Source organism: Mytilus trossulus, unplaced genomic scaffold (assembly GCF_036588685.1).
Source record: "Mytilus trossulus isolate FHL-02 unplaced genomic scaffold, PNRI_Mtr1.1.1.hap1 h1tg000050l__unscaffolded, whole genome shotgun sequence".
Taxonomy (NCBI): Eukaryota; Metazoa; Mollusca; class Bivalvia; order Mytilida; family Mytilidae; genus Mytilus; species Mytilus trossulus.
In genome coordinates this window covers 3969573-4041661 of record NW_026963292.1, presented here as the reverse complement: position 1 = coordinate 4041661, position 72089 = coordinate 3969573, and the positions used below count along the sequence as shown (strand labels likewise).

Below are 72089 nucleotides of genomic sequence, written 5' to 3'. Positions count from 1 at the left end.
AACAAGATCTTGTATCTACGTACGTGGCCATCCTTTTTTATGAAGCAAAGCAATACCAACTATTTCAATGTGTCTTTAAGTTTGCAATGTGAAATACTTGTGTAAAAAGTAGAACAGTCAAATGTTGTAATACTGTTGAAGATGTACAAGATGAAAGAGAGTTAGATTGTATGCACTCTAAAAGATCTTTGGAATTTTTTAGTATCTACGTCTGATACACGCCACCTCTAGAATAGGCAGTTTCACAATAACTTTGAAGCCCGTCTTTGATTGCTGATAATATAGATGTTAATAATTTAGAAAGAAGTTTCTCGTAGCACTTGGAAGCTCTGGAACAAACTTACACACACAGCACTTTTCATCCTCTCTTATTCCACTCTCACTCTCACTCTCACTGTCAATTGCCCACTCATTCACACATCTACTCACTCCACTGGTTTCTGGCTTCTGAGAACTACTCTTTAAAGATTTTGCTGTTTGTTTCTTCTCAGGCCCTCTCTTCCTCTTACTTCCCACAGATCCATTCTGGCCTTTCTTACCACTTTCAGTCACACTTTCACTAACATTCTTCCCAGGATTCTTACTCACATGTTCTTTCATCCTCTCTAACACATCATCCTCTGTCACAGTCTTGCCACTGATGATTTTACTTAACACATGTCTCTTCTTTTTTTTCTCACCTTTCACTCTTTTCATGTTTACTATTTTCTGTACAAAAAAATCACTCTTACTTCCTATCTCTTGCACTGCCACATCTATCATTCTATCACCCACACTCACAACACTGTCATTCTCCACCGCATTCTGAACTTCATCTCTATCACTCACACCACTCCTACCTACCTCCAAACCAACCTCTCCCTTAATTACAACACCCACATTCTCCTCATCACTCATAACTCCCTCTCTTTCACTATCATTCACATTCTCAACTACAGCACTGTTTGACGCTTCTTCATTGTCTACTATATTACTGACAAAAGCCTCTGACGGTGTCAGTGGTAATTCCATAATAACTTCTTTTGTGAATGGATGAATGCCTGTTTTTCTAAAAGCTGACTGCAAATTACTGACTGATAAGGCATTTCCGTAAGCTTTGCATGCCATGCTACAAACATCATAACGAGTTAGTGCACATTGTTTTGTTCTGATAGTTCTGTGACATATGCTGTTGTACATTTATTTTGCAAAGGACCATTACAACCTACATCCAATGGCTGCAAAAGATGACTGGTGTGTGCTGGAAGTAACTGTATTACAATGTTGTGACGCCTTGCCCATTCAATTGTGCTTACTGCAACATGAGATTTATGTCCATCTAACAATAACATCACATGCCCATTGCCTGGAACAAATTTCTTGAAATGATTGCTGAGGAAATCCATAAACAGGTCCGAATTAGACCACCCTGACTTAGAGACAGTGCCAACTGTTCCTAGTGTAGACCCCTCCAGCAACTGATCATTCATTCTCTGTCCTGGTAAGACAAAGTAAGGGGGTAATGCATTGCCAATTGCATTTCCACACCCTAAGATAGTCACGGTTCACCCTTTCTAGATGTAACCTCCTGCGGTGATGTCTCTACTCCTGATACTACCGTTGATGGGTTGTGGTTGATGGTTACACCCTTCTCATTAACATTGTAAATCAAATGAGGTTTGTCCATCAGATCATATTTAATAAGGGCTTTCTCAAGTTCATTGAAGTACTTAGTAATGTTCTCCTTGTTGGCAGCTTTTGCTCTTGCAACTTCCAATGCCCTTGGTTTTACAACTTTAAGATCGGGCCATCGTCCAAGCATTCCATAAAACCAGGTGAGGGTTAAGGGTTTCTCGTTTTTACTTTCTTTTTCTAGCATAACTGCGTAGTCAGTTGCTATGTCAACCACTTCCATTCTATTGTAACCATACCCAAGTTGGGCCATTTCTTTCAGATGTGCAACCAGCCTGCTTTCTTCGTCTGAAGTAAAAAAAGGTCCGTTGCCCATTGTACAGCACTCTGGGTCAACTTTACCAGTTATGCGGTCTCTTAATGTTTGAAATGGTACCCCATAAGTAATGCTTGCTCTTCTAATTGAAACGTGATCTTCACTGTAGTGTAGGCATTAATTAAAGATGTTGGACTATAAGTCCTGTATTTGGCCTTTCCCCCTGGTTGATGAACTGGGTTGATCTACAAATATAATACAAAAAGTTTTTAATTTAACTTACCTATTTATGTTTAAAAAAAAAAGGACAGAAAAAAATCAGTAAAACATTTGACTTCATATGTGTTTAGGTATAATTTGCCTTTTAAACATGATAAAACTAAAAAAATGTTTGAAATGGAAATATTTTTATTTATTTAAAATATTATATCTACTTTGAATGTACGTTTTTTACTATATGTTTTCTACAATTATTTTTATTGAAGTACTTTCATGTTCGGTTTTAATTGCACATTCCACCATTTTGATTTGGTTGTAATTCATGATTTTCTCATCTCAGTTTGACATATTTTCCCGTAAATGTTATAGAATAATGTAAGGCGGTTGCTTTTTTCAAAAGCCGTAAAAAACAATTTGGTTTGCCTTACAGGACACGGATATGAGTTCTGACCTTGAAAAATATGTAAACAAAAAGGTGGATGGCCGCACTGGGTCTGTTCCTCACTATAAATACGATTTTAGACTTGTTGAAAAATGTTTTCAAAAGAGGTTAAGGAAATTGGCACTTTTATGAACTGATTTTTTATTTTTAATCATACATACCTTTAGGAATCGCATGTTTTCAAACGAGTTTGGAAGTGCTTGTGGCTTTTATTTCTACGTTGTCATATGTAAAAAGTGACGTCAGAGCGTAGTTTATTCACGAGATAAATGCAACCAAAAAAAGGTAACGGAATGACATTATGAACGATCATAGATTACTATAGGATACTGTAAGTTTTCATGCGTTTAAATCGTCTTTTGATTTGTTTGCGCAAAAATACGTCATTTTGCGCTACAACTGTTTTTGTATCCAACGCTACGTTTGTGCCACCTGTTTTAAAATTAAATAGTTTCATATTCGCCAAAAATAAAATATACGATTGCGCCAATAGACAACTTTCGAGTTCGATGCATTTCCCTCAAAAACTATGGTTTTAGTGAACGTCATTTGTGCGTTTAGGGGCGTCGTCACTTCCTTTCCAATGTTGAGCGAGTGGTTGGGAAACTACAATTCTATATTGTACGAATTATTCGGCAAATTGAATTCTCAAAATTAACTATCAGCATTGCTGTCACTAGGGAATAGTTATTAAGTACCTACACAACAACCATTATTTCTAATTTATCCTGCACAATGACGATCACTAAGACGCTTGATGGACGTAAATAGTGCAGGGATACAGGCGACCCCCTCTATCTGGTAAATGACGTCATAAAGGCGCGTATAATTGACGATTTTTTTCCGGTGACGGATGAACTCGAAAGTGGTCTATTAAAAGAAAAAATACTTCCCTCCTCTTTTATCCGGGCTTGTGACCGGTAGTTTCTACTGTGTGTCTGTCTCATGTATATTTGCAAGATTTCCACTCAAAAAAGCTATACATTTCTTATCGGTATAAGTTGTAGCACTGTTTTGTTTGGTATAACATCGCCATCTTATGTTGTTTTTTTTAATTAAATTTGGCTAAAGTTATGGCCTTTCAAAACAATAATTGGCTCCACTCGATTAAAGGAATATTCATGTTGTCTAAGCATAGACTTTTCTTAAACTGATTTGTCACTGAACACTTTTTTTTAATAAGTGTTCACCTGTTCGTTTATATACATACATTTTGTACAATGTTAATCCTATTATTAAATCAAATAAATCAACCTGTAGCTGGCGAAATGATGAATCAAATAATTTTGCTTTAAAAGTTTTAAAGACATAACAGTCAACTTAATCAAACCAATAATAAAAAAGGGCTGAGATGTAATTTAATGCTTTAAAAAAATAAATTATTATATATCTGTTTATTTTGGCAGAGTTAATGTTTATCTACAAAAAAGATCTACTTGGTGGAGAACTAACAACTATCGACTCTCATATGAAAACTTGTCTATAGTCAAAATTTTACAACTATCTCGAAGTTCCTTACTATAATTCAAGTAAAACCACGTAAAATATTATATAAAATTCCATTAGAATATTTTGATGTGTTGTTTTTGCTTGTTTGTTTTTCTTATTGTTTTTTTTACTTTCTGTCGTAGTACTGTTTTCGACGTATAGTTTTGCATGATCATTTGGCACCTTTTTGTTTTACCAATATAAATATATCAGTTTTTATGTTTTATTATCAGGCTTTTTGGTAAAACGCATATCTACTAAAAATTAGAGGATATACAAATTGCTCAATAAAAACAGTTATATAAATCAGTTTGGGTTGCTTAAAGTCATAAGAAACGAGTGACCGGTGAAAAATAATGTTTTTCCAATTCTTAAACCAATGCATACAAACATCAAAAACTTAGTCTTCTGTGCTCGAATTTATCATTTTTTTCGTGTAAATTTCGTATAATCGTCAATTTTTTTTTTGCAATCGGTTAGTGTTGTTGTGAAAATATGGCAGGTAATTATAGTTCGTGTTTTGAAGCCAAAGTTTAACGATTGTCACCTGTTTGTCAACAATTGACGAAAAATAAACAAAAAAGCATGGAAATTGAGCACGTGTTTAACATGTAAATTCAGATAATAGTTTATTTTAAGGACATCCATGCGTATTGTGGTCACCGGATTTTTACGAGATGGGTCACACTGAGGTCACCTTGCATACGGAAAATATATCGGGGGAATTGCTTGCTGGAAGGAAGCAATTCAAATAAAGTAAACTTTTTCTAAATATGAATAAATTAAAGAATTTTCTTCAGAAAAAAGTATATATACATAAGTTTTACAATGAAAACTATCCATTGAGTTATAAAAAACATATGCATTATTTTTTTTTGATTTGAGGTTTCTTATGACTTTAATCTTTTGTTTTCTATTTTGTGTTTTGTATGCAGTTGTTTGTTGTTTGGCCCTGTTTATACTCGTGTTATTAGTCTGATTTCGTCTCATTAACATGACTGTTTTTTTAGTATCTCTTGTCTCCTTATTGCACGTTCATATAGAAATATATCAAAGCGAGAAAACAATCGAAAGACCTTATCAATAAAAACCAAAAAAAAGTTATAAAGTTATATTAAAATATCGGTGGTAGTAGAAAAACTGTACCTGTGGATATCATCGGAACAGTACTTCAGTACTGATAAGATTTATGCCAAATCATTCTATAATTATCTTTTTATAAGTTGTGAGCTTTTTCCGAATCAAAAGTTGCAGACCTCTCGGTCTTAGTTGATCTTTAAATAGATTTAGCTCTATTTTCGTGAACATTTTCGGTCATGTAGCTCCAGAACTTTGTTTTATTCTTACTTACCTTTAGGTTCAAATTTTGTTTTTCGGAAGAAGGTTGTTCCAGAAAAGCTCTTTTGACGCATGCAATTTACAAAGTGTTGTAATCATGTTTCTATACCAGTCAATCTTATCACTATTTTGAAATATTTTGCATAACGAAAACACAAAAAACACATTAAAAAACATTCAAGATCAATCTTTAACTTAAGTTATAATTTATTGAATCAAATGCGATTACATGACAAAGTGTAATTTTTCAGCAAATGTTTTGTTTCTTGCTAGACGGACAAGACCAATTTCCATCACAGTTGCATTCACAGTCAAACCGGTCACAGCCAGTATAATATTCGAAACTGCTGTTTCCCGTTATCCTGTGTCCTCTAAATCGACAATTCCTGCAGTTCGAATTAAACCCATCATTTCTTATGTTTGATCCAGCACAGATGTTTGTTGCATCAGCATAAGGGCAGTTCCAACTACCATCACAGTTACACACACAATTATAACGCAAACAGTCATCTGTAAACTGAAAGCGGGAATCACCCCTATATTCCTGTCCATTGACTTCACATTGTCTGCAACTTCTTGTCGTGTTGACGCTAAATAGTAATAAGAGACATACAGCTGTAAAAGTGGGAAACATCTGAAATAAAAATCATTATATTAACATTTATCATTATTGAATGAACTTTTTGTAGTATTCATGCATATAGTTATGCACACAATAATATTATTTAAATTCAAATAAAACTTTATAAAAGAGTTTTTAAGAAAGACAAAACGAGAGTAATTTCATGATTTTTGTTGCTGTTTCTATACTACACAGCCTTGTGACAGATTTAAACTTATTTATTCGCAAGTCTTTTTTGCAACATAAATAACTGTTTCGATGATTTTTATCCAGTGGGAACTATTTTTCTTGTATTTGTTTATCATCAACGACCACATGCTAATATTGAAAAGTTTGTTTACACTCAACAATTTTGTTAAATAACACGCTTAGCATTACCCGAACATTCTTGGCAATGACGGCCTTGTCCTGAAGGCTATGTAACTGTGTCTCTTACAATCAGCAGACCCTCTTTAGTCTAGATCTTGTGTTTTTATAATCAATTTTTTAACTTGGCCATTTAAAGGAGATAAATCTCAGAGTAAAAATTTTACACTTGAATAATGGCAAGGTTTTGCATAATTTAACTTACGTGTAGCAAAAACAAGTTCGTTGACACCATTTTAATTCAATAAGCATATTTAAAACCCTATCTTCAAAATTGTATCTCGATGACTTCTACTTAGTCACAGAATATACTAGTCATACGAATTTGATCAATGTTGCACGGTGTATAGCTTAACTGTAGAACGGTTACCTATACTTTTTATCATATGTTTGAAAAAAGCATTTATATAACAATCTTTATTTCGACAATGTTTTAACATAGTGCTATTTTAGAAAATATATACAAATGCTACACCTTAACGTATAAATAATAGTTATCAAAGGTATCAGGAGTATAATTTAGTACGCCAGACGCGCGTTTCGTCTACATATACAAGAATGGTCAGTGACGCTCATATCAAAATATTTATAAAGCCAAACAATTACAAAATTGAAGAGCATACTCATCATAGATAACTGTATTGAAGTTTGTATTACCAAAAAGGGCGTGTTGTCTGCAAATGTTTCAACAGTGATGCGCGAATAAAAACGTTATCAGTCGTATGTTTTTCTTATTCAAGTCTATCAATTTCCCAAACAATATTGATCATAAAAATCCCAGGAAAGAGCTCCAGTTTAAATAAGTGATGAAAACCTATGTTCCCATCACTAAGACAATAGATTTAGTTGGGTATTTCTTTTAGAAATATTTACATTGTAAGTCTATACTATTAGTCGTTTATGACAAATTGATGGAGATAATGAAAGTAAATACCTTGAGTGTCTGCTGTGTTGAGTACTACTCTGTCCAAAGATATGCTACTAGAAATGATTTTTAGGTTTAAATACAAATATTTTATAAATTGGTCACTGCAAAAAAGATATAACTACCAAAGTAATAAAGAGAAAAGGCAAAGACATTATTGTTTGACAGGTTGTTCAAAATACAACAGTTACTATAATAATGTTCTAATCTATTTGTCAAGAACATTATGTATAATCAAACTATTACCGTGCACGTAATACTATTTATAGTCATTTTTTTCTTTTTAATTTTTTTGTTATTGTTTTTTTCAACTTTAATTTCCCTCTTATGGTTTTTTAAGTAATTTTTTCAAGTTAAAGATAGAACAGGCCAGGTTTGTAAAGGAACAAAAATATCAAATGAGACTAAATAAGTAATAGACAGACAACTATCATAGAGTCGGATCGTTTTAAAGTACTAATATCCAAACGCATATGAAAACTATAATGTTTACTTGTAAATTGCTTCTTATTTGAATGACAATATGAAGATAAATGGCATATGTTCATGCATACGACTGTAACTAAATTGATATTAATTACGAATATTATAGTCATCGTGTCATCATTGACATTTTAGTGCAATAAGTAATAAGCCCGTTAATTATATTAATTTGGCTATACTTTTTGGACCTTTTGGATTATAGCTCTTCATCTTTTATATAAGCTTTGGATTTCAAATATTTTGGCCACGAGCATCACTGAAGAGACATGTATTGTCGAAATGCGCATCTGGTGCAACACAATTAGTACCGTTGATTTTATTACATAGATATTGATAATAAAAAAATGTATCATTTTTAAAGTTAGATAATATTTTGAATATACAATTTATTAACATGATGATAAACAAGTTAATGTGGTCAATTATTTGGTTTCATTATTTCTATTTTTATTTTCTATTGTTTTCGATATTTATGCATTTCATATTATTCTCTGTCATTTTGGTCTTTTGTGGATATTTGTTTCATTGGCAATCATACCATATCTTTATTATAATGTTAAGGATAAGGAATCGGCATATAAGTGCAAAAACGCTGCTCTTAGAAGATATGGACAGGCTAAGGAGCAAAAGGTGATATGAAGATACTCACTATAAGGAGTACTTTGAACAATTGACCTATTACCTGTCCCGGGTAGGGTTGGGATCCACCTTACATGTTACCCCGCTATAATCTGTGCCTGTCAAAGGTCAAGAGCCTGTACTTTTGTGGTTGTCGTTTTTTATTTGTTACATATTTGTTTTTCGTTCTTTTTTTAACCTGTTTAAGGCCATTATTCTGTTTCGTTTAATTGTATCACATTTTTCTTTTCGGGGACTTTTATAGCTGCCTATGCGATACGGCCGTTACACATTGTTTGGGGCCGTACGGTGACCTATAGTTGTTCAATTCTATGTATATCATATATACGTAAATACACATCATATAAACTAATGAAAATGGGCAGAAAAAGACAGTTTCGACATTCTTTACATAAAAGTCAACTCAAACATACCCTAACATAAAGGGCAGTGATGCAAATAAATGTCAATGAAAGATCAATCTATTACCTATCTGTTGATATTTTTCTGGCGGAGTTTATGCTTAATTACTAAAAAAATCTGCTGCGATTTGAAATTACCATAGTCGACTGTTAAATGAATATTTTTTATAATTTAAAAGTTTACAAACATCTCGAATCTCTATACTTTAATTCAAGTTAAAAGTATATAAAATGCCAAACAATTTTAAATTATGCAATTATATTTAACTTTTAAAGTCGCTCGAAACAGATGTAAACAAGTCAAATGTTAAAATTAGACTTTTCTCCTTTTCTCTTTTTGTTTAATTGCATGTGGGTTTCCATTTATATGCATTTTATAATTGTTTTCACTTTTTCAGATAAAGATGCGTATATTATAAATATATGCTGAAGGTGAGTCGATGGTAGTTAAATTCAGTCACTGACTTTTATGTCCCACTGGGGATGAAGAGGATAAATAAGTAAGTACTGACTTTTATTCACAACAAACTCAGTGCAAACTATGGACCAAGACCTGCTTATAAATCAGACGTTTCTATGATCATCCATGTGTTTTAGCATATTTCGTACTGCTATGATTTTAATATTTTCTATAATGTTTTTTTTTGTTAACTCTTATTGTCGTTATGCTTTGTGTTTGTTGGTTCATTTTTTAACATTTAAGTTTGTTTGATTATTTGGTAGCTTTCCTCTTTTATATCCTTATCAATTTGCACATCATTTGTGTTTAAATAATTCTTTAGATGAAATGCATATCTGCTAAACAGTGAATGATATAAAATAACAATTATAACAGTTTAATGAATTGAAGTGTTTTTACTGGTGTTGCTTACTCTTTAGTTTTCTATGTTGTGTTTTGTTTACTATTGTTTTTCGATTCAATCTATTGTACTCGTGTTGCAGGTCGATTTTTTTCGTATAAGCTTGAATGTTCTTTCAGTTTCTTTTGACTTGTTATTACACGTACATGTACCAGTGATTCACAGAGAGAAAACAATCAAAACAATTTCTCAATTAAAAAAAAAACAGTGATAAGATTGATTGGTACAGAAACATGATTACAACACTTTATAAATTCCATGCGTCTGAAGAGCTTTTTTAAACAGCCTTCTTCCGAAAAGCTCAATATTTGAAATGTTAGAGGAACTCAGAACCAAAGCAATTGAGGAGCTACATGACCGTAAATGTACCAGAAATGAAAACTCAATCTATTCGTACAAGGGGACTGAAAATATTGTTTAGGAATAAACTAGCAATTTATAAACAGACATATTTATAATGGTTTGACATACGTCTTATCAGTACTGAAGTACTGTCCCAATAGTACTTTCGGGGATCGATTGTCTACTTCTATAAGTATAAACAGTTGATCATTTTCAAATAAGTTTCATAACCAAAAAAATTAATCAAAATCAACCTTTAATCAACCTTTAATCAAATGCAATTTAATGACAAATTATCATTTATCCGCAAAGGTTTTGTGTTCTGCTTCCCGGGCAAGTCCAACTTCCGTCACAGTGGCAGTCACAGTTAAACCGGTAACAGCCATCGGTATATTGGAACTGGGTGTTTCCCGCGTATGTTTGTCCGCTGAGTTGACATTGTCTGCAGTTCGTATTATACCCGCCATTGTTTGATCCAGTACAGTCGTTTGTTGTATCCTCAGCAGGGCAGTTCCAGCTACCATCACAGTTACACATACAATTATAACGCGAACAGCCGTTTGTAAACTGAAAGCGTGAATTACCCCTATATTGCTGCCCATTGACTGTACATTCTCTACAACCGCTTGTCGTAGTGACGTTTAATAGCACTAAGAACAAGACCGATGTTAAAGTGAGAAACATCTGAAATAAAATGGATTATAATAAAATTTCATATCATTGAATGACCAAAATTTTGTCATAGAGTATGTCTCAAATAGAATTATCGAAAGTCATATCGAACATTAAACCAAAAACAATTATGTAAGACGGCAAAACAAACTCATCATAGATACCAGGATTACATTTTGTATTTACATCAGATGCGCATTTCGTCGACAAAAGACACACCAGTGAAACGAGTGTAGTTTTATAATTTTTTATCTGATTGTATGTTACTAAGATTCATGCAAATTCTGGCAGATATATGCCCATTTATTTACTAGTATATGTTGCAATCGAAGTAACTGTCTTGAACGCTTTATATTAAGTGATTTTTGTTTCATATTTGTTTCCATTATTAATGACTACGTATACATACTATTCTAACTCTTGTATATATTTTTATCCTTTGCCAATTTGATTTCATACCGTACATGACATTGTTCCAGCCGTAAGAGCAATGACTTTCTCTTTCTGAGTCATAGTCGCTAACATTACGGTATCAGAAATAAAACGAAAATTGATTCAAATGAGCTTTAACAGGGGAAAATATGATTAACATGAAGATAACCCTCAAGCAACTAAAGAAAAAATCATGAGCATACTCGCTTGTGAGTCTTTTCCTTTCAAATACTAAAAATGTTATCATTGATACAGATCTCATTGTAAATTAACCTGACTATAACGAAAATAAACGCCCTGCAAGCTAAACAAACAACAAAATAATGTCAATCGTTTTGAAACTGTTCCATGTAAATATATATGGAAACCATAATTGTAAACGAATAAAGCTACTTCTTATCAGTAATTTTATGAGGACAATAAACATTGCTAAACAATAGAATTTTAACGCTTTCCTAATTTGAATTAGTTTTTCCTTTCAAAACGAGTAAACGCAAATAGTGTGTGTGATGATCTTAAAGTTTAGTAATCGTTTCAATATCCAATGAAATGTTGGAATGGGTGCTAAAATTGAAAGAGTCAATTGTTTAAATTTTGGATTTCGTCGAGTAATTCTGTTAGTAATTTATATGTCGTAAGTCTATGAAGCAGTCGTTAACAATAAGATAAATAAAAAAGTGAAATACCTTGCTTGCCTACGCTGATTCAAGTTTGTCCGAAAACTAAGCTATTAGATTTTATATTGAGGGTTTAAATACAAAACTTTGATGAAATTATAATTGCCAAATTATATATAAGTTCAAAAGTAATTGAGGAAAAAACCTTGGGAATTATAACTTGACATTTAAAGTTGTTCAAAATACAACAATCACAATTAAAATCTGTCCGCTTTGTACAATGTTGTAAAGTACATTGTGAAATGAAAACCAATGCACGTAACATTAATCATAGAAAGCTGTTCGTGTAAAGTTATCAACATGGTTTTGGCATTTACTTGAACTGTAATTTAAAAAAAAAATGCGGCATATTAAATTCTAAGTTTTTAATGCCTTTTGGTTCTAGGAGTTTAGTTTGCATAAAAGAAATGAAGAATATATCAAGTAAAGCGACCAGCAGATGCTGATAATGTTTGTTTGAATAATTTCATCTTGAACGTTTTCGATTGTTATTCTTTGGTATGTCATATTCGGGCACAAATTTCTGGAAAATAAAACTGAAAAAAACAAATATATAATGTATAAAAGTAGATGACAATCTCATTTATATATTCATTATTTCTAGTTTCAGCACAAAATATGTCACTTATATCCGTTAAGACACCAACCAGACTATAAAACAGTAGGTCCGGTATTGGCTCATTTTAGCCTCAAATATCAGATTTATCTGATGAAAGATTTGTTCACCTAAGTATCTATATCAGTCGATTCAATAATTTTTTGTGAAAGATTTAAACTGAATAGGTCATTTCAGACGCTCATATTCAAGCTTAAATATGCAAAATCTATTAAATATGCCAAAATGTACCATAATATACCACTTTTCAGATATTTTTTTCAAAATGAAAATAGATATGTGATTTGTATATAAGTACAATCAACAGCGAAAAAACTAACCGATCTCATAATAAAGACAAGGATAAAGACAAGGATAAATTAATAGGCAATTTTTTCAATGTGTTTCAAAATGCTGCTCTCGGAAGATTTGGACAGGCGAATAAACAAACAGGTGAAATAAAGATCCTCACTATATAGAATACTTTGAATAATGGACGTATAACCTGTAATTGGTTAGGGGAGAGTTGGAAACCACTAAGATTTTTATTCCGCTACATTCTGTGTCTGTCTCAAGTCAGGTGGCTGTGAATTATTGGTTTTTGTTTATAAATGTGTTACATATTTTTTTTCCTAATTTTTTTAAAATAAATTAGACCGGTAGTTTTCTCGTTTAAATTGTATTGAATTGTCATTTCGGGGCCTTTTATAGATGGCATGTATTATGGGTTTTATGCATTGTTGAGGGCCGTACGGTGACTTTTATTTGTTAATGTCTGTATCATTTGATATCTTGTGATGAGTTGTATCATTGGCAATCATATTAAATCTTCCTTTTCATATTGCTTACTTTGTAAAATATCACGTTATATCTACAATTTGAGTATATATTTTCAACCAGAACCATTACCGTTTAAATAAAAGCTATTTCGTTTCTAGAAAAACTAGCGAATTATAAATTACTGATAACATGAATAAACGGTAAACAAACACCAGATATATGATTAATAAAGGTACAAACATACGATTCAATACGCCAGACGCGCGTTTCGTCTTCATAAGAATCATCAGTGACGCTCAAATAAAAAAAGTTGTACAGCCAAACAAGTACAAAATTGAAGAGCATTCAGGACCCAAAATTCCAAAACGTTGTGCCAAATATGTTAATTGATTATATATAATACAGACGTTGACGTATATGGTCCAATTTTTCCGTTCCTCTTTTCACCAAACGCTACTTACCGAATAAGCCGAACCTACAACTTTTTACTTATATGAGTAACAAAACAGGTTGCACACGTGAAGAAGATGCATTTCATGAGATAACTTAATTCTTTGCTTGAGTTCGAGATGCTCAGTATCAATATTTCGACGTTGTGCTTTTTGTACAATCGTTTAGGTCTTTTCTATTTTTGCCATTGCGTAGTCATCTTATTTTCTATTATGAATTTGAACGTCACCTTGGAATCATTTGCGAACACTGTGAACCCTTAAAATCTGTCACATCAAAATAATTAAAACAACAAAAAAGGTTAATAAAGTTCACAACTGCGTTGAAAACTACGACTGCGGAACATAATACAAGTACACGCCAAAACAAACTGGATCGTCGTTTGTATGGAATGAAACGATTATCTTCTTCTCATGTGACATTGTTTTTCTACTTCAAAAAAGATATTGAATATTTATATCCCGGCGTCAGGTATTCAAATATTGGTACTGTCTTCTTATATAATCCTTTCATTGTACGTACATTTATATATTATGTTCTACGTTTTCTCGTTTAAATTTGTGTTCTCGGGGACTTTTTAATGCAGACTATCTGGTATGGGTGTTGCTCATTGTTGATGGCCATACAATGACTTAAAGCTGTTTTAAAATTTCTGGGTTATTTGATCTATGCTTCAGAGTTATCTCATTGGCAATCATACCACATCTTCTTTTTAATTATTATTTAAGACATCACTAATACCTTAACAATTAGTCATGTACATTTTCTAACCAAATAACGTGACCAAATGTGCCAAAACACAGACTAGACTTGAATAGAAAAATGATAACACCGTTTTTTAAATTGCATGCACCCAAAGAGCTTTCATGGATTTACCTATTTTAGTAAAACTCAAACCCGAATAATTGAAATCCAACAGGTAAAAGAATCAAATCAGGTGAGAAACTATATGATAAAAAGAACATAAAACAATAGTCAAATCTATCTTTCATATAAAAGAGAGACGAAAGATACAAGTCAAACGTATGGATCAAAAATAAACTGACAACGCCATGGTTAAAAAATAGACAAATGGTCCGAGAACACAATTAATTCGTAGTGCATTTCTTTTAGAACATAAATGAAAATTAAAAAAATCCCACCTGCGCTTTCTCAATGAAACTTTGACAGTGTGTTGTACTACTTTTGGGACAAATTCTATCAAAATTATAGAAAACTTCATCGTCTCTAACTCAAAATATGGACAATTTTATCTTTAGGGCGTCTTGAAATCTTTTGACAGCGTCCGAAGTGCTATATTTCAACCTTTTTCACCTGGACCAAATCACTACTTTCTTTTAAAATTCTGGACCCAAATTTTTTTTACAGTGTAATTTCACCCCCCTACTTACAATTTGAGGCATTAAACATGGATAAATTAATTTGGAAGGGGTATTAAAATAAATGGCAAGTAACCCACTGTTAACACTAGGGACTATATTCGTGAACAACGAAAATCAAGGGACGACAATTGTGGTCTCGGACCAAATACAAAAATAATAGTACACATGACACAATATAGAAAACTAAAGACTAAGCACGAACCCAACCAATAACTTTGAGGTAATCTCAGGTGCTCCGGAAGGGTAAGAAGATTCTACGCCACATGTTGAATCCGTCGTGTTGTTCATGTTATTACAAACCCGGGCATATTCCATTTGTTAGGTCACATGACAAGGATATATCAACTATACCTGAGGAGTTTAAAACCTTTGTTTTTTTAATAAACTCAAAATTGTAAAACTGAAAAAACAGACAATTATAGAAAGGCTTGGTAAAAATCATGAAAGTTTTTAGCCGACGATACCCTCAGGGACTAATTGGCTACTAGCAGTATTATTTTGTAAATAAATTCAAAATGTCGATCGTTTTGAGATGACTAGCATAACGAAAAAAACATTGAAAATCAACATTTAATCAATACTATAATCAAGTTGAGTCAAATGCTATTTAATGTCAAAGTTTAAACTTTTCAGCAAATTTTTTGTCTCCTTTCTCCCGGACAATTCCAACTTCCGTTACAGTTGCAGTCACAGTTATATATATAACAGCCATGGGTATATTGGAACTGAGTGTTTCCTGGGTGTGTTTGTCCACTGAGTCGACATTGTTTGCAACCGCTTGTAGTGTTGACGCTTATTAGCACTAGGAGGAATACAGCTGTTAGAGTGTGAAACATCTGAAATAAAATGAATTATGTTAACATTTTATAGCATTAAATGACCGATCGTGTATAATAAAAAATATGTATTGCTCAACATTCATTATCAAAAGTAATTTCAACTTTTATACGTTTTTTGGAAAAAAAACAAGGGTGTTCCAGAATTTCCAATCAGCTTCTATGATAGACAGCCATGTACCAGGTTGTGACAGATTTATATCTGTTAATCCGCTAGTCTGTTATGCAGTGGAAAAAAAAACTGTCTCGAATACTTTTTATTAAGTGATATTTTTTTTTATCATATTTGTTTTCATCATTTACAACAACGTATACATACTAATCTGCTATAGATTTTTGTCTCTTGAAAATTTGATTTTATAAGATGTTTGACATTGGCCATACCTCACGAACAATAAAGTTTTCTGATACTATTGTCATAGTATTAGAAAAATGAACAAAACCTGATTCGAATGAACATAAATAAGTTGTATAAAATGAACAAGATAAAGTATGAATAACATACAAATACAGCTGTAAATTTAAAAGAAATCATGAACAAACATGCTTGTGCGTCTTGTTATGTCAAATACAAATACTAAAAATATGATCATTCATACAGTTTAAATAGTTGATTAACTTGGCTGTAACGATAATAAATGAACTGCAACCTAAGATAACTAAAAAATATAGTCAGTGTCCATCGTTTTGATACCTTTCCATGTAAATCTATACGGAAACCATAATTATATACGAATAAAGTAACTTCTTATCCGTAATGTAATGAGGAAATTCAACATTTCTTAATGCTAAGAATTTAACGCTTTTCTATTTTGATTGGTTTTTCCTTTTAAAATACAAATAGTGTTTGTGATGTTGATAAACAGTAGTAATTTTTTCAATATCCTTTATCATCTTGGAAGAGGCACGGATGATATTAATAGTGACAGTCAAACTTATAAACCGAAAATAAACTTACAGCGCCATGGCTAAAAATTAAAAGAACAAGCAAACAATCAATAGTACACATGACACAAAATAGAAAACTAAAGTATTAGCAACACGAACTAAAGCAAAAACTTAGAGTGATCTCAAGTAACCCGAAAGGGTAAGAGTGGGCGATAACACTGTTAATGTCATTTGTGTAAATTTTGGATTTCACATTATTCTGTTAGCAATTCTTATTATGAAAGTCGTTAAAAGCAGTCGTTAAAAATAAGATAAATAAAAAAATACGATACCTTGCTTGTGTTTTGTGTTCACTATAACTCTGTCAAATGTTATGCTACTAGATTACTAGATTTTAAGGGTTTAAATATAAAAATGTTAGGAAATTATAATTGTCAAATTAGATATAAGTTCAAATAAAATTAAGGAAAAAACCTTGGGAATTATAAGTTATCAACATGGTTTTGACATGTCCTTGAACTGTAGTAACTTTAAAGATTTACTGCTTTAAATTCTGAACTTTTCAACGTCTTTAGGTATTGGAAATCTAACAATTATTTGCATGGACGAAATGAATATGATATCAAGTAGATTAAGACCATTAAAGTCTGTAAAAGTTTACTAAGATTTGTTCATCTTCAACTTTTATCTTTTTACTGACATAAATCAATGTTACGCAATATGAGTGAAAGATTTTATCAATTAAATTATGAGACCAGTTCAAATAATGAGTGTGCTATTCCTCATCAAGGTTTTAAAATGTTGCTCAACTGGCACAGACAAACAACTAAAATGCACATGATGTATATTAAATTTCAATTAGTTTGAAAACTAGAATTATATCATTATGTACATTTGTATAAAATGCCGAAATAAATGTATTTAAGTGCAATATAAATTGACACAGGGTTTGTAAAGTGATTATTAACGGATTTTATAACATGAATTAATACACCATTTCCTTTTCTGTTCATTTTGTCCACATTAGCTAGGATATACATTCAAAATTAACTAGCGAAACAATGTTAAGCATACTTAAACTATGATCCGGAGCATTCATAAGACGTTTGGTATAAATACTTTGCCAATGCAACATTTGGTTTAAAATGTCGCTCCTTGTAAGGTTTTGGTATTATTTTTATTCAACGTACAAAATGTAACGGAAAGATGAGTACATATCTATCCTCCCTGTCACTTTGTTTTCAAACCCGAGCATAATATATCCCCCAAGTTGTCCATGCAGTTGGACACTTTCAAAGAAAACAAGAGGAGAACACGGCATCATGTTGCAAAGAGAGAGCACCTTGGTGAAGGAATACATTGATTGATACGGAGGTAAAACTATCGTGGGGAAAAAAACTAAGTTGGTAGATGTATGTTGAGAATATAAATGGTTCATAGTAAAAAGTAGAAATTAAAGTAGGAAACTAATATTTGAAGAACGATTATAGAGAAATGTCAAATGTTATATGTATTAACACTTTCAGATATCTTTGATTGAATGCATCAATTATGTATTTATCGTGTCAACATCTAGATTGGGGTACAATTAGTATACTTATTACATATGTATGCATAGTAAACGTAATCCAAATATGATTTTAACAATTTTATATTTAATCAAAATGGCAGAACAGTTCAGGAAAAGTTCAGATATTGTGTTGCTTTATACTCTCTTTCTTTTGTTTTTTTTAGAATACTATCTCATTTACTGCTAAAACATATTTTTGTTATTATATTTTATTATATTATATTATTTTATTTACAAACCAATGTAATATATATACGGTGGGTATATAAGTGCAATTATCACCTAAATAACTACTATGATGTATGGTTTCAATGAAAAGATAGATTAAAAAGTCTTTCTCCAAAAACTTTTCCCCAAAATTATCCTTTAAGGTTCATGTGGACCCTATGGCTAAAATAGACGTATTTTCACCTCAAAATTTTCTCTGAGTACAGTCAAACCTGTGCATCTGGAAAAGTTTTAAGGCGAAGCATGCCCTAGATAAATAGACTTCAAATGCATTGTTTGATTTAGAAAATTCATAACTTAACTGAATTTTGCAGTACACTTTTTTTCGTCTCTGCAGAAGATGATAAAATTAACAAACAGTTGAGTTTACCTTGATATGGTCCACTCTGGTACACAGTTTAAATTGCCAATTATTGTCAGGTATATATTGTCCATCTAATGTCCATGTCAATTTAAAATGCTCACTTTAATTTTTACCTGTGGGGAAGTTTTCAAACCTGTTTCGCAACTTAGTTTATTTTGGCACCTTCTGGAGGAATGAAAAAAAGTGCGCAGCAAAATCCAAGTAAGTTTTTATTTTTCAAAAACAAAAAAACATACTTAAAATTCATTTATCTAGGGCATGCTATGCTTGAAATTTTTTACAGATGCGCAGGTTTGTCTGTACTCAGAGTAAATTTTGAGGTGAAAATACGGCCATTTTAGCCATAGGGTCCACATGAACCTTAAAAGAAGAACTAGATCATAATGGTATTATTCATGGATAGCATAGTGACATGTATATGTAACGGTTTATTTCTTCCTCTGTGATATTTTATCCTGAGGATAATTTGTCACGGTAATTTTTTTCCAGGCATAGTAATTCACAGGTAGAATTTTTCCAGAGGAGGGAAAATCTATCTGTGTTTTGCGGATAGTATGTACCAGTATATATTAGCCGTATAATATTTCACAGAACCTTGTGAAATATAGTCCCATTAACTAGTATGTGAGTTACTCGCAATCAATATATACCTGACTTTATTTATAAAATGTTTCACAAAGGTAGAACAAATTTGCATAATTTATCAAAGGGAGGTAATTTTGAGCAATTTATATTTTAAAGATATTAATATAACATTGTATAATATATTCCTGAATCTATTTCATAGCGAAATTTTTGCTTGAATCTTATTTTTTATATATTCATTTATATAACTAGATGACTTGTAACATGAATTTTAAATAAGACAGATAACATTTCACAGGTAAATACTATCCAGCTGTTAAAATTGCTTTTGTTCCAATATATTGTTATGCTATAATTTATCTGATTTCCATAAAATCAACAACTGCATCTTTGTCCCAGGACAAAACTATTTATATAGTTAAAAGTATCATCATTATCAAATTCTTCCATTACTGTTAACAGTAGTAATGCAACTATATTTCTAACTTTACGTTTTAATTTATATTTGTACTGAGATCTGAAAACAACTCACTTTTACATGTATTTCACTTACCGTATTTAATCATGATATTATTTCACAATTATGATCTTTGAAATTATTTCTGGTTTTCTTTCTTATGTTTAATGAAAATTTTTTTTTTAAAAGATTGATATTTACTTGAATTTTCTCAGGAAATTTGTTCAATGATAATTTGTGAAATAATTCCCATTATAATACATTTTTTTTTTACAAAATAGGTTTATTTCAAATACACTATTATTATTTCATAGTGTTTGTAGAGGAGAAGTTTTTTTCTAATAACTATTCAATAAGTTAACTACCCAGATAGAATTTCACAGCAAAGGAAAAAATATCCCAGGGAAATATTTTCCTCCGGATAAAAAAATAACAACAACAACTGTGACATTTTTTCCTCCGGATCAAATTTCACCCGGATATAATTTTGCTTTACATATACACCTAACATCAAATATACTTCTTTTCAAAAATATACATAATATGATTGATTTTGATCTCGGAATATATATATATATTATTCAGTGCCTGTTATCATTGTGACCGATATCGTTTTTATAATAGATAGATTGTCAGATCACAGATAAATTTGTGTTACGTTCTGTGCGTACTTATTTTCAAATATTTGTATTTAATCCTGTTCATAAAACGGAAGTATTAATTTTCAAATTACTTTATTTTCGATGTTTATACTACGAAAAAAAGATATTATTTTTTTTTAAATCAACGGAGAGCGGTCCTGGTTACAAGTTAACTTAGTGTAGAGCAGACCAGTCACAAGTTAACTTGGGAACAGGTCTGGTTTTGATCGGATTTGTCCAAGCAGAAGTTAACTTTGTGGCAGGACCGGTTTCCAAGTTAACTTATGTTAACTTTATGACAGGACTGGTTCCGAAGTTAACTTATGTTAACTTATGACAGGACTGGTTCGAAGTTAACTTATATCAATAGCGGACCTGTTTCCAAGTTAACTTTTTGGCAGACATAAAAACAGTCCTAGGACCAAGTCCGCTTTTCAAGTTAACTAGATTTTGGTCCTAAGACTGGTCAGAGCAGTCCTATATTCGGTCACAGGTTAACTTTGACCAGTCCAAATGACTGGTTATCAAGTTAACTTGCTGTACAGGTTAGGAGCGCACCCATCTGTATATATATATATATATACCTACGTGGATTTTTTTCTTTTTCAGAACGATAGGTCCTTCCTTTGAAGAATGAACCTGGACGATACCAAGTTTCAATGATATTTGCTTCAAGGCATAACATAATGACCTGTGTAAGGTAATTATTTTCCTTGATTAAAATGAAACTATAATTTACTTAAATATTTAATTCGTTTGATAATTATCGTGTTGTTGAATTAGGCATAAAAATCCTGTCCTCCGTTTATTAGACTGAATTACAAAACATCGTTGTGGACGAATATTCTAATTCGAAAGAAATAAAAATGAAATTCTGTTAATTTATTGCTACAATAAAGGGACAATATCTGAGATGAATTTGATCATGCAAAACTCTTCATAACAATTATTTTTACATCTGTATATACCTATACCTTTTACTTTATCAAATGATCAAATGATCAAATGACCAAATATTTTAATTCCTATAGAACATTCACGAACTGTATGATAGGGTTGGGTTGGCATGGTGCCCGGGGGGGGAGGGGGATTGATATTAAAGTATGACTAAGTTCTCTGTTAAAAAAATGTAGTGTCATTCAAAAGTGAAAAAAAAACCAAATAAATCTGAACAGCTCGTCAAAAACTCTTGAAAAAATTATCTGCTTCTCCACGATGTAATTGTGTAGAAAAAATAAATGAACAAAACATAGCATCCCCCTTTCATAAACTTAGTTGATATTACATTACTTACAAAGTAACTTGTATTTTTCATACACCGTAATACTTCATTTGTATGTTGCATCATGCAGTTACTGGGATATTTCTGTTATAACTAAATAGTGATCGCTAAAGCTTGTATTTATATTAATAAGTTAGTTTTGTTTCCCGTTACAGACGAGACGTAGGGCATCTCAAAATCAGAACGCATCAGAAAAGAATATCCAACTTTAGTGTGGTATTTAAGATAGAACTCGGGGTGTCAGGATGGGTCAAAGAATGACCTCCCTCCGGTTGGTTTTTCATTTGATCAATCCTGACAACATATACGACAAGAAAAACCTTAAAATATGCACCATCTTTAATAATTTTCTGCTGCTTTATTTTCACATACACATTTATCTGTTGTTGATTTAAATTCAATCTTTCAAGTAAAGGATAAAAAACGCCAGGTTTAAATAATGACAAAATATCAAATGAGACAAACAAAAGTAGTAGAAAGAGAACTATAACAAAGGGGGCGCTGAATTGAAAGTATTAATAATATTATTACTTCAATAGTATATGGAAAATATTTAGTAAACTAGTAAATGACTAATTAATCTCTTATCTAAATGAAAAAAATAGAGATAAACGGAAAATGCTCATTTATACGATTATGACTAAATTGGTTAATTATGAATAATGTAGGCATCGTGTCATCATAAACATTTAAGTGCAAAAAGTAATAAGTCCGTTAACAACATAGTTATTGATAATAACTGTATTATGTGTATACTTAGATATGATTTTAAATATACAACTTATCAAGATGGTAAAACAGTGAATGTAAAGTTCAGCTATTTGGTTGCTTTATCCTCAATCTTTTTTGAAAATTGTTTTCGGTATTTCTTCAACATATATTTTTATTTCATATAAACCATTGTAATAAATATGCAGGAACCTGTCGTTCAGTGGTTGTCGTTATTTGGTGTGGTTCATAAGGGTTTATCGTTTTTGGTTTTTATATAGATTATACCGCTTGTTTTCCTGTTTGAATGGTTTTACACTAGTCATTTTAGGGCCCTTCGCAGCTTGCTGTTCGGTGTGAGTCAAGGTTTCGTGTTGAAATCCGACATCTTCTCACATCTATGTGATTGGTATATAAGTGCAATCAACAGCAAAAAAAGACTACCGTGATTCATGCTATGATAAAACGATGGATTAATATGTGATTTGTTCAATGTTTTGAAAATGATGCTCTGGGAAGATTTGGACCGGCAAATGATAAAAAAGGTCAATTAGAGATATTCATTATGAACAGTACCTTGAATTATTAACTTGTAAACTTTGTAAAGTGAACCTTAAGATCGAGGTCAAAGATACCAAGAGGACATACATAAACAATAATAAGTCAAAAAAAAAACTGGCGATCCCATAATTAAAAAAAAAACGATAAAAAGACGAAAAAAGTCCACCACTGGATTGAAAACAACGACCGAACTACATCATACTCACACAATAACCGGATCGCCGGTGGTCTGGAATGATAAAATATCTCCTCCACATGTGGCATTCGTTGTATTTCTTCAAAATAAATATTTATCAGTTAAATCAAGGCATCAAGTAATTCATGGTTTGTACTGTCTTCTTATAATCATAAGACATCAAGAATACCTTAACAATTGGTCATGTACATTTTCTAACCCAAAAACGTGACCAAATGTAAAAAAAAAACCAGAATGATAAGATTGACTGGTGTAGTAAAATGACAGCAACACGTTATAAATTATTATGCGTCCGAAGAGCTTTTCTGGATCTCCACTTAATCTCAACAGTCAAGGGCATTTCTTAAACAAGTAACAATTAAAATTACCTATACAAGTAATGTTGAAAACGAGGCTAATTTAAATATAACTTATATAAGTTATTTTTCTGAATATTATTTTATAGGTGTCCAAGAATACAGATTTTACTAGCTTTAAATAATTTTCTCAGTTATCTGGTTATTTTTCCCTTGATATATATGTAGGACTCTAAAGTGCGATGGGGACGCTAAAGTGCGATGGTCACGCTAAAGTGCGATGGTCTACGCTAAAGTGCGATGGTAAGATACGCTAAAGTACGATGGTATGTCAAATAAAGTAAGACACGCTAAAGTCCGATGCCTCAATACGCTAAAGTGCGTTTTTCCGCGAAAGTGCATTTGTTCGCGAAAGTATTTACGTTCGGAACGTTAACTATTATTATGACGTTACAGGCCGTTTATACAAACAAACAAAAATGGAAGTGTCGCTGCCGTTAAACCTAAATATGTGTCCAAATGAAGGATTTATTCTTGACAAAAAAAGAAAGAAAAGAGAAACAAATGATCCGAATCCGGAACACTTTTGGTCGGTTTTAGAAGAGGTAAATTTAATTTGTAAAAAAGAAATTTGAAGAAAACAGCTGGGGTGCTAAAAAAATAAAAGAGCAACTAAATAAGAAAATATTTGGCCAACTTTCTTTATGATGATGATACCTGTGCATTGTACCACAGAAGTACTAAGATTGGAGACAATCACAGAAGAGTTTTATCAAAAGAACAAATGATACCTGAAATTAATGCCAACCATAAAATTGATCACCGTAAAAGTGACGCGGTGTATGAAACACTTAGAAAGACCTATTTCCCCGTAGTTCGGGAAAATACAAGATTACTGTTCAAGCAACATATAAAATGCCTAGCATCTGTTGATCTACCAAAAACACAAATAACCAGAAGACCTATACCGGCTACCTATTCAAATAGTAGGTGGCAAATGGATCTGAAGAAAATGCCCCCATGCAAAGGTTATAATTATATATGCAACATAGTTGACTGTTACAACCGCTTTGCCTTTGGTGGACATCTTAAACAGAAGACGGCAAAAGAAGTGTCGGAATTGCTTCTGAAATACATATTTGGCCCACCTCGGATTCTCCAGACTGATAACGGCAAATAAATTAATAATGCTGATCTTTGTGCAGTAATTGATGAGTTTAAGACAAGAAAAATTAATGGTCGTCCGTACCATCCCCAATCACAAGGTTAGTCATTAAAAACTTTATTGTACTGCATTAATAAATGATAATTTAGTTTCACTTATTTATTTAAAAAATAAATACAAATACAATTATATTTTGCCTTTACATTTCATTTCCAGGACTGGTGTACTTCTTTTTAAAAACAGGCCGTTCTTAACACAATTTTAATACCTTTTACGTAAACAAACGACAAGTAAAAAATTACTAATTTACAAAATCATTAGCTCTAAATATGTAATTACTAAATTATGTAATCTTAAATTATTTAAATCTAAATTATTGCCTCTAATGTTTCAAAGAAATCGACATTTGAACAAGCACAAATATATGGCATGGTATTGGTTGCAAAAATTTGATATTTTTCATTCAAATGCAATATTTTTCATTTAATTGGTATATTTTTTCATTTATATGCAATATTTTTTCATTTATATGCAATATTTTTTCATTTGTATGGTATATTTTTTCATTTATATGCAATATTTTTTCATTTATATGCAATATTTTTTCATTTATATGCAATATTTTTCATTTGTATGGTATATTTTTTCATTTAAATGGTATAATTTTTCATTTATATGCAATATTTTTTATTTTAATGGTATAATTTTTCATTCAAATGGTATAATTTGTCATTCAAATGCAATATTTTTTATTCAATTTGTATAACTTGTCATTGTAATGCAATATTTTTCATTCAATTGGTATAATTGTCGTTTTTTTATTTATATGCAATAATTTTTATTTATATGCAATAATTGCATTATGGGAAATTGTTTGACGTCACAAGGTCAAATTTGCAACAACGTTTGTGATTGGTCGATATAGTCGGGCAGCCCCTGCTTGACTCACATGTTGAAGTTGGCACGTTCTCTATGAACTCCCCTGGTTTGATTAGCTGTTGATATCTATATATGAGAAGGTAACGTTTTGTATAACTGTTTGCATTCCCCCTTTCTTTCTCAACACGAATGCATGACCAAGAATTAAAAAAACGCGTCGCCCCACTAACTAAATCTTGCGTTCATGCGAGTCCGGCATTGCAGGCTGATACTGTTAGTGTTACTGTTAGGATTATGTACCCTTGTGTTGATTCAATACTAAACATATGGAAAGTTTATAGAAAATCCATAGTCCAAATAATTATGACGTCTGGCAAGGCTATTTTGATTTTTTTTCTTGGACGCCTTCCTGCGACCAAAATAGCCTTGCCAGACGTCATAATTATTTAGACTAGAACATGGATCCACAGCCTTTTCTTTTTAATCTTGTTCCCTCAAATAAGGCAATTTAATAACTGATAGATATCGGAGTATTGCTCGAAATTTCCTCAAAACAAGTTTATTACTGTAGTTATAATAATGGTTAAAACAAATAAAAAATGAGCTCAAATTAAGTACACCTTTTAGGGTGCACTTGACTGGCTCAGCACCACTCCAGATGTTTGGGAATTTACAGGTTGCTTATATTTTTTTGTAAACAATTAATAAACACAAGCAAATTTTCGAAAAGCAAGTGAGTAATCTATGTTTGAAATTTTATAACAAAAATCTCTGTATTGAAGGCTGTGGATTTTCTATAAAATCTTGGTTTATTTGCCACAAAGTACTTGCTTTGTTTATAAAAAATCCGTAAACCAGAACTGGAAGTTGACAGCAGGTTCATCAGATGGAAACACTTGTTGGAAACAGTTGGGGTACATCTAATAACCAATGTAAAAAAGTGCCGAAATATGCACCACAATGGCCGTTTATGGAAAAATTGGAATGTGTTCTAGTTCCCATCTCTGAATCCCCGAATTAGATTTTTTTTCAACGTCCCACTGTAGTTAATAATTACTATATGTCTTTGCATATTTCAAAACATATTTTTCTTCAGGAATTGTTAGCTCTCTAGAACTTTTATTTGTCAGCATATTTTGTTCATATTTATACACATAATGCAAGCTATATACATTGTATATTCATAGCCTCTCATACACCTTGTATCATCTTACAGCGAATATAGGTACTATCCAAGCAGGCGTGAGCGATTTTGATCTTACACGGTAACGACAAATCTTTCTTTTGTTCACATAATATCAATGTGACTACTTCAATCTAAACATAATTGCTGTTTTAAGAAATGATTTGATCGTAGCTTGACTAATTAGAGATGTCTCATTATTTTCCCAAAACAAGAGGGATTACTAAAAGCATGTGCAAATACTTGTAAAAGAAGTTGGCCCTCGTCTCATCCGATAGAATGTCAATGTGTGTGTATAATAAGTATAGCTGTTTCAATAATTGGCACTGAAATCTTTTCGATATTTTATCCCTAAAGAAGCCTTGTGTATGGTGTTTGGCTGACCACATACATCCTTATGTACGGTGCATAGTTAAGTTGTTGTACACCGTACACAAAAACTTTATTTTCATACTCGTTTATTACCCAAACAGTTTCAAAGAATGAGTAATCACAGGTAGCTTTATGATTGGTAACCATTACTGTTACCCTGTAATAGGTTTCTTTCAGATAAAACATGTAAATGTCTCAACAACTGTATCGAAATTGAAAGTGGGTGTTGACTTTCACAACTATTTGCGCATGTTATTTGTTCTTATTTGAATATCAAAGTTTTTTTATGAATAGGAAAAAATCGATGCAAAAATTATTTGGGAGCAGGAATTTCAAATGTTGAGAAATGTACATTGAATAATGAAAAAGCAAAACAAAGATTTCCGTTACCTTGTAAGGTCAAAATTGATCATGCCCGCTTGGTTAGTACCTATTTCCAGTGTACTGATGATACACGGTGTCATAGGACAATTTCGAATTTCGGCCAGATTCACTTTTATTTCAAGGAGAAATTGCCCTTTAATTATATGAATGGAAATTTGTTGTTTCCAACTTGTTAGCACTGACTAGAATAATGCTAAGTAACATAAAACTAAGATTAAGTTCAAATTCAGGTGGTGTCACTTTGACTGTTTCTGAGTTATGTCTTTTCCAATTTGCACTTGTTCACCACCTATTTAAGCATGACAATCAATCCATTTTGCCAGTGGAGGATCCATGTCATCAGACACAATCTTGTTTTATTATGCGACCACAAAAATATATTTAGGATCATAATAATGGTATGATGAAGTAATTGTTGTCCATGTTGTCTGCGTCGTTGTCCTTAGACACATTACGTTTCTAGACAATAACCATGATAACTTTAGTTTAAGTGTGGATCTAGATATGATTTTTTTTTAGAAGGTTCAATACCACAAGGTTGGGATTAATTTTGGATGATGGTCCCAACGGTTTTGGAATTCAGACTCAAAGGGGGCCAAAATAAGCATTTTTCTTTAAGTTATTACCATGAACTTAGAAAAATGCATACTATATATAAGATAAACACATAACAAATCAAAAACAAACAAACTGTGCGCATCAATGAATACATTTTATGATTTATAATCACCAGAGCATGAAATGAAGTACTATGCAAGCTTCCAAGTCATGCAAGTAATTCCAAAGTGTCCCATGTAAAAAGCATTATCGCTATTTTAGGAAATTTTCCTTTGATCTTGCTGACTGGTGATTTCCTTTCTCAGCAGGAGTCAAGACAAGTGATATGAACAATGATGGCAAGAAACTAAATTAAATGAGGCACATGGATCCTAATGAAACTGACAATGTCGTCATAGTTACAAATAGCGATCAACAAATTATCATTGCAATTGGTCATCTCAACTGGATTGCTTTTCTCATTTTAGCCATATCATCTCAGGCGAGAAAATCAATCTTGTTGAGATGATCAATGATAATCTGTAAGAACATGTATCTAAATTATATGCCTTTTAAAGCTAACTAAAGCCTTTTCCTATTGATTTAGTATGGTTCATCAAAAATGATTTACTTTAATTAGAAAATGAGTTATTCAGTCCATGTATTCAGTTTCTGCGCAAAGTTGCAAAAATTCTCAAGTGCCTAATTAATATAAAAAGTAAAATATTAAATATTTGGTCAACAAATAACAAACATGTGTTACTAAACTATTAGGAATAAAAAGAGAGGAGACAACTCGCGAAAGCATGTGTAATCACACTGTGTGAGAAATTAACTAAGTTTCCACATCCCATGTCAGAATCTTTCATAATAAAGGTTGCAGTCTTGAAATTGACTGCTCCATAGGCTAACATGCAAAACAGCTGATCTTTGAAAACAAAAAAATAAAAAAATAAAAAATGCTAGCCTAATTTTGCTATATATAAAAAAAAATTCATGTTCATATCATGTATGTACTAATGTGAAATTGTGATTTAATCAAAAAAAAGGGGGTTCTTGCCACGAAGAATAAAAAGTGACGCAATCCTGAAGTCAAAACATTTTTTTCCTACTTTCTGTTTGCTATTTTTACTAGGCCGCACCACTTCCAGTAAACATGATATCCTTCCACTTTCATGGATTGATATCCCCAAAAGATGCAAGTCTATATATATGTTTCAATTCAGCATAAACCTACATGTATAATCAAACAGAAAAAATTGAGTTCAGAAAAAAATTCAGAAAAAAATGCACTATTTTGTTCCCCTCCATGTTTTGACATGCACCCGAAACTGGAGTTGTAATACAAGACTGCTACCTAAAGGTTAATACAGTCAAAAATTAAATACAATACTGACTGCCAATCCTGCCTAAAGTTTTTAAAATCTGACAAAGTCAAAGATGAAGCTTAGTAAGTTACAAAAATTACATCCTTGGTCCCTTGCTATTACACATTGGTGGGTTTTCATATAGCGCTCAAAAGTGACTAAAGCCCTCAAAATCCTAGCTTAGATCCAGATTCACACATGCATGTTTATTTCTCTGAAATGAAAATATTTAAGTTATACCCTTGACTGTTCAGAGTGTAAAATATCACTGATTTATACATAGAAATCTGATAAATTGCAGAATACTATACATGCTGTAGCTACAAATGCAACACCATGGATATTAGCTGTGAAATATTGGCTCATGTGATAGGTTTGATGGCTTAATGACATTCTTCTTTTTTTTGCAGAAGATGGCAACATACCCAGATCATGAACATGATGAAGAACAAGAAGAGTCTATTTTTGAAATTTTTTTCCAAGACTTGGACGAAACGTTATCATATTGTGAAAATATCCCAGATAACCCTCCAAATTGTGACATAGAATACTTTCGCAACAGATTGAAAAGTGCAGTGGATGGCTTAAATTGTTTAGAATTTAATTTAGTTATAAATAGAGCTGATCAGAGCTTAATTGAGAAAATTCAAACCCTATTATCTTGTCTTCAGCCCCTGAGAGAACATTGGAGCACGATAGATTTTTCTATGCCATCTAGTTTCTTGAGCATTGTTGATGGAGCAGGATGTATTTCAGCGACTGATAGGCTGGGAAGGCCTCCTGCTTTTATATGCACCGACCAAGTGGAATATTTGTTTAAAATTGGTTTTAAGATAGGTGAAATAGCCAGAATGTTCTTAGTGCACAGAACAACACTATGGAGACGACTTAAATATGAGGAGAAGAATCTGGTTAGACATACTATGATAAATGATTCAGAATTGATGTCAGTGATGCGAGAAATCGTTAACAGTCAACCACATACTGGTGTGAGTATGATGATTGGCCACTTAAAAGCAAAAGGTATAAGTGTGCAACAGTCACGTGTAAGGAGAACTCTGCGTGATATTGATCCAGGAAGCACCTTGATACGATGGGGCTTAACTGCAGTTCGCAGGAAATACTCAGTTGCAGGGCCTAATGACCTATGGCATATTGATGGACACCATGCGCTGATCCGCTGGAAATTAGTAACACATGGAGGTATTGATGGTTTTTCGCGATTAATAGTGTTCTTAAAATGCTCGAACAACAACTTGGCGGTCACTGTTTTGAACTCGTTTTTGAAAGCAGTTGAATCGTACTCATTACCATCTCGAGTCAGAGGTGATCAAGGAAGTGAAAATGTTTTAGTTGCTAGATATATGGAAGAAAGGCGAGGCTCTGATCGTGGTAGTTTTATAGCAGGAAAATCTGTGCACAATAGCAGAATTGAAAGGCTTTGGAGAGATGTTTATTATGCTGTAATTCAAACATTCTATTCATTGTTTTACTATCTAGAAGGAAATGATCTGCTAGATGTTGATAATCAAAAGGATCTGCTGTGTTTACATTATGTGTTTATACCTCGTATCAACGAAGCACTCTCTCAATTCGTAGTGGCATATAATAGTCATGGGTTAAGAACAGAACGTTGTTGGTCACCACAAAAGATCTGGGTGAACAGCATGATTCAAAAAAACATTCATTCAGCTGAACTGAATAGTGAAAATATTTTAATTGATGGAATTGAGCAGTATGGAATAGACCCTCAAGTTAATGATGTTCAAACACATGGTGAAGATATTGGCTCATTGGACATGCTGAATATGCAACCAGATCATGTAATTGTAGATGTGGATAACTTGTTGAGTCAGGTTGACCCTCTTATTCCAAGTAATGAACATGGAGTTGATGTTTATCTTGCTGCAAGAGAGATTGTACGACATGATGATGTGTAGAATTAGATAAAAATAAAACTCTGTTTTTTTTTATTTTCACTGGTACATGTAGATTATTGTACACTGACCCTGTACTTGCCCATGTTAAGATGATGTTATTCATGTTAAATTATATTTGTGAAGTCAAAATTACTTTAAATGTATAACATACATGTACATTTGAATACATTGTATGAGACAACAAACCTTTACAAAATGTGAAATAAAAAGATAAATACAAAACATAAAATGTACAACAAGAGAGTACACACTGAAACGTCTCACCTGCTTTACTTTTCACTGATATTATGTTGAAAGTCCTAAATATAAAGCTTAACTATAACTATCACACATGATCCAAGAAAATGAGGTCATATAAACCAATCAAGAAATACAGCTGAAGGATGTCTCCGGCTGTGGGAATTTCTCTCTACATTGAAGACCTGTTGGTGACCTGCTGTTGTTTTTTCTATGGTCGGGTTGTTGTCTCTTTGACACATTCCCCATTTCCATTCTCATTTTTAGCTCACCTTTCCTGAAAGGAAATGTGAGCTTTTGCCATTACTTGGCGTCCGTCGTCGTTGTCCGTCGTCGTCCGTTGTCCGTTGTCCGTCGTCGTCGTAAACTATTTCAAAGATCTTCTTCTCTGAAACTACTGAACCAATTCCAACCGATCCTTAGGGTATCTAGAATAAAATTTGTGTTTTATTTTCCATTTCTTCAAAAAACATGGCCGCTATGGCTAAAAATAGAACATAGGGGTAAAATGCAGTTTTTGGCTTATATCTCAAAAACTAAAGCATTTAGAGCAAATCTGACATGGGGTAAAATTGTTCATCAGGTCAAGATTTATCAGCCCTGAAATTTTCAGAGGAATCAAAAAACCCATTGTTGGGTTGCTGCCACTTAATTGGTAATTTTAAGGAAATTTTGCAGTTTTTGGTCATTATCTTGAATATTATTATAGATAAAGAGAAACTGTAAACAGTAAAAATGTTCAGCAAAGTAAGATCTACAAATAAGTCAATTTGACCAAAATTGTCAATTGACCCCTTAAGGAGTTATTGTCCTTTAAAGAAAATTTTACACAATTTGTTCATCATATTTGCTAACTTTAAAAAATCTTCTCCTCTGAAACTACTGAACCAATTTCAACCAAACTTAAGGTAAATGATCATTAGGGTGTCTAGAATAAAGTTTGTGTTTTATTTTCTGTTTCCTCAAAAAAGATGGCCGTCATGGCTAAAAATAGAACATAGGGTAAAATGCAGTTTTTGGCTTATATCTCAAAAACTAAAGCATAAAGAGCAAATCTGACATTGGGTGAATTTGTTCATTAGGTCAAGATCTATCAGCCCTGAAATGTTCAGAGGAATCAAACAACCTATTGTTGGGTTGATGCCACTTAATAGGTAATTTTAAGGAAATTTTGCAGTTTTTGCTCATTATCTTGAATATTATTATAGATAAAGAGAAACTGTAAACAGCAAAACTGTTAAGCAAAGTAAGATCTACAAATAAGTCAATATGACCAAAATTGTCAATTGACCTTTAAAGGACTTATTGCCCTTTAAAGACATTTTACTTAATTTGTTTTACTTGTTAGCTTACTTTAAAAAATCTTCTCCTTTGAAACTGCTGAATCAATTTCACCAAACTTAGGCTGAATGAGTTTCAGAGTATCAAGTATAAATTTTATATTTTATTTCCTTGTACGCCAAGAAAGCCTGTATGGCTAAAATAGAACATAGGGGTAAAATGCATTTTTTTGCTTTTGAAGAAGATATGACCAGATTCAAGAATATTTATATAAATTGAAAAGCCAAAATAATCATTGATGAAAGATTTAAGCAAATAATTTAAGGTGAGCGATTCAGGCTCTTGAGAGCCTCTTGTTATGTCGTGTACATGTTACAATCATTCTATACACTAAATATAGTAAGTTGACCTATTGCTTATAAATAGCTTCAAAGAAACAGACTGAACTATGGAAACTAAACAATGAACGATGAAAATGAGGTCAAGGTCACATGAACGATACTTGGCAGACAATTACAGCCTACTATACTTCCATACAACAGACATATTTGACCTATTGCTTATAGTTTTACACCAAAACACCTTGCAATGAACAGTGAAAATGAGGTAAAGGTCAAATAAAACCTGTGAGACCGACACATAGATCATAAAATATTTCTATGCATCAAATATAGTTGACCTATTGCATATACAATTAAATATTACAAAAAGACTAAAACTAAAAAATAATAATTTTTTTTATCTCTGAGCCATGAAAATGAGGTAAAAGTCAGATGACACCTTACAATCATTCCATATAGTAAAAGAAAAAAGACAACAAAAAAATAACAACTGAACCATGAAAATAAGGTCAAGATCAGATTGTCAGTTTTCCTATCGAAGGTCGGTGGTTTTCTCCAGGCACTCCGGCTTCCTCCACCAATAAAAACTGACCGCCACGAAATAGTCCAAAAGGGGTGCTTAAAAAAGGCGTAAAAACACCAAAAAAAAAAAAAAAAAAAAAAGGACAGATGACACTTGCCAGTTGTACATTTTCACCTTTACAGTACTTCCGTACCAGAGAAAAACGAAGACCATTTGTTCAGGACATGTCATAGATCATGACTCTTAAGTTTCAAGATTTTTGAAAATCGGAGGCTCACAATGACCCTGCATGTGTAGCCCTTTTGGCAATCCTTTTTTGGTCTATCTTAAGAGCTTTATAATATTCAAATATATGTATGGTTTAATTTGTTCATATATCAGCTACTTTGTACTTGAGAAATTGGAAAAATATGATTTCCCGTAGGGTTTCTATGTAAACTTTGAACCCTGGCTGTGGCCATTTTTCGTCAGACCAGAACAAAATAAGGATTTATGTAAAGTTTCAAACCATTTTGTCTAGTAGTTTCAGAGACAATCTTTGAAAATTGGCCAAACAGAATCTAAGATTTGCTCTAGCGGACATGTTTTTCATTGGACTAGAACAAAGTAGGGTCATTTGTTAAGGACCTTGCACTGACCATTCATGCGATTTTTACTTAAAATCTGTCAAGAGGTTTCAGAGAATGAAAATGTGAAAACTTTATGACAAATGATGGTCATAACTTGATGGCAATTGGACTTTTACTTAGGTGAGCTAAAAAGTGTTTATGAAAATCTTCAAAATTTATTATAAATTTCCAAAAACATACATGTAAGAATGTGGGTTTTTGCACTTGGACCTATATATACACATAACACATACTTTAATAAAACATTTTAATGAAAATAAACCTGACAGTTATGTTCTCCATAAATTGCAAAACAAAAGTTCATAGTATTATGATAACATTAGATCTAAATATTTTATTTTCAACAACTCATCAGTTTCCCTAACTGTTATACATGTTTTACAAAATAATCAAACTCAGGGCTGTTCCAGAAAATACTATGTCCCCCCCAGGGACGGCACTTTTTTTTTACCCCCACCACCCACAGAAATAAAATTTAATTAGAACAGCACTCCCTTTGCATTTTGGTATTTCAAATACAACCACCCACATAATATTTTAAAAAATTGCCTTCCCTGGGGGGGACATAGTATTTTCTGGAAAAGCCCTCAGATGTCTGTGCAGTTTGAGTCAAACAACAATTTAACATATAAAGCACCCAAGTTTCTTTTTGGAACTTGTTCAAAACTATAACATAATAAAATGTTTGGCAGGGCACAGCTTGACACGACCGCAGAAGTGGAACCCTGAAAATGGGGAGCAAATATGGACACAACATTCGAGTTTCATACAGCTCTGAATTTGGATTGTGATTAAAAAGTTGACACTGCATAGGTTTCTGACACAGAATGAATGGGGTCTAAAAGCTGAAAAGTTTTAAATTGGACATTCACTTTTTATGGTCCATTTTCCAAAATTTAAATACATGGTTAGATTCAGCGTATCAAAGAACCACAAGAACTCAATTTTTGATGAAATCAAATAAAGTTCCAATTTTGGACCCTTTAGACCATAATGTGGACCAATTTGATAATGGGGACCAAATATCAAAAATCTAAATACATGGTTAGATTGAGCATGTCAAAGAACGAACCCCTTATATTCAATTTTGGTTGAAATCAAACAAAAGTTTAATTTGAACCCCTATTTGGACCAACTTGAAAACTGGGCCCATAATAAAAATTCATACATTTTCAGATTCAGCATATCAAACAACCCCAAGAATTATTTTTTTGTTAAAATCAACTAAGTTTAATTTTGGACCCTTTGGATCTTAATGTAGACCAATTTGAAAACAGGACCAAAAATTAAGAATCCAAATACACGATTAGAATAGACATATCAAAGAACCCAAATAATTCAATTTTTGATGAAATCAATAAAAAAAAAAAAAAAGAGTTAACATTTTACCCTTTTGGCCTCTTCCTCCTAAACTGTTAGGACCAAACTCCAAATATCAATCCCAACCTTCCTTTTGTGGTAAAAAAAACATGTGTTTAAATTTCATAGACTTTTATTTACTTATACTTAAGTTATTGTGTGAAAACCAAATGTCTATGGACAACGACAACATGATACCATTTGTATAAGAATTTATATAATCAATATATTTATACAGAAATATTCAAATTTGTATTTGTAACAACCTTTGTACCAGGCAAGACAAAAAATGAAGATGAAGTATGGAAGAGTATTAAAATTAAAGACTCCCATGAATGGTTTATGCCAGTCCAAAGCCTGGTGAGTTTGCAATTCCAAAAGTCATGTTTTTTTTGAATGTATTAAAATCTTCTGAAACTGGAAGCTTCAACTCCATTGAGCATGTGTTTGCTTTTGGAAACAATCCTGAGTCATGAAGAAAAGTAATAGATGGTGATGGATCAAATCCTAATGGAGGTACACAGTCTGCTCCAGTTGCAAATGATAAAACATCACCTAAGGTAATTTCACCATCCTCATCTTCTGAAATAAGACAAATATTAAAACTTTATACAAAATGTTGACTTCAGTTGAGGTTTACTCATGTTTATACAAACCAGGTAAGTAATTGATCGACCAAAACCAACAGCCAAGCTGGTAGTAGATTGATCACAGGGAATGTCCATATAGTCATAATTATACAAAAATCAAAGAGGATAACTGATTCATTAAATGTTATGTAACAAAGTTGAACTTTAGTTGGCTATAAAAGCTAAACAACCTCACTCAATAAACTTTCATATTACTACATGAACAATATTTTTTATGCTTCACATCTCAATGAGGTCCCAATATGAAATCAAAGCCTTAAAGGCTGTAAAAGCAATTGCTGTATACTAGTAGTAGTTAACATTTTTTTAAACATCTTATTGACAGTTTCCTTGTTTTTGCAGTGGCGGATCCAGAATTTTTCATAAAGGGGGGAGCTCCAGTCATGCTTCAGTGATTCCCTATATAATCAACCAAATGTTTCCCACGAAAGGGGGGCCGGACCCCCAGGGTCCCTCCCTGGATCCGCCTATGTTTAGCTAATTGTTTACGTCCACGTACGACTTCGGACCGTGCGTCAAAGTTACTGTGACAGAGTTTTGAACGTGCCCCGATCGCAACTTCTCCTTTCTCGTGAAGAAATTGCAATGTTCTTTTATGCATAGAAAAAAAACACATTAAGCTCCAACTGTCTGTGTCAACTACATTTCACATTCCGTTGTCGGCTAAGTTTTGCAAAGGCATAATTGAGGGTTTGGATGGGGTTAAATGATTATAGAATAATGCCCTTAAAAAATGAAGATTAGAGAATAACGGGCAAAAAAATGAAGATTAGAGAAATGTGTGGTCTAAAAATATAATGAATATTGAATAATTAATAAAAGAAAACGCTAAAAGTTAAGTGTTTACAGAATTTTCCCTTCTTAAAATTTAAAGAAATTTGTAAAAATATAAAAGTGAAAACAAACTCTGTAAACTTTTTTTGGTTTCGTGATAACAGACTATAGGATTCAGTCAATGTGAACTGGTTTCCGATACTTCTATCAAAGAAAACTGGGGAAAAAATTAGAGAATAATGCGTAAAAATATCACTTTTGAAGAATAGACTAATTTTTTGAAGATTAGAGAAAAAAAGGGTAAAAATTAAATGTTTACAGAATAACAGACCACCCCCCCCCCCCCCACCCCCCCCCCCCCCCCCCATCAAGACCCTCATAATTGACGAAATCGTTTTTCCTCAAAAGTCGTAATTTCACCACGAATTCCAATCAAATGAGACGCAAGGGACATCCTGCAACTTGAAATTCGTCCACCAAAATCAGGGTTTGATATATTTCCGACGTGCAAACAGAGGATTCATTTCAAAATCTCGGCAAATCGGTGATTCACAGATCTATGATGAAAGCGGTCTCACTAATTAGAAACAAAAAGCGTCAACAAGCGACTAAAAAGGCGATTTTTGAAATTAAAAAAATGGCGACAAGGAAATTAAATTAGCGATACCAAAGGGGAAAATAAGCAACAAGAAATCAAATCAAGGGTCAATCGAGTTGAAAATATGTTTGCAATCTTGTAACTTATTTCCATTTTCTTGTCGCCAATTTCATTTCATTGTTGCTTATTTGCCCTTCCTAGTCGCTTGTTGACGCTTCTTGTCTCTAATTAGTGAGACCGTGTTAATCTATTTATATTTTCGTGGGAGTTGATTTGAACAAAATCGTGTTTTGGGGCTATTTTAACGACCCCTAAGATGAAATTGAACAATTAGGTTAGTAAATTCAGTGTCAATGTAATCAAAACGGGAACATGGTGCTTCTTTAACAGTGAATAACCATCGGTTTCTTTACTATAACGTGCGTAATAATTTAAAACAATTTTATGAATGAACCATAGTTTTATGAATGAAAAAGAGAAAATTTACTACATGCAAATAAAAACACGAAACAATCAAAATAAAATCGTATAAGGAATAATTCATTGAAATAATCAATATTAACTCAACAACAAAAATGATTTAAAATTTATATGAAACATAATGAGAACGAAATATCAGGGGTAAAAAACGCACTTTTTCCATGCGGACTTTCAAAATAATTAGAGAAAACAAATGGCAACTTAAATGTTAAAATGCATCTTCATGAAAATATTTTGTAACTTCACAAAACAACGGTTGTTTGTCTATGTTTGTCTTTATGTATGTAAGAAGAAGACAAGTAGGATTTTGTCAGAATATTTAATGAAAAATCTGTTTAAAATTTGGCTTGATCTTGATCTTGATAGGCTTGATTATACGGGATTATACTATGTAATGTAGGTCAAAATGGCTATGTCCCATAAGAATAAAGCAACTTGCCTGGCAATTGCTTTAAAAAAACAAAGTCTGTCTTTACATGGTTTATTATATCACTGGTCCCTAATTTTTTTAAAGATAAAAACAATGACAAGAATGTGTCCTAAGTACAGGGATGCCCTACTCGCATTATCATTTTCCATGTTCAATGGACTGTGAAATTGGTGAAGTTTCAAAGTTGAAGGCACATAATTTCAGTCAAATCAGCAGAGCAGAAAGAATGGTATACTTTTATCTGCAAATTTTTGAAAAAAAGTTGGGATTGACTGTGGACAAGTCAAAAACATCATTTCCTTCGCAACTTGGTTGCCTTCGGTATATTAACATGCATTGTGAGATAGAGGCTGAATTTGGATTTTAATTAAATATTTGACACATAATAGTTTTCTGTCACAGAATAAATGTAGTCAAAGAACTTAAAATTGGTTAAATGATTTGAATTTATTTTCAATTGAAGATTTCATGCTGTTGCGCAATACAATTTGCTGTTGCGCAATACACTGCTGTTGTGCAATACCTGTGTTTAGACTATAGACAAAAAAAAAGCAAAATAAATTGTGAGAAATCCTAAAATTAAAAAAAAAAAATTGCCCACCCCCCCCCCCCAAATTTTTTTTCCAAAAAAAGGGTAATTTCGTTAATCTTGAAGAAAAAAAAATCCCCCCCCCTCCCAAATATTTTTTTTTTACCCCCCCCCCCCCCCCCACAAAAAAAAAATGTTAAGAAATTTTATTTTTGTAAAATGTGGTACAATTTCAGAGATATCCATAAACTTTAACACAAGTTAGTCTGAAAACTAGAAAAATACTTGATTTGGGCCCCTTTTTGGCCCTTCATTCCTAAACGGTTTTGGCAAATACCCCCAAAATCAATCCCAACCTTCTACTTGTGGTATTGAACCTTGTGGTACAATTTCAGAGCAATCAAAAATTTATTCACAAGTTATTGTCCGGAAACTAGAAAAATGCTTGTTTTTGGCCCATAATTCCTGAACGGTTGGGATCATTACCCCCAAAAACAATCCCAACCTTCCTTTTGTGGTATTGAACCTTTTGGTTAAGTTTCACAGAGATCCATTCACTTAAACTGAAGTTATTGTCCGGAAACCAATCTGTCTACGGACGACGACAACGACGACGAAGACGTGATAGCAATATACGAACGCAAATTTTTTGCAGTCGTATAAAAATCAAAAGGGAGCACATGTGAATAGAATTAAACAGTTTCTAGTAAGTTGGTGATTTTTTTTTCAAGTTCTTGTCCAAAAACTGGAAAATCACCCCTTTAGTAAAACTCCCAATACTTGGAAAACGTAAATTTGAAATTTGTAAAAAAACAAAAGGGAGCTCAAATCAAAAGATATAACAATTCAATACAGTTTTATGCATAGTGGTTAAAGCGTATTTGAGATAATGTCGGAAATGTTGAAGACGGACGGTAAACGTTATACCATAAGTCTTGTAAAAGGGCATACATGTATAGAAAATATAAGAATGCTATTCAGTCCTTTTGGGTAGTTTTACCCTATATATCCAAACAAACAATATTTACTTTCTTCTGTTTCTGATAATGCTTGGTTTCATAAGTTTCTTTCTAATGACTGTCCCTTACAATATTGCAATGCAGGAAACTCTAATTTTGGTTAAGAATTAAAATATACATGTATTAAAGATCAAGAGCATTCTTATGTTTTAAATTAAGCCTTCATATAGAAAAATTAAAATTCCAGATCAGAATATGTGCTTCCAGAAGTGGTGGTGTTGAATCAAATTTTATGTTTATATAATAAAAAGAAGATGTGAGGCATATATTTTACAAGTACCTTGCAAGTCAATTAAAAAATCTCTCCAATATCCAACAATGTTCTCCTCGTCCCGTCTTCTGTTGCTGCCTGGACTGACATTTTGATATCCATAAACACCACCTCCATCATTTCAGCGGTCAATTTTTCATTTCCTTGACAGACAAACAAATCCTTAAATGCTTTATAATGCTCTTGAATGTACGTTAATACATCAAGTGTCTGTAACCCATCACGCAACCTGTAATTGTATACCAGTTTATTAAACACCAACATATCAACCATGTAAACATATTTAAGATATGCATTGTATTCAGCTGAATTAAACAAAAATAGAACCTATTAGAAGAATAATATTTGTGATAATCTTTAAATGGCAATCTTGAGAATGATAAGTGAAAGACACGACAGACAATTCACCTCATCTCACTATTTGTTTGGTGGAAGAAAATGCATATATCCCTTTTGTGTTGCACTTGAAGATGTTGGGGACATAAATAGACTTCATTTAATTATTTGACCTTAAAGGGAAAATTCACGATTTTTTACTTATGGTTTAAATATGTTCATTATGACATAATATATATATTCACAAAGTTTTATCGCTATATGTGCAGTAATAAAGGAGAAATTCAATATTTAATGAAAAAATATTAACTACTTCCTGTAGGTCGTGACGTTTTCTCCTGGTTTTTGCATGCCGGGATTTAAAAAACAATCATTAAAAGTCTTGGTTTTTAATCATATTTTAACGTAATCGTAAGCGCGCCGATGACTTATGCTTTATCTAATAACCATCCGATAATAAGAAGATAAAACGCACATACGTTCATTTGTACATATTCATGAGATAAATTTTCTATGTTAAACGTATATATTCGAATAACACAAAAAGTTATAAATTGATTTTTAATTAATGTATTTTCGGACTGATAAGGTGAACAAAGTAAAGTACAATAATCTGTAAAGACAATATGTTGGTGTACTCTTATTGACCTTTTACTATCTCTGCTATGACTTGGTTGATACGATGTGTGTATTCACGGTTCTGTAGCAAAACTCGTAGATGGCTTGTTGAAAGGTAAATTGTTATTTGCACTTCGGTATTTAACCACGCCTCTCGGGCACACCTTGCCAGGTGTGACTGTCTATTCGGATCAGTGAATTTTAAAACAAGGGGAGCATCCAATACACATATTTAAAATATATATTCAAGTTGGTGACAAATAAAAATTGATCGCCGTGGAATTATTTAATTATGTTTGGTGCTATTATTTATTTGAATTCAAATAAGTTAATTTACTAAGAAATACACAATTTTTGGTTAAAGACGGGAAACTTAATTCATATGTCCGATTGAAATGATTTACACCTTTTGTCCTTGATTGATGTCTAATAAAAAGGAGAACTTAGAAATTATAAATAGCTTTACCAAAGTATTTTTATTTGTCTTTATTAGGCAAATAAATGAATGAGAACACTTAGATTTAGACTTTTTATAAGCCACGTACAAATTAATAACTGGAACTCACTGAAGATAACTCTACCGAAGCGGAATATAATATGAACGAATAAAGAAAAAATACTTTTGTACTTGAGAAGTCTTAAAACTTTGACAGCAAATTTGAGGTCTTCTTGGAATGGAATCGAAAAATTACGAATAGATATTCTTTATCAAGTGTAAAAAACGTCAACCAAATTTAATCATAATCGGGGACGTCCTTATTAAAGTAGTCTTCGTCTCACAACGTATAATACTCAATAACTATTTGACCAAAGATGTTTAAAAACAAAAGACAACGAATTTAATGTCATCTTTCCCTATTTTTGAATGCAATTATAAGTCTGTTCAACTGGCAAGAATACCCCTAAAGCGGACAAATATCTGACAAGCAGTTTATTCTTTAAATTTGCTGTCATTGAATATCAAGAAAGAAAATAAATCCCGAAAATGATTTGAAACTTTAATACTCAATAGCTTTCCTAGAAAATATTCACATCCCTCGGGAATTATTAGTGTACGTCCAGTTGCATATGTCGGAACAGTTGTGGTGATGACGAATTTCTTTCTTTATTCGAGAGCAATCTAATTGATATATAAATCTGTGATTTTACTATGTTCATAACTTCGATGAACCAAAGCAAGTTATAGATCGACCTGTATTTAAATCAAATTGGTCCTCTTCTTCTTCTTCTTCTTTTGGTATACAATAGTCTATCGAATTGGATGATTACATACTGTTGGTATACGTGGACTAGTCTATTTACAAAACTTTTACCCCAATTTGCACAAAATGTATGTTTCTTTCTTATGTTCAATGTATACATGTATATATTTTAAATTGCGCTGTAGTTCCGAAACTTTCTATCCGGGCGTATAAACGAATCGTCGACAAGTGCGCACATTTTTTTAATCAACATTTCTGGAATGATCCAACTATGTCCTTTACTATTGACAACGAGTAAATATTACATTGTCCCAGAGACATATAATACAATTATATGTCTCTGATTTCCCCCAAATTAACCCTTGGAAAAAATACGTATATTTGTATATCTTCAATTTTTTTTTTTTTTTTTTTGGTATCATTTTTTTTTTTTTTTTATAAATAATATTCTTTACACCAGAAATTTTATTTATAAACAAGCGTATGAGTTAAGTAATGACTAGTACATTATATCACTTTCGGACACGCAAGACAGAGATGTATATTATACATGCACCTGATAGTTCAAAATGGAAAGTTATAAGTTATCGGCCGTGTACACTGATCAATACCTACAGAAGTGAAACGATGCATGAACTTGCAGGCCCGACAGGAAATCGCTTGAATACCTGGTCGTGTCACCTTACACCCCTCACAATACCTTTGGGAGTAATACCTTAAGCCATGCGGGTGATCAGTGGAGCGAAGATCCTAATTTATTTGAATAAAGTATATTACTTTAAAGAATTATGAACGAATTAGATTTTCGAAAACAATTTTCACGGAACTCTTATTTATGATTTGAACTTTGACTTTTTAACAATTCCAATATTAACAGTTTAAAAATAACAGACTATATGGTTATTAAAAATATAAGAACATTTCCGAATCAAGTTAGTTAGTCAGATAAAACAACCGTACGATTGACAAGATATCGACACGTAATTACGACAACATCGGTTACTGTAGTTCTGTTTCTTTATGGTTTATAGACATATCGTGATTTTATTTGGACAAGATAACAAAATGGAGGGACGCAAAGAACTGATACTCTAAATTTAAAATCGATGGTGATCTCTTATCTAGCGGAATAAAACTTTAATATTTATAAATTTGAGCATTTTTATACAGAATGGACATAATATGAATTTTTGATTTTTTTGCGAAGTTTCCCTTTAAAGTCAAAGGTCAAGGTCACTAATTTTTTTAAATTAGGTGATATATACTCACATACAAAATACCAAAAGCCTATAGCCTAGACAAATTTTTGAATGTATTTGACTTCGAGGTCAAAGGTTACTGTGATTCGTTACTGACTCTAGTTAGCAACACATGTCCTCGACATGATGCACCCATGTACCAAATTATAGATATCTACTTCAAAAGAGAAACAAGAATGTGTCCCCAGTACACGGATGCCCCATCCGCACTATCATTTTCTATGTTCAGTGTACCGTTAAAATGGGGGATAATTGCTAATTTTGCATTAAAATTAGAAAGATCATATCATAAGGACTTCAACTTCATCAAAAACTACCTCGACCAAAAACTTTAACCAAAACTTTAACCTGAAGTGGGACAAACGGACGGATGCACAAACGAACGAATGAACAAATGCACAGACCAGAAAACATGGGGCATAAAAAGTCATGACATGGATAAAATTTTGTATGAGGAATTCACACTTAAATAATATGTCTTCATTCTTTGAAAGAGAGACATCTATATTAACTGTTCACAAAAGAATTACACATTATATCCTGCAACAAGACTTTAATGTTGTTGAAAAAACCTAAGTTAAAAGTTTCATAATAGCTATATAGTTTACAAACATCTTCAGGTCACCATTTCCATTTTCAGCAGGGTCTTTTAGATGAAACAGGTTATCAGGTTAAGGATGCTTTGTAATACATTCAAGTTCAACAGAAATGATTGCATGTGAAAAACTTCTCATTGATGACTTTTAAAAAGAGTTTATACTTAATACCCTCCACTTTTCATGTCATTGCATGTATTGATGACATTTTCCTTTAAGGAGATATTAATCTATAATTTACCCACTCAGTCCAGAGTATTTCATTTTCTGTTGAATGGAAGTGTCAGTCCTGTCTCTCTAATACCATACAATACTTAGGAAGATGATGTATGAGTGCCAATGACATAACCAACTGATAACTCTTCATCCAAATAACAATTTAAAAAAGTAAACCGTTAGAGGTCAATGTACACCCTTCAACACGGAACAATAACCTATAAAGGGCCCCAGTTTTCCAATCAAAAATAAAATATTACTCACTGGTGAAGAGGAGTACTGGTTCTTTCCAGGACCAAAAATCTGACAATATCCATGATTAATTTATCTTTTTGTTGCATGTTCAATATAGGCCTGAAACATCCCGCTGTTATCAACAGGGTTGACATTGCATTCATTTGTTTGTTCAAGTCTTGCAAACTTGATGCATCTTTTAACTAAAAAAGAAAAACAGGTTATTAAAACTCTATCAACAATCTAAGTGTCAGGTGACATTTAGCACATAGGTATATAGCCAGCAAGAACTACATATATATATATTTAGAAAATAGAATTATCTGCTAATTTGTTTAAATTGGGTTAAAACAGGCATTCTGTGAGTATTGCATGACATTATACAGTCAGTTGAAAATTCATTTTATTGGAACAATATGCGATCATGATCTATAACTTGTAACAGTGTAAAGTATATAACAAGCATCAAGTCAAATTCTTCAAGCTTGAAGAATAAAAAAGTTTAAACTATCCAACGACCATAACTGTGCTCAACATCTCATCAAACCAGAACAACATTTGATCTTGATCTGTAACCAATAATCAAATCAATATATTCAAGCTAATTAACAAAACTAGAGGCTCTAATGAGCCTGTGTCGCTCACCTTGGTCTATGTGAATATTAAACAAAGGAAGCAGATGAATTCATGGCAAAATTGCATTTTGGTGATGGTGATGTGTTTGTACATCTTACTTTACTGAACATTCTTGCTGCTTACAATTATCTCTATCTATAATGAACTTGGCCCAAGTAGTTTCAGTGGAAAATGTTATTAAAAATTTACAAATTTTATGAAAATTGTTAAAAATTGACTATAAAGGACAGTAAGTCCTTATGGGGTCAATTGACCATGTTGGTCAAATGTTGCCTTATTTCTAGCCTTCGAGGTCTTACTTAGCTGTACATTATTGCTGTTTACAGTTTATCTCTATCTATAATAATATTCAAGATTATAACAAAAAACGGCAAAATTTCCTTAAATGACCAATTCAGGGGCAGCAACCCAACAACCGGTTGTCCGATCCATCTGAAAATTTCAGGGAGATAGATCTTAACCTAATAAACAATTTAATCTCGTCAGATTTGCTCTAAATGCTTTGGTTTTTGAGTTATAAGCCAAAAACTGCATTCTACCCCTATTTTCTATAACAATTCTTATTATCAATCCAATACTTTCTAAATACTACCTTTTGAACTTCTCCTCTCAAGTCACCATCTGCTATATCTTCAATATTCCTTTCTCCAGCTTGTCCTACCAACGCATTGTACATAACTGGAGAAAGGAATTTTGGTGATGGTCCTCCGTGTACAATGGATAGGGAAAAGAATAATCCAACATCTCTGTACAGATTGTCTTCTAGGGCTACAATAAAACAAAACTAAATATTTTGCTAAAATGTGATAAAAGATTTAAGATATATTAAATTTAACATTTAGAGGCCTTAATAGACATGATAGATGTCAAAGAATAAATTTTACTATTCATAACTATATATTATCAATCCCTGATTCAGTGATATAATATATATCATGTTTGTTTTGTGTTTCACAGACCTTCCAGAAATCAGAACCAAAATGAGGGAAACAAGAATGTGTCCCTAATACATGGATGCACCATCTGCATTATAATTTTCTGTCTAGTGGACCGTGAAAATGGGGTAAAAACTCTTATTTGGCATTAACATTTGAAAGATAATATCATAAGGTACAAGTATACTAAGTTTCCTCAACTTCATCAAAAACTAACTCAACCAAAAACTTTAACCTGAAGCCGGACAGACAGACGGAAGAACAAATGAACGAACAGACCAGAAAACATAATGCCCATAAATGAGGCATAAAAATGGTCCTTCCCTTTAAAACCGTAACAAGTGTCTAGATCCCCAAAGTGTCCCCTATTGTAAATGGTGTGAGGGTTATTGTGAGAGATGGGTCAAGATCCCTAATGCACCAGCTCTAGATGAGGAACCCCAAGTAATGTGTACAAGAAATCTCTGTGTATTGATATTGGACATGTTTCTATTTTTTACAAATGATTGAGCTTAACCATTTGTGGTGATAAGGAAAGTAGAGGGACATAGAATAAATGTGTAAAAACTATGGAGCTATTAAAAGTTCAAAGAACTTATTGTGTTAAAACAGGGATTTTTGACCACAAGGAGCCGCATCACAAAAGAATACTCTGGGTTTGCTAATTTACAGAAAAAGTAATCTCACTTCGTACCCTGAAAATTTAACCACAAATAAGAAATTCTCAGCTTCAAAACGAGCCATCATATATATCCAAGTTAACGATATGGACTGAGCAACAGAAGAAAACGTTACCATTACGGCCTATGGAGAAACAATTGCAAACCTTCACCCAGATGACTGATAATTAAACATGACAAAATACCTCTCCATCCCTATAAAGTGGGAGACATAAAAATGTAACTGTATAGAGAATACATGAAATTCCTTTTTTAATCTTTCACCAAGATGAGACAATATAAATTCACCTGATGTACTATAGGCCAAAATTCTTCTGTTTTCAGGACCTTCAAAAATGTGCAGGTATTGGATCTTTTTCATCAGCATTCTCAAGAACTCTCTTTTTGGTCCACCTTCATCTACGGCACCTTCTGCGATTCCTACATCGTCCGTAAACTTCACACTTATCTTGCTTTTAGCACAGAAGGATTTCCTTTTGATGGCTCTCCGAGCACCATCTAAAACAAGGTTTCTGTTGATATTGAATTTCGTTATCTTCTCCAGGTCAACCTGTGACTGTAACTTTATTAATAACTCTGGCAAACTGATATCACTAAAATGAACAAAAAAGTATCACCAATGAAAGGGATAACCAGATGCTCCGCAGGGCGCAGCTTTATACGACTGCACAGTTCGAACCCTGAACATTGGGGCAAGTATGGACACAACATTCAAGCTTGATACAGCTCTGAATTTGGATTCTGATTAAATAGTTGACACAACAGAGGTTTCTGACACATAATGAATGTGGTCTAAGAACTTAAACTTAAAAACTTTAAATTGGACATTACCTATTATGGTCCAATATCCAAAATCAAAATACATGGTTAGATTCAGCATATCAAAGGACCCCAAGAATTCAATTTTTCACGAAATCAAATAAAGTTCAATTTTGGACCCTTTAGACCTCAATGTGGACCAGTTTGATAACCGGGCCCAAACATCAAAAATCTAAATACATGGTTAGATTAAGCATATATCAAAGAACCCCATATATACAGTTTTTGTTGAAATCAAACAAAGATTAATTTTGGACCCCAATTTGGACCAACTTGAAAATTTGGCCTAAAATCAAAAATTTAATACATGTTTAGGTTCAGCATATCAAAGAACCCCAGGGATTCAATTTTTGTTGATATCAAACAAAGTTAAATTTTGGACCACAATTTGAACCAACTTGAAAACTGGGCCCATAATAGAAAATCTAAGTACATTTTTAGATTCAGCATATATCAAATAACCCCAAGGATTCATTTTTTGTTAAAATCAAACTTAGTTTAATTTTGGACCCGTTGGACCTTAATGTAGACCAATTTGAAAACAGGACCAAAAATTAAGAATCTACATACACAGTTAGATTAGGCATATCAAAGAACACCAATTATTTAATTTTTGATGAAATCAAACAAAGTTTAATTTTGGACCCTTTGGGCCCTTTATTCCTAAACTGTTGGGACCAAAACTCCCAAAGTCAATCCCAACCTTCCTTTTGTGGTCATAAACCTTGTGTTTAAATTTCATAGATTTCTATTTACTTATACTAAAGTTATTGTGCGAAAACCAAGATAAATGCTTATTTGGGCCCCTTTTTGGCCCCTAATTCCTAAACTGTTGGGACCAAAACTCCCAAACTCATCCCAACCTTTCTTTTGTGGTCATAAACCTTGTATCAAAATTTCATAGATTTCTATTTACTTAAACTTAAATTATAGTGCGAAAATAAAAAAATATGCTTATTTGGGCCCTTTTTAGCCCCCAATTCCTAAACTGTTGGGACCAAAACTCCCAAAATCAATCCCAATTTTAGTGCAATTTAAGTATACATAAATAAACATGAAATCTTCAAATACGTACCCATCCATTGGTATGGTTTTGTCACCTTCATCATCGGAGTCATCAACTGTTACTATTTCAGTTTCAAACAGCTGGACATATGACCTAAGTAATAAATAAATCTTGGTTTGATTAACCTATTATTCATTCTGTTTTCCTTTTTACTCAATGCTATTTTTTATGTCTGTAATGTTTATATGAAGTTAGACATTTATGACACAACTTACGTTGAAACCTCCAGGTTAGGTACTTGTCACCAATACGGATATTCAATTGAAAAAATACATATAAAGTATGCTGGATTTTTGTATCAAATCTTTGACAAAAATATAAATAATCAACTATCACTTAGTTTGTCTTGTTCTTAATATTGTCTGAGTGTTCAACTGCGAAACACATGACTTTGCCTAGATGATAATCTACTATCTAGGATGCATGCAAATACAAGGTTAGATGAATCTACCATGTATAGTTATAACACTTCACATACACAAATTTTTCTTACGATTGCTTACGAATCTCAAAACTTTACCAGATTCATAAAACTTTCACAAGCTGCTGATAGGGCATTAAACCTTAACCAATCAATCAAACCTAAATCTTAAATCAATATCAAATACATTTGCAAAGTACTCGAATATATCCCAAAACAATCGGAAATGTATATTCATATACATCAAGAAAGTATTTAAATTTATTCCTAAACTTGTGGCCAACCAATTATAAACTATACTCAATCATTTGTAATTGATTCATAAAGCAATCGTATTCAATTACACACAAAAGACTTTTCACCATTCTTTAAGAATAGTGTTTGTGTTGTTACATTAAGTTAACAATGCTTTACAAATGACTAACACTGGATGGCGAGCTATTTACGAATGAAGTTATCTAAAAACAATCAGCCATTTGTTGAAAATTATTTGACATGTCAAATCAGGGATCAGCAGAATGTATAAGAGTTGTTTTAAGAGTTAAATTCCAATGCTTGCTGTGAATGACAAAAAATTTGTAGATTTGTGAGCATTTATAAGAAAAAAATTCTGTATGTGAATTGGTATTACTAAGAAAGATGTGAACTTTGAAGTAAACTTAAATGTAAGTCAGTCAACAGTCAGGGGTATGACTCAAACAAGTGATTTCATTATCGCTTATTTCAGTGATTTTCAAATTTCAGTAATCACTTATTTAAGTGATTTTGGTGTTTTCTTTGATCTTCAAATGCTGATTTCACTAATTTTCCATAAAATGGCAATTTTTTCTGTAATTTGTCTACATAGATCAAATATCTTAATCTTGATATATCAATTTCATCAGTGCGCTGGGGCAGTAAGTTAGTGTGCTGAAGCTTTTAAAAGAACCCTTGGGAATTTTTCTGTAATCAAATTTTCATTAACTACTCTATCAATAACATAAAAGTCAACACATTTATGTAACCTGATTTGTTTTCTTTATAATTAGAATGATTTACTTCAAGGTTTTGACCTTATCTACAGATTATTCCAGTTTAAGCATAATCCAAATAAATTGTTAAAACTGACATACTAATTTAGCAAAAGAGCATTTTTGTATGTATTCAGTTGTTTTTTCAATAGAATAGTTGTTTTTTAAACCCAATGTAGATCTAGCTTGTGGATAAATTATCAAGAAAATGTTATAATCACTTTCATAAGTGATTTAATGTTTACATCTCAAATCACTTATTTCAGTGATTTTAAAAAGTCTGTTTCTAATTTTGTAAACATTTTTCATTTTTCAATAGCGAAATCACTTTTAAAGGTGATCCTGAAATCACTTGTTTAAGAAGTAGCCCTGACTGGTCAAGTAAAAAATATAGGTAACAGTGATTCATTATATCAAGAAATTGTGTCCAGATTATCTACAAATAAAATACCTGTAAGTTGAAGGACATGCCAGAGCATCATTACCAGTAGATGACCGCAAGCTTAATCGAGATCTACGCTCTCTACGTTCTAAGCACGATGGATGAAATGTTATCTATAAAACAGGGTAATCCGTCTTAAAATTAACCAATTTCAAATTGTAAAACAATTGCAGAGTATTCTTGGTCAGCACATATAGCATTTCAACGTATCATACATGCATGTTATTTTAATTCATTTTGATTTTTTAACAAATGTATACTGCTTGTCATCTAAATCAGGTTTCACTTTCTAAGACCTACTGCTCACTATTTACAGATTCAGTTAATACTGCCATTTTTCTGAAATGAAATCTCCCTAGCCACTTTTGTTTTCTTTTTGACATTTCTTTAATAATAGTTTCGGCAGGCATTGAAATATCTGAATTGTCCATTACTAAAGATTACAGAAACTCAGTTCAGAACTGATACTGGTAGATTTAAATCAAAATTGATCACCTGTGGCGTAAAGAGCTATTTAGAACAAGAGATTGAAATAAATTTGGGGCCTTTCTTTTAATGCAATAACAAATTTTCAGTACTTGTTGTATGTAAAATGCAAATTTTGTAATAGTGCCTCCTAGAACATGTAGAATACTCTGTAACTAGTTTAATCAAAGTCCATTGAAATATATTAAATCCACAGTGCTCACAAGGATGAAACAAACTGAAAATTTTGAAGTTCTGTTTGCATATGACAATCAATCTAGGATCTTAAAAAAGCAATAACATTTGAGGTCATGATAAAGACTTATAATGTAATGAGTTTGTTAAAAAGATGCATGACACACATTTCATAATAAAACCTTTTCACATCCATTCTAATGGAATAGCTAAGTTACATGTAAATACTAACTGTCGGTGTGCCTGTATCTTCCGGATCACCTTCCACTATATCTTGACTTTGCACAGTTTTGGTGATGTCTGTTTGTGGTTTCTACAATATTCATAAAACTATATTATCCTAGTTCAATAAATTCCTTCAGGATTATTATCCTACAGGAGTGTGTCAAAAATACACACCAGAAACATACACTTCAAAATATTGAAGTAATATTTAGCACTAAATTCATAGAATACTGCATATAATAATTTATTAGTTTAAACATATTTAATTATACTGGATTGGGAAACAAGTTTTTCATCTTATATTAATCCCTTTCCACTTGCAGGTGCTAGTGCTGCTTGTAGCGGCATTACCCTGCTCTTTTTTTCGAAATCTACAAGGGTGTCTTTTACGTGCAAGAGATATGACTCTCTCTGAACACTAATTCAATTTATTGCATACAACATGTACAAAGAGCTGTTCGGGAAGTAGTTTCATACTGTACACTTAAAACTTATAGCACATCATGGAATGCTGTTTGCAATTGGATTTACATTAAACATAAACACTGTCATTGAAGCAAATGCCATTTTTTTTTTTAAATAAAGCATATGTTGTGGAGCCCAACAATAACCATATTGTATATTTCCATGAGTGTTTATTCATTTCATCACAAAAAAACAACAACAAAAAGTCTAAAACTTAAATCATAAATACTAACTGCGGATGAGCCTGTATTTTCCTGGTCACTGTTCATACTTGCATTTGTGTCTGCTTGGGGTATCTGCATATTAACACATGAAAAAAGAAGTGTACATTTAATTGCAATTCAACTCGGAATATCATGTTTACCATTAAAATAGCTTTCATATGCTTTTGACTTTGATACAATAGTTTACATGCAAAAATAAGCAAATAAATGCATATTGACCCCTTTATTTTGTTCTGTACCCCACTGCTAAGACCTATTGTTTGTTATTTTTTCATTTTTTGTTGTGAGGACTTTTTAAAGCTCTAGTAGATGAGCTCAACATTAATTTAGTGCTTATAAAACTGTGTAATGGTTTTCAAGATACAAGCAAAAACATGTGAAATTCTGACAGTTTTGCCCCTGATGATTTCATTGTAGCCCTAAATCAACTGAACAATTTGCAATTTTTTGGATCTAGCTAATGTACCGTTTTCCAGAGTCATAAGCAAAAATATGCGAAGAATACAAAACTTGAAGTATTTAAAGTGAGATACATCATGTACATCATGTACATGTACAATAAAACTGACAATTTTGCCCCTGCTAACTTTTTTGTAGATCTTAATGAGCTGAACAATTTGCAATTTTCATTTTGCAGTTTTCAAGTGCACAAAAGAGAAAAATTAAATAAAAGGCCATACCACCTGGACTGGTTAATATCAGATTGACTTTAAAATGTCTGTATGGGTAGATCTTATTATGTACTTATCAATTTAATCTTATACTAGAATTTTGATATCTGTAACAGTTTTTAAGTAAATACATGCAAAACCCAGGTGTTGGATGCCATGGTCTATTTTTAGCCATGGCAGTCATGTTTTTGACGAATCAAAATTTTCCTTACAATTTTAAATAGAAACCCTGATAATGTTTTTGCCAAGTTTGGTCCCAATCTGTTCAGTTATTATCAGAGTGGGAGAAGATTTTTATTTAAATTTATGACAAGGACGGACGCTCAGTGACAACAATAGCTCACATGGCCCTATGTTGTTTGCTCATTTTCAGACAATTTGCATGGATACTCAATATTTTTTCTTTCCCTTTCCTAGACATCCCCCCTCATAATTTTAATGCAAAGGTGTCATTTTTCTTCTGAAAAGTGTTAATATGGTAAATGTCACAACCATAAACAAACTAAAAAATCATTTTTAAAAATGCATGAATTTAGCTAACAAAGTGTGGTCATGAAAATATGTTTTATAAAAGAATGAACGTCAGCGAGTCGATCGATCTATATAAAAAAAAATTGTTGTAGGGGCAAAAGATATAAAATTTATTTCATGAAAAGCTTAACGTTAACATCATCATGATGGTCCATTTATCTGAATGTGTCACAAGATTGCTATTTAGTGTTACATGCACAATTGTTAATTACAAACTAGACTGTACTGTCTTCAAGGGAACCTGTATGTCGCCTGCATTTTATTGATAGCATTGCACACATTATTTATGTCCGCAGTCCACCATGTGTAATTTCAAAGTTTTTGATAAACAGGATGTAGTTGAGTGACAGTGCAATGAAAAACAATTCTAAAGGATAAAGCATAGAGACGCAAAATATCAAATGTCTGTACTGCATGTAGTTGTAAGAAAACTGCAATGAAATTTTGCATACATATTTGACCAGCATGCCTTAAATATCAAAGTTTTTGGTATTAAATAGGAATTAAGCAAAGCCATGAAAATGCTTTACGCGTCATAGTACTTCCAGATAAAGCATTCTCCAAAATATTAAAAGTCTGCTGCAATGAAAATGTGTGACAACATTGCGGTGCATGTGGCAAAGGTTTTGGAAAGATGGATTTTGTCAAAGTGACCCCTATATAAAAAACAGGCGACATAAAAATATATTATATGTATCAGTATATACATGAAGTGCACTTGGATAAGAATATTAATCTATAGGTACATAGAGTGAGTATGATAGGATTACCAAGCATTTCATACCTGTTGTGTGTCGAGTACGAATACAATTTTCTGCCACTGTACAAATATTGTTTTTATCCTGTATTTATAAAATGTACAAATTATTTTTTCATACAAAACAGAATTACAGAAAGACATTCTTAAAAAAAATGATTCCATATGAACAGTGAACACATCATATAGGAAAGCATGAATCATGTAAAATTGAAATGGGTCAAAGACAGAAAGGGCCAGTTTTTGTTAAAACAAGAAGAAGAGCTACAAACCTCACTCTGAAATCACATCTCATTGATGTGAGAGCCCATACAGAAGCTGCATACCAAATATGAAGAGCCTGCGATTTTTAGTTCCTGAGATAAATATTAAAAATACAGTATTTCCCTGCGACCAACATTCACATATTATAATTCAGCTGATTTTTCAACTCGCAAAATCCAGCCAAAAATCATTAATCTAACTTGAAGGTAAAAGACCATCATCCTACATGTAGCAAGAGCAGATTTTATGACCTTCATGTGATCTATCCACATGCAAAATAATAAAAGCCTAAATCACAAATTTTAGGTACATGCTAGACATGATTTTGTTTTGAGTGGCAGCTGTAGACTGATTACTATAGTGCGACCACCACTAAGAAACGTTTGATTTATTGTCGATTAAAACTACATGTGTTATATCCTGTGTTCTATGGTTTTGAGCTCTAAAATGTTATGATGCTGCATAATTACCTGTAAAGAGTGTGTCTTGCCGAATACTGGAAGTTCCTCGTCTGTCATGTCTGTGTCATCTAATTTGTTTTGATCCATCATGTCCTTATCATTTTCAAACTAAAAATGAATTCATACTTGTAAAACAACTAGCTATCAATATTTTTGCAGTAATATACTATGTCACTAATTAGAAAACTTTTTATGTGTGTTAACGAACATTGTAAAAATCTGCACCTAAAATAAGAACATTACATTAAATTATATTTCTTTCCTTTAAATGGATATTGCAACTCCCTCAAGACTCATAATACATTTTGATGAGGGGGGGCAAGGGGTATAACTGTTATGCTGTTATGGGCCAATTTGAATCTTTGTTATCTGTTATTCTGAAGAAAAAAAATGCTGTTATCTGTTATTGACTATTTCTGTTGCTGTTATAGGACTTTTACTTTTTTTGTTATCTGTTATTGTGAGAATGTATTTTTTGTTAACTTTTATTGGACCCCCTCTTGCCCCCCCCCCCTCTTTGATGTTATTAATTCTTTAATAAATATTTTGCCGCCCATATTTTGTCATACAACTATAAGTAGGTGTTTTACTGTTTACTTTCTCAGGTAACAGTTAACTTTGTGATCAATGCTTATGTGTAGTTGTCCTTCATGTATAGTTATACAATATTAAACTGTATTTGTCATATAAGTAACATTATACTTTTAACATAAACAAAAATAACAACAACAATAAAATAACTGAGTGGAACACACACATATCTAAATATACACAAGTAAAACTAACTAAGAGTTCCCTGTCCTCAGTTCTTAAAAGACTGTTGTTAAAAACATAATAAAGGAACCTGTTTTTTCTGACACTTGGTTTATATTTGACGGATTTAGTAGGACTACTAGTTTTTCAGTATCAGATAGATTTGGAAACATAGCATTATCTATTGCCATGGCATTAAAAGGTTTTATATGTAAAGCATTATTGATTTGACAGTGGAGGAGAAAGTGATTTTCATCTAAGGTTTTACAAGTTGGACACGACGTAACGTTCTATTGTTTTGAGGTATGTTTAGATTATCTGCCCTTCAATGATCAAATTATGGTAACTAATTCTAACTTTTTGTAAATAAATGTCTAGTTTGTTTCAAAAATTTGGATGAAGATAAAATTTTTGGTCTTGTTTGACTTTAATATTTTTGTATAAAAGAAAGAGTTTGTTATTTTCCTTTAAACTGTTCATGTTATTTTCCAGTAATTCTGAATTAAAGTTGCATGTAATATTCTTAATCAAAGTCTGTAGTTTTTCACTTGTTCCATATTTTCACAGGACACTATTTTTTGTATATCAATATTCATTTCTTGCGTTGAATCTACCAGAATTTTTCTAATTCCATTTTTTTGGAAATATTGTACAATGAATGATAAAATACAATGTACAAACCTCAGGGCCCTCGACGAGAACATAAAGCTTCCCTTGACCAATCAGAGCCTTCAGCCCTATTCCATCAAATTTGAATGTTGATGGTACATTTGGTTTGGATAATTTTTTGTGTGAGCACGATAAAAAAATGATCTTGGTGGGATCTTTGTCAGTGCTGTCAAATATGTCAAGTAGTTTGTTTTTAATAGTGTCCTCTGTATCCTCCGAACTTATGTTAATTAATCCTTCTTCTAGGATAATATCTGCACACAGAATGCCTGGCAATTTTATATTTCCAATAAAAACAACTTTATATGACTTTTCAAATAACTTCTTCTTCTTTTTCATTTGTTGTCTAATGTCTTTTCTGGAGGCAGCTCCCTGTATTGGTGAGAAATGTGTCCTTGGGTGTGAAGTGGCTTTTGACGACTTAAACACAGAAGTAATCTGCTGAGCCAATCCACTTGTACTTGGCCTGTTGCCAATGATATCTCTTGCTTGTCCTATATTAAGTAAATATTATCATAGTAAAATTAAAAAGATAAAATTAAAGCAGTTGGCGATTATCATGACAAAATTTTAAACTAAACAATTATTTGGAAAGATATTACTTCAGGTACATGTATCCCAACTTAAAGACACAGATGAAGACGGTATCATACCATAATTTTTCAACACATTTTTTGGCCGTCATGTACTCAACTAAAAGTACTGAAGTTTAAATTAGGTATCAAAAATCCTTTCACCCTTTTTATCATCTGTTTCAACCCTTATTTTCCAAAACAGTAGAAAGCTCAAAATCACTCACAGTCGTCGTATAGTACTCAGATATCTTATTTTCAAAGTTCCTAAAGAACAATCAACTAATACTTTTAAATCCTTCGATAGTATTGCAAAAAAAATTCATGAGAATTTGCTCAAAATATATAGGTTTAAAAAGAGCCTGTTCGAGACATAATTCATTGAACTTTTTTTTCATCAATCTGCAACAAAAGTGGGCAACTGATCTTTGCCAAGCTATTAGGTTTTTTGTTGAGTTTCATCAATACAAAGAGCTCAGCACCTGTACATCCTGTAGTTCTGTTGTACAAAAAAATAATTGATTTTTCTACCAACCATGAATGTACATACCAGCACATTCTGCTGTTGTTACAACAATATATCTTCTTGTTCCCCAACCTCCATCTGGAGAAGAAAACCCTCTTGTATCAGCTGCAACAGCTTTCAACACCCCTCCTACATGGTACCTCAAACCCACTGCTGAAGGAAACTGTGATTTGAGTGTCTCCCTCTCCAAAACATCTTCTTTAAGTGGCAATAAGACCTCAGCATCATAACAAAGTTCACTATGTGAAACCTTTATATGACCTGACATCATATAAACCTAAAAACAGAAATATGGAAACCAATTATTGATCAGAGCCTGAATCGTTCACCTAAAATATCATGACAATTGCCACCAAATATTTGAAATTTGGGAACACAACTGGACTATTTTAACTCACTTGTGCATATAATACTGGTTTCCATTGGCATTGATTTTGAATATTTTTTCTAATACATGTATATCCCTATCCTCTCCTCTCTATTTATATTTCACAGGCACTTGGGTTCCCAGCCAGATATACAGGGAAGTAAGAATAGTCCATTTTTATAAAAATTAGCAACCACGGGCCTGTGTTACAATGTATCTGAGTGCCCAAGAAACCCATAATGGCATTTATAACAAGAAGTAATTGTAACAAGATGCTGTTACGAACTTACGAAGTCTCCCAAACAAAGCTCCCTTAATTTGCAATTCCTATGGTCACATATTCATTTGATTTGTTTTATTGTCCCATACAAGAACATATATATGGTCTAGGTACAAAGATCTTGATCGTTTACAATTTATCAAACATGAGGGGGCGGGGGTGACCCTCACAGACTTTACCTATATTTCATTTGAATTGCATTGTTATCCCATGCAAGAATATGGTTAAGGGGTGGGGATCTTGACCATTTACAATTTAACAAACATAAGGGGATGGGGGTGCTCCCCATAGACATCCCCTACATGTAATATTTCGTTTTATTTGTTTTATTGTCACATACAAGAATAAATGGTTTAGGGGTGGGGATCTCAACCATTTAAAATATGTTCAAACATGATGGGGTAGGGGTGACCCCGATGGCAATCTCCAATTTTTAATGTATTATCAATTGAATATTCAATTAATAAATTAAGATGAAAGTTGTAGTGCAAGATGACTGAATTCAGTCATGACTTTGGTATACAGATAACTGGGACAAATAGATTTTCATCAAAAATTAGTCACAATTTAACAGTTTGAATAAAACGTAAATTCTCATTTATTTTGTTTTTGAACATGCTAAATAAAATATTGTTGTACTGTTTTCTCTGGCTTCTTGCATATATGTTACTGCATGGTCCTATTTAAAAAAAAAATAGTATATCCAGCTTCAGATTACACAAATGGAAGCAAGTACCCATTGTGCCTTATATATTAAAAAAGGGACTGAAATCCTCAGACTAAAAAAATAGTATATGTACATTTGCAATCGTGTACTTCTCACAAAATAGCTGAAAATACTTAAAGACAACGATTTGCATCAACAGGAGTCAAATTCTTCTAAGATATGGGGAGAAACCTCAGTTATCTAAATTTTAAGGAGGTGTTATTAAGCAGATTCTTGCATACTCTCCCTATTTGACAAAATCAGAATATTGACAAGTTGAAACAGAATGTGTTATAAACAATTCACCAATTGAAAGTTACAGACAATGGTATACAATAAAATGTCCAGTATTAGACAGGCGTTAAAAATGACACTTTTCTGTCAAACAAAGAGCCATAAATCCTGTTCTTGGGCTTATGCATTTTAAGCAAAAGTATCCATACCGAGGTGCCATAAAGAGAGAAAATCAATGGATGGAGAACAAAACACCAACAAGATGGTGACACATTCAACATACAATTTGGAATATTTACTTGTATATTAAAGGACTAATTCCCCCCTCCCCTTCCCCATTTTCCTAATGTAAATATAAATTTAATCCATTCAAAATATAAAACAAGTGAAACTACAAGCTACTGCTCACTGATGATACCCCCGCCGCAAGTGGATAATATTAATAGTGTAAAAATATGCAAGTGTTCGGTAAACAGGAAGTTGTTGAGTGATGAATCTGAAAACACATCACACAGTATAGCTGACTTATATAAACCCTGAAACCAAATTTCAGAAATCATTGTATTGTAGTTCCTGAAAAAATGTGATGAAAATTTTCAACTTGGCTATCAAAGACATGTGTAAAATCATACAAGTATTCGGTAAACAGGAAGTTGTTGAGTGATGAATCTGAAAACACATCAAACGGTATAGCTGTATTACATAAACCCTGAAACAGAATTTCAGAAATCATTGTATTGTAGTTCCTGAGTAAAAATGCAAAAATATTCATGGGACGGACTGATGGATGGACAGACAGAGTTAAAACAGTATACCCCCCCCCTTTTTTAAAGCGGGGTATAATCCTAATCAGTGCTAACAAGTTGGAAACGACAAATTTTCAATCATATAAAGGGCAATTTCTCCTTGAAATAAAAGTGAATCTGGCTGAAATTCAAAATTGTCCTATGAGAGGCTATGAATAATATATAGCTCGTGTATAAATATGAACAAAATATGCTGACAAATAAAAGTTCTAGAGAGCTAACAATTCCTGAAGAAAAATATGTTTTGAAATATGCAAAGACATATAGTAATTATTAACCACAGTGGGGCGTTGAAAAAAAATCTACTTCGGGGATTCAGAGATGGGAACTAGAACACATTCCAATTTTTCCATAAACGGCCATTGTGGTGCATATTTCGGCACTTTTTTACATTGGTTATTAGATGTACCCCAACTGTTTCCAACAAGTGTTTCCATCTGATGAACCTGCTGTCAACTTCCAGTTCTGGTTTGCGGATTTTTTATAAACAAAGCGAGCACTTTGTGGCAAATAAACCAAGATTTCTATAGAAAATCCACAAAATTTCAAACATAGATTACTCACTTGCTTTTCTAAAATGTGCTTGTGTTTATCAAGGATTTATATAGTAGGACTACTATATAAATCCTTGTGTTTATTAATTGTTTACAAAAAAATATAAGCAACCTGTAAATTCCCAAACATCTGGAGTGGTGCTGAGCCAGTCAAGTGCACCCTAAAAGGTGTACTTAATTTGAGCTCATTTTTTATTTGTTTTAACCATTATTATAACTACAGTAATAAACTTGTTTTGAGGAAATTTCGAGCAATACTCCGATATCTATCAGTTATTAAATTGCCTTATTTGAGGGAACAAGATTAAAAAGAAAAGGCTGTGGATCCATGTTCTAGTCTAAATAATTATGACGTCTGGCAAGGCTATTTTGGTCGCAGGAAGGCGTCCAAGAAAAAAAATCAAAATAGCCTTGCCAGACGTCATAATTATTTGGACTATGGATTTTCTATAAACTTTCCATATGTTTAGTATTGAATCAACACAAGGGTACATAATCCTAACAGTAACACTAACAGTATCAGCCTGCAATGCCGGACTCGCATGAACGCAAGATTTAGTTAGTGGGGCGACGCGTTTTTTTAATTCTTGGTCATGCATTCGTGTTGAGAAAGAAAGGGGGAATGCAAACAGTTATACAAAACGTTACCTTCTCATATATAGATATCAACAGCTAATCAAACCAGGGGAGTTCATAGAGAACGTGCCAACTTCAACATGTGAGTCAAGCAGGGGCTGCCCGACTATATCGACCAATCACAAACGTTGTTGCAAATTTGACCTTGTGACGTCAAACAATTTCCCATAATGCAATTATTGCATATAAATAAAAATTATTGCATATAAATAAAAAAACGACAATTATACCAATTGAATGAAAAATATTGCATTACAATGACAAGTTATACAAATTGAATAAAAAATATTGCATTTGAATGACAAATTATACCATTTGAATGAAAAATTATACCATTAAAATAAAAAATATTGCATATAAATGAAAAATTATACCATTTAAATGAAAAAATATACCATACAAATGAAAAATATTGCATATAAATGAAAAAATATTGCATATAAATGAAAAAATATTGCATATAAATGAAAAAATATACCATACAAATGAAAAAATATTGCATATAAATGAAAAAATATTGCATATAAATGAAAAAATATACCAATTAAATGAAAAATATTGCATTTGAATGAAAAATATCAAATTTTTGCAACCAATACCATGCCATACAAATAAAGCAAAAAAATATATGTCTACCCTTTATTTGTACAATACTGAGCTAATTGCTGGATAAAAAAAAAATATGTACATTGTTGGAAAATATAACATTGATGTGGAGTCGCTAATAATTTGATTACAATATACATCTTTGTCAATAATTATAAGTGTGTTTTTTGTTTTTTTTTACATTTTAGGCAATATCTGCAAATGCAACCAACTAAAACTTATAATGAGTCCGTAAATGGCGTAGAAAATGTTGAGGTTAGTACTACTAATATGTTTACATTTAGGATCATTTAGTATTTTGATAACATTTTACGTTTTTATTATAAAAAAAAAGTTCAATTGTCCAAAAGATTTTGTAAATATCATTATACTTTTAAAATGAATACCCAATTTTAATATTACAATATTTTTGTCATTGTAGGTCAATAATACTGCACAGACTTACGATAGATTGAACGAAATGATACCATCACAACAGCAACTCCAAATGTCTCAACCACTGCAAGATATCACTAATTCTCAAATGATGCGCAATACAAGTTTACATCAAGTACGTAAATTTTATCACTAAAAAGTAGTTTATAAAAATATTGCCTTCCCTTACAGAAAAATAAGGCTTCTTGCAAATATTTGCCGCAATGTTGCTGCAAATAGTTGCGGCAATATTGCTGCAAATATTCATTTTTCGTATGCAAATTAGTTTTCTTGCAAACAGTTGCTGCAACATTGCCGCAACAAATTGCGGCAATATTGCGGCAAATGTTTGCGGGAAAATCAGTAGCTGTGATTGTTGCAGCAATATTGCGGCAAGTTCATTAGCTGCAATGTTGCAGCAATATTGCAGGAAAATTAATTTCTTGCAATATTGCGGCAACATTGCAGCAAATCTTTCAACAATTCAGGTGTAAAATTTGGAATTAAAAACTAAACATTTAATAATTTATGATTTAATAATAAAAAAAAAAATGTCTCTGTCCTCTATAGGTTGAAAATGGTCTCTGTCCTCTATAGGTTGTCGTGTTACATCTGTGTAGCTTTCAGTTCTGTTCTCTGTAAGTCTCACTGTCCTTAAAGTTGAATTTTCTGATTTCAAAAATACTGCAAAATAAAAGTTGAAGAATTTTAATTAGTAGACATAAAAAAAATAACTAAAATTATAAAGATACACAGATATAAGTTACTACTATATGGTTTAATTTTGGATGTAACGTGTCTTCTGATTGGCTGACGTTATTTTGTTATCAGCCCATATACTTAATTTAGTCTTGTGACCGTGATGTCATCAACGTTTTTTCATAGCTTTTTACGGTTTAAAATGGAATTTAGTATTAAATTATAAGAAATGACTGTAATATTTTTTCTGTCTATTCAAAATAACATAACAAATTTGGTGCTCACTGTTAAATGACTTGCTATGAATGAATTTGTTTCACTTAAAGGGTCAATGTCTAAAAGTGATTAAGTCCTTCTAGAAATTGCATATAACTATAGAATACATTTAACCTCATGCCAGTACTAGGTTGTTATTGTTTTTTTTGAATATTTGTTTTTCATTGAACTATAACATAATTGGTCTTGTCTATTCTTTAAAATGTTAATTTTTGTGATAAGTTGTGTATATATGAAAGCTATACATTGTTGCCATTTGTTGACAATAAACCTCTTATTGGCACAGTTAAATCACAGATATCTAATTTAATACCAAACTGCTTTTATTAGAAGATTTCTTGTTTCAATATAAGTAATGTTATTTCTAAAACATACAGTAATTAAAAGATTTAAAAAAATATCTCCTGTCTTACACAATTTTGATAATATTCATGTGCATAAATCTATTGTCTAATACTTTTGCCAACTCTATTAAATTAAGAAGACTCTTTATTTATCACTATTTGAACTGTTAAAGAGCATGCACTTATTCAAAATGGTGGACATTCAACTCCATTTTACTTACCAAAAGATGTTGTCCAAATTGTGTGTAAACACCAATCTTCCTGAATCCAAGAGTCATGTCAACTGAAGGCTATCATCTGCATTACCCAGTGTCAATAGAATCAATTGGATCTTTTGGATCTAACATGTCTAAATCCATTGTAAAATTCATATTACTTTGTTCCTGATAGAAGACATCTTTGTTTGTTGTATGCATGTTCCTGTCCAGTTCAAATTTTGAATATATGTTGATCAAGGTTGCTTAGGGTATTGTTTCAATGTGATCCCTTTGAAATTTGCCCATAATTATAAATATCCATTGCCTAAATCTTGAATATTTGTTATTTATTATAATAAATAAATAATTATAAATACATTTTTTTTTATCTTTGGTGTTATAAGTTATAATGGAAATATATACAAACAAGAAATGCTCTGCCCTTAATTTGGCCTCAAACTCTGTGTACATTAATTTATGGTACTTCCTGTCTTTACCACTCCACAGATAAAGAAAACCAGATGTGCACGGCACATTACATTTCTATCACCAGCTCATATTACTAATTGAGATGAGAAAGATAATTTGTGTATAAATAATTTTAAAATAATGATACTAGAAATTAAACTGCAGGTGAGGCTAAATTCATTTGATGGAAAATATTAGAATTAAAAATATTGTTTATAGAAAAATGTCACAAAAAAGTGACAAAAAGGCATAATAATACATATAGAACAAAAAGTATTATGACTCAATTATTTAGATTAAATTTGTTGAAATGAATACCAAAGTATTCTTTCCTTACAAAATATCTAAAATTGTGATAAACGTGCAGTTTAGAAATTCTATAATTGTTATTTGAAGATTATTTCAAATAAATTATTCAAATATCCAGATTTATCTGAGTAAAATAAAGTATGACCATAACAAATTTAGATAATTTGAAGTAATTCCACAACCGAATGTTCAAAAAAACCATACGTTGTGTATTATTTGAACCTTAAATCTTTAAAAATGTAATATTTTAAAATGCTTCAAATATTGGTGCATTACTACATGTCTGATATTATTAAAGAAACTTTTCTTGCAAAGTTGTTGCAAATAGTCATTCCTTAAATAATAAAAGAAAAGGTTCCTGCAACTTTCTGGCAAACAAATTCTTTCTTGCAACATTGCAGCAAACTTGCTGCAATTTTCTTGCAAACAAATTTTGTTGCAGTAACATTGCGGGAATATTGCAGGTAGCTGCAACAACCTGCAACTTTCTTGCAAACACTTCTTGCAAACAAATTTGTTTGCCGCAATATTGCCGCTATATTGTTGCAATATTGCAGCAAACTTTTCATTTCTGTAAGGGTTAACACTATCAACTTCAATGGTATTTTTAAACATAATGTACTTTTATTTTATTGCACGGTAATAGTTGCGGCTTTATGAGTAAAACTCTTTATACAAATGTAAATCCGTAGTTATTTCTGCGTACTAAACGTTATACAGATGTCATCTCTGTTATTTTGTTTATCATCATATACATGTTCATGTATCTGAAAATGCACTAACATTACTCAAATATTATATTTTTGTTTTAGAAAGTGAAAATATAAAAATAAGAAGATGTAGTTTAATATTCATCATGTTATGACAACTATCTAACAGAGACTAACTGATCAAAAAGTTTACAAATATTTGTCACTGTACGGCCGTTGAAAAAAAGCAAAACTTATACATATTGATTAGCTATGTATAACTGAATGTCTTTAAATAACAAATTTATGTAAACAAAAACGAAAACACCAACGGCCCATTTTGTGTACAAATTTGAAAATTATCAACACTTTTAAGTTAGTTTTTTTAAACCTTTTCTTATTTGCTTTCAGTCAGAAGTTAGTCCATATTATAAAGACTTGTATGCAAGAAAATTTATACAACGTACTGATTCTGGTATAGCAGGCCTGAAACGCCGTCATTTGGAAACAGAAATTTATATGTCTCAGGTAAGCATCTTAACTAACGTGTAACTCTATAGAATAAAAGGTGATGAAACAAATTGTAATCTAGTATTTGTTTGTTACGCACATTTGTGAACGTACTTTTAAATGTTATAGTAAAATTATTTATAAATTTTTAAACTAAAACAATAAAAAAAATAATGTTCTTTTATCATGTTTATTATGGACTTTGCTTAATTCATAATCACGTCTTGAACTCTTTAAAGGAAAAGGCCCAGTAAGACCCCTTTTTGGCATATTTGGTAGATTTTTCATATTTGAGCTTGAATCGGGACGTTTTAAATAACAAAATCAGTTAAAATCTTTCACATGTTTCACATAAACTTATTGATTCAAATGAATTAGACACTTAAGTGTTTAAAAAGTGGTCAAAATCTTTCGTAAGATGAACCTGAAATTTGAGGCCAAAATCGGTTCTTACCGGACCTACTCCTTTGTTACATTTGTTACTTTCATTACTTGGTTTGATTTTATTGTAACTTTATTTTTACGCTTTTTAGAATCGTGAAGAATGGGACAGTAGCTTGTATCCGGAAGAGTTGTTCCCTAAAAAAGTATCCAAACTTACAGAAATGCAAACTTTTCATCCCGCAGTTAATGCAGTTATAGACTTCAAACCAAATTCAGCTTTGTCCGCGGGTACAAACGTTTTTCTGTCCGGCTATTGGAAGAAAGGACTTGTTATGAATATTGAAAATGATGACAGTAAAGGGAAGGTGTATACCATAAAAGGAGCTTGAAAATGGCAAAATTCACCAAGTTTCAAAATATTTGATTCGTCCGAATTTGATTTAGATATTTATTTTATGAATTCCAAGTCATTTTAAAAGTTGTGCCAAATAAAGTCTACTTTTCACTTTGAAATTAATTAATTATATTTTATTAAATAGAGTTAAAAAAAGATTGATATGAGTGCCAATGAGATAACTTTACATCAAAGTCACAGGTTTTAAATGTAAAAGTACATTTGTTTAATATATTGATTTTCGCCAACAAGACAGTAACTTATCAACACAACTTGTAACATCATATTTTGATTGACAATGAGACAATTACGGGAAATAAATAAATACTCGACATCCAACCAGTAACAAAAAACCTACAGGTGCTGCATTATAAAATGAATGCCAATGAGACAATATGGCTCTTTACAAAATAAAATATGTTTTTTTATTAACTATAGGTTACCGTATAAATAACCCTGCAAAAAGTAATCTTATACAACCGAGAGTTATCAACAACCAGCGAAAAATAATTGAAACAGTCTTATTTAAATACATAACAAAAACTTGTAAACAAAACAACTATTCACCAAAGACCAAATATTTTTGCTGTATGCAAATATTTTTTTTATAACCTTCAACATGGAGCACATTGAACCAGGCTATTTAGAAACACAATGAATAGTGTAAAACAGTTTGAAAGAGAAAACCAACGGCATAATTTACAAATAATACAACAACAAAAAAATGACTTTCAAAAACACTAAAAATAACCAATGCATTAACCCAATTTCCGTTACATACTTGATTGTAAGCGGTGCAAATGTGCTACCATAAAACTTTATCATTTCATATCATCGCACTTTAGCGTGTTATACCATCGCACTTTAGCGTGTTATACAATCGTACTTTAGCGTGACAAACACCATCGCACTTTAGCGTATCATGCCATCGCACTTTAGCGTGTCATACACAATTGCACTTTACCTTGTCATAGACCATCGCACTTTAGCGTATCATGCCATCGCACTTTAGCGTGTCATCTTTTTACACTTAAAAACAAACAACAATCGCACTTTAGCGACTTACACCATCGCACTTTAGCGTAGACCATCGCACTTTAGCGTGACCATCGCACTTTAGAGTACCATCGTACTTTAGAGTCTTACATATAAAAACTAATTATTCAGAAACTCTTATTAACTTTTCGACGCACTTATCTTTCATACCGACGCTTCTGAGTCAAAGATTGGTCTCTTGGGACTATTAAATTATCATTTTCCTCTTAAATCTTGAAGGTAGACTAATATAAATAGATATATACTTGTGAATTAATTAAGACATGAAGTTATTTATAATTTGTAACCTAAATCAATTACATATGTGTCTTAGAATAGTGTAATTGCTATTTTTTTCCAATATGTTTAAAATAACTTATTTAAGTAATATTTTTGTCATTATTTTTAAAGTAACCCACTTTCTCTAAACTCCTATCAAATCTGATAAATTCTTTATTTTATGATATAAAATGTTGTTTAAAATCATGAAAACTACATTTAGTCTATGTTTCTATTGAAAATTAAAATAACTCTATTAAGTAATTTTATTATTTTTAAAATAAAAAATTACTTATATAAGTAATTAAACAAAATAACTTGTTTAAGTAACGCCCCTGACTGCTCAAAGGCGAATATAAGAAACCCAAGGGTGTATAAGAATCAAATCAGTTGAGGAGCTTAATGAGTTCGAAGGACCTAAAACGAAAGTCAAATCTATCTTAGGATCAATTATACCTGAGGGGTTTGAAAAATGTAAAATCACAAAAAAATACTGAACTCCGAGGAAAACATTTGTTTCTGAATAAACTCAAAATTTATAAACAGACAATGATAAAAAGGTTTGGTAAAAATCATGTCAGTACTAAATTACTGAGCCGATGATACCCTCGGGGACTGATTGTCTTTAGCAGCGTTTTTTTAAATAACTTTATATAAATTTTAAGTGTTGATCGATTTGAAATAAGTTGCATAACAAAGAAACAATCAAGATCAACCTTTGATCAATATCATTGTTACGTTGAATCAAATGCAATTAAATGATTAAACATATTTTTTCAGCAAATCCTTCGTGTCCTGCTGGACGGACAATTCCAACTTCCATCACAGTTGCAGTCAAAATTACACCGGTAACAGCCACTGTTATATTGGAAACGACTGTTTCCCGTGTACGTTTGTCTTCTTACAGTTGGGTGCAGACCAAGCATTACATGTAGACGGGCCGAAAAAGTTAACGCGGCATTTACTCGCGTGCACTTCATGTAAACGCCGCGTTAACTGTGCGTTAACTCCGAAATTGAGGTAGACATTAAAAGTAAACGGGCGTTTAGTTTCGCGTTTACCTCCGCGTTAACGCAAAAACGGCGCGTCTTCTAATTTTGTAAATAGTAAACGGGCGTTTACGTTCCCGTTAACCCCGCGTTAACGTGGGAAAAAGCGCGTCTTCTATTTTCGTAATAAGTAAACGCGCGTTTACTGTTTGTAGTAAACGCCCGTTAACGTAGATTGTCATCGTAACCTGGATTCACTGACCTAAAATATGAAATGACAAGGAACATCAAATTAATTGACCAACTGGTCATTTCTGCTTGACATATTGACGATTAAAGTTATTTAAAAATGTCACACATTTGTATTTGATTGAACAATAATTATAGTAAATTTCTTGTTCTTCGCAAATAAAAGTTTAAGTATGTTTATTCAAATACATGTTATTTAATCCTCACCAAAATCAAACAGTTTAATCATCTTAGACAGACTGACTCGTAAAACAAAATAAGTTGATATCATTAACAAAAACTGACAATATTTACCTCGTAACAAGTTTTCTTATTCTGTATAGAAGTAATTCAGATATATTTGTATGCCATAATTGACCATATAATACAATTGACAGTAATTTTTGTACCAGCCTGACGGCCATGACCTCTTTTTATTTAAAATATTGAATAGTAAACAAAATTCAGTAGTTTTCATACATCAGACTAACTCGTTATATAGTATTATTTGTTCGCAACAACCAAAACTGACCATATAAGAAATGTATTATGTAAATCTATATAGCCCGCATAGTAAATGAGTTATATTTTGATATAAAGATTGATTGTATAATAAAAAAGGAAGCAATTTTTTAATATTATTACATACAAATTTTGTTTGCATCAATTTAGAGTGACAGCATGTCTTTTTTTATTCAAAATATTGAATCGCAAACAAATTTCTATAGTTTTCTTACCCTAGACTGACTAATATAATAAAATAATTTGCCCGCAACACTCAAAACTGACCATATACGCATTTCATTATGTAAATCTATATAACTGCATAGTAAATGAGTTATATTTTCATGTAAGAATTGATTGTATAATGAAAAAGATAGCAGTATTTGAATATTATGACTACAAAATATTACTCACCTCCATTTAGAGTGTTAGCTTGTCTTTTTTTATTCAATATATTGATCGTAAACAAATTTCAGTAGTTTTCACACCTCAGGCTGACTTGTATTATAAAATTATTTGTCCGCAACACTCAAAAAGACCATATAAGCATTTTATTATGTAAATCTATATAGCTGCATAGTAAATGAGTTATATTTTCATGTAAGGATTGATTGTATAATAAGAAAGGTACTAATATTTGAATGGTATAACTAAAAAATGTTGTTCGCATCAATTTAGAATGCCAGCATGTCCTTTTTTTATTCAACATATTGAATCGTAAACAAAATTCAATAGTGTTCATATCTCAGACTGACACATATAATACAATTATTTGTCTGCAACAACCAAAACTGGCCATATAAGCATTTTATTATGTAAATCTATATAGCCGAATAGTAAATGAGTTATATTTTCATGTAAGGATTGATTGTATAATAAAATAGGTAGCAATATTTGAATATTATGACTAAAAAACTTTGTTCACATCAATCTAGAGTGCCAGCATGTCCTTTTTTTTATTCAAAATATTGAATCGTAAACAAATTTCAGTAGTTTTCATACCTCAGACTGACTCATATAATAAAATTATTTGTCCGCAACGACCAAAACTGACCATATAAACATTCTTTTATGTAAATCTATATAGCAGCATAGTAAATGAGTTATTTTTCATGTAAGGATTGATTGTATAATAAAATAGGTAGCAATATTTGAATAGTATGACTAAAAAATTTTGTTCACATCAATTAATGTGACAGCATGTACTTTTTTTTTCAAAATATTGAATTGTAAACAAAATTCAGTAGCTTTGAATACCTCAGACTGACTCTTATTATACAGTTATTTGTCTGCAACAATCAAAACTGAACATAATAGCATTTTATTAAATAAATATGTAAATCTATATAGCCACATAGTTAATGAGTTATATTTTCATGTAAGGATTAATTGCATAATGACAAGATAACAGTATTTGATTATTATTACTGAAAAATTTTACTCGCATCAATTTACAGTGCCAGCATGTCCTTTTTTTATTCAATATATTAAATCGTAAACAAATTTCAGTAGTTTTCATACCTCAGACTGACTCGTTTTAAAAATTATTTATACGCAACAACCAAAACTGACCATATAAACATTTTATTATGTAAATCTATATAGCCGCATAGTAAATGAGTTATATTTTCATGTAAAGATTGATTGTATAATAAAATAGGAAGCAATATTTGAATATTATGACTAAAAAATATTTTGTTCGCATCAATTAAGAGTGCCAGCATGTGCTTTTTTTATTCAAAATATTGAATCGTAAACAAAATTCAATAGTTTTCATATCTCAGACTGACTCATATAATAAAATTATTTGTCTGCAACAACCAAAACTGACCATATAAGCGTTTTATTAGGGAAATCTATTTGGCCGCATAGTAAATGAGTTATATTTTCATGTAAGGAATGATTGTATAATAAAATAGGTAGCAATATTTGAATATTATGACTATAAAATTTTGTTCGCATCAATTTAAAGTGCCAGCATGTCCTCTTTTTATTCAAAATATTGAGTCGTAAACAAAATTCAGTAGTTTTCATACCTCAGACTGACTCATATAATAAAATTATTTGTCCGCAACAACCAAAACTGACCATAGAAGCATTTTATTATGTAAATCTATTAGGCCGCATAGTAAATGAGTTATATTTTCATGTAAGGATTGATTGTATAATAAAATAGGAAGCAATATTTGAATATTATAACTAAAAAAATTTGTTCGCATCAATTTAGAGTGCCAGCATTTTTTTTTTATTCAAAATATTGAATCGTAAACAAATTTCAGTAGTTTGCATACCTCAGACAGACTCGTTTTAAAAATTATTTATACGCAACAACC

General features: G+C 31.9%; 3 protein-coding genes across 3 annotated transcripts; 2 read left to right on the top strand and 1 right to left on the bottom strand.

Annotated features, from left to right (window-relative positions):
• Positions 1-25586: 25586 nt before the first annotated feature.
• LOC134699217 (uncharacterized) lies at positions 25587-31512 on the top strand. Its single transcript, XM_063560827.1, has 2 exons — positions 25587-25836; positions 29950-31512. The coding sequence occupies exon 2, from the start codon at positions 29953-29955 to the stop codon at positions 31477-31479; it is 1527 nt and encodes a 508-aa protein (XP_063416897.1). The 5' UTR covers positions 25587-25836; positions 29950-29952; the 3' UTR covers positions 31480-31512.
• A 3211-nt stretch (positions 31513-34723) lies between these two features.
• On the bottom strand, positions 34724-61725 carry LOC134699261 (uncharacterized). Its single transcript, XM_063560871.1, has 13 exons — positions 61444-61725; positions 57873-58125; positions 56763-57244; positions 55338-55436; positions 52654-52716; positions 51963-52043; positions 51080-51183; positions 49207-49290; positions 47601-47905; positions 46290-46465; positions 45092-45264; positions 40610-40829; positions 34724-36431 (listed from the first exon to the last, which is right to left on the bottom strand). Exons 2-12 carry the CDS (start codon positions 58117-58119, stop codon positions 40622-40624), a joined length of 2022 nt encoding a protein of 673 aa, XP_063416941.1. The 5' UTR covers positions 58120-58125; positions 61444-61725; the 3' UTR covers positions 34724-36431; positions 40610-40621.
• A 3675-nt stretch (positions 61726-65400) lies between these two features.
• On the top strand, positions 65401-66781 carry LOC134699364 (uncharacterized). The gene is made up of 3 exons (XM_063560969.1): positions 65401-65424; positions 65845-65961; positions 66477-66781. Exons 1-3 carry the CDS (start codon positions 65401-65403, stop codon positions 66714-66716), a joined length of 381 nt encoding a protein of 126 aa, XP_063417039.1. The 3' UTR covers positions 66717-66781.
• Positions 66782-72089: the final 5308 nt, after the last annotated feature.

What these genes read in the sequence shown, in the direction of transcription:
- LOC134699261 (XM_063560871.1), bottom strand. Translation starts at nt 58,119, where the DNA reads ATGATGTCAGGTCATATAAAGGTTTCACATAGTGAACTTTGTTATGAT. An exon ending in GCAAGACACACTCTTTACAG is followed by an intron (nt 52,717 to 55,337) that starts GTAATTATGCAG and finishes GTTAATATGCAG; the next exon opens with ATACCCCAAGCAGACACAAA. An exon ending in AAAATACAGGCTCATCCGCA is followed by an intron (nt 52,044 to 52,653) that starts GTTAGTATTTAT and finishes TGAATATTGTAG; the next exon opens with AAACCACAAACAGACATCAC.
- LOC134699217 (XM_063560827.1), top strand. Translation starts at nt 29,953, where the DNA reads ATGGCAACATACCCAGATCATGAACATGATGAAGAACAAGAAGAGTCT.
- LOC134699364 (XM_063560969.1), top strand. Translation starts at nt 65,401, where the DNA reads ATGAGTAAAACTCTTTATACAAAT. An exon ending in GTAAAACTCTTTATACAAAT is followed by an intron (nt 65,425 to 65,844) that starts GTAAATCCGTAG and finishes ATTTGCTTTCAG; the next exon opens with TCAGAAGTTAGTCCATATTA. An exon ending in CAGAAATTTATATGTCTCAG is followed by an intron (nt 65,962 to 66,476) that starts GTAAGCATCTTA and finishes TACGCTTTTTAG; the next exon opens with AATCGTGAAGAATGGGACAG.